This window comes from Hesperophylax consimilis, chromosome 6 (assembly GCF_061612785.1).
Source record: "Hesperophylax consimilis isolate HC1 chromosome 6, BYU_Hcon_1.0, whole genome shotgun sequence".
In the NCBI taxonomy this organism is placed as follows: domain Eukaryota; kingdom Metazoa; phylum Arthropoda; class Insecta; order Trichoptera; family Limnephilidae; genus Hesperophylax; species Hesperophylax consimilis.
In genome coordinates, this window is record NC_142841.1 from 4,446,019 (window position 1) to 4,518,107 (window position 72,089).

Consider the following 72,089-nt stretch of genomic DNA (forward strand, 5'->3'; position numbering starts at 1 on the left):
AGACAGTGCTTCATTAACTTTGTTGTAATCTGCATTTTTTAAATTATAAAAAAATTTGAGATTTTAAGATTATCATATTCAGTGTAGGGTATAGAAATTATAAGTGTAGGATGGTGTTTATCTGTAGCGACAATGAACTCGGGAGATTCGTAAACATTTACATCATCTTCATTTGAGAATATCAAATCGAGAATGCGACTGTTAACATTGGGTACGTTATTAAATTGCAAAAGATTTAAATAAGAACACATATCCAGAACATCCCTTTCACAATCAGAAATTGGCGAGTAATTAGGATCATTTAACTTCCAATTCGGTAGGTTGTAATCGCCACAGACAATTATTTTGTGTGTTGGATATTTTATTTTTACATACTTGATGTCTTTCACAGTGATTGTTGTATATCGACAAGTCCGAGTTGGGAGGAATATTTACACTGCCAATAATAGTATTACATGATTTTCCGCTTAATAGTACCAAATATTTGCTCAACATCATAATTTTTATGTTTAATTAATTTAGAGTTAGTGGTTTTATTTACTGCTATTAAGACGCCCTCCCCCCTCTTGATTTGGCACTAGTATTATGACTCCGGTCCATTCGGTATATGTTGTGATTCGGTAATCCGAGCTCCGTTGCATGAATGGAAGGTTCCAACCAGGTGAGAAACAAAATCAATAAAAACCCGGATATTGGAATGCACGCTAATGAAATAAAGAAAAAAAAAACTTTGCATTATCATTAAGGGTGTTGATGCTGTCTACAAGGAAGAAAAACTCCTAACAGATTTGATAAATCAAAATGAAGACCTAAAAAATGCCATGACCTCGGAAACTGACAATGAACCAAACGTTGTTAAAAAAAGCTGAAGAATAAAAAATCGGATAAATTAGCAAATTTCGTTATACAAACAACAGCAAAACTAAGAAAAACAATAATATCGAAAGAAAGGATCAATATTGGATTCACAAGAACACACAGAGTGTGACCCACTGATGCAATGCTATCATTTTCTTGGTTACGGACACACCTCACGGAGATGCCTCGAAAATTTGAATAATCCCAGATGCCTTCACTGTGCAGAAGAGTACAAAATACAACACTGCACCAAAAAACAAGAGCCTGCCAAATGCCACAACTGCACTAACGGAAAGGGTTATCAAAATGATCACGCAGCTAACAGTCACCTATGTGAATTCCGCAAGAAAATGTTACAAAATGCGCAAATGCGAATTGAATATGAGTGAGTTTGTGTTTCGCAAACTTATTTAAAATGAATAATTTTTTTTTTTACATTTAAACCTGCTAAACTACTTATATAGTTTGTCTTCAGTGTCTTCACTGAGGAATTAGATAAAACACTTAATACTTCACAATATATCTGTCATACTTTAAATGATTGTCATAAAATCGTGGATGAAATACCGAATTCATCCTCAGTACTACATTTAAATATCACATGAATGAAACAAAATTTCAAAGAACTTTTACTCTCAATTAATTTACTAAATCATAAACCGAACGTTTTAGTGTTAATTGAAGCATTCACCAGCGAATACAAAAAATTTTGCATCCCAGAATATAGCTACTTCGTAACATCTTGTGCTATTCATAGAAATAGTGCTATTGTTGTATTTGTTAAATCCTGCAATTCAAACATCGCAGTGGAAGAAGTATCTATGCAGCGAGTTAATTGCTTAGATATTAATCTAAACTAGCAGTTAAAAACCCGCTCCGCGGGTTTTTTTTCTGCTAGGCCCTGCGGGCGGCTCTGAATTGGGCTTCGCCCATTTTAAGTGATATTAACAACAGTTACATTTAATAGATAGATATTAGAACATTCACAGAGAGAGGGTGAGTATATATATTGTTAAAACACGGAAGAGGAAGGAGTTAATTAATAATAACATGCTAAATTTACGCATAATAAGAATGACAGTTGTTTGAATAAATGAAATTTTACGTATTTGTGATGGATTATTTCAAATGAAACACTATTATTGACTACATGTCTACAACTGATATTAACTGTTATCGTACCTAATATAATTAGCTCATAGGAGACTTGCAGTGCTTGAATATGTGTTACAACCGTCAATGTCTATATGTTGAATCAATATCGTTTAGTTTGTCACAATTAAAGATAGTTTTAACAAAGTTGACTTAAATAATAGATTATTACATATTGATTAATTGTACCCGTGTTTATGAATAAAAGGAGGGTAATTGTGCGATGATATTAGCAGTCGGTTTAATTAAAAGGTGTTAATTTTACTCCAACTGGTGGTAATTCTTTACCTACAACTGTTACTGTATCTAATAAAGTTTAAAGCTAGATTATATATACACCTTTATCAGGAGAGTAAAAATCTATATATAAAGGTAGATTATTATAATATAGCGCCCCTGTGGTGATATCTCACAAAAGTGGCGCTATGCAAATTGTCCAATAAATAAATAAATATAATGTTTACATTTTATTGTGTTTACACCGAAGTCAAAAATTAAATATAGATTGCAATTGGGAAAGAAGAAGTGGAAGGAGGGGGGAGGGGTAAGAGTAGGCTGGGTTTATAATAATTAGGAATTACAATATCGTTAGACGGGAAAGACCAGTTTAGTGGGAAAATATTTAAAAGAGAGTTTATAAAAAAAATCTTGTTAATTATATCTGCTTTTATATTAATATGTTTACTCATTTCTAAAATTTCAAAATTATTTATAGTGAAGTATTTTAAGACCTGTTAAAAACAAATATTATATAACCATAAAACAATATATTCATAAGACAAATAGCATTTAATAACGGTTATTCTAATAAATTGATAGTTGAAATACTAAATAAAAAAATTATACACATTCTCTTCAAACGGTCTTTCTAAAGATAGAAATAAACAATGGCGTAGAATTCTGTTTGTGGATAACGATACTTCTAAAATTATATATATATAAACAATCATGGTACCATTCAACTGGCGTTTTACACTAATAACAATTGTAAAAGGGCGCAATTTCCCTGTGAGAGGTCCATTGCAAAAAGGGTGCCTTAGTACATATCGGCGTTAGCTCAGGTGGTAGAAGGTGAGGTCATGATCATCAGGGGTCAGGTCAGCTTCTGCTTTTACACGGGGAACTGATTAACAAACAAACCACTTCGAATTCGTCAAAGGAAACGCATTAATGGGGTATGATGGTATATTCACAAAGCACAATTACAAACAGGTACACAAATGAGATGGGTCATTTACATCCTAAATATCCCTAGCGTTTTGTTAGGAACAATCTCTTTTGTTAATTTAGGTTCTGGCTGGCAAGCGTGGGTGTAGGCATAGATCAAGTCACAAAAGGCACATAAAAGGTAAAGATAGTTAGTCCGCTTACATGAATCTGTAGTAGGTTTCGCGTACATGATGAACCACAAAAGGAGGGTTATCTTCCGTACTGTACGCGCTATTACGCGTACATTTCTCCATGGTGAGTAGGCACAGCGATTAGGTACAGGCTTTGAAAATACTTGTACAATGCGGCCGTTAATTTAGGCGCGCAAACACGGCGTCCTCGTTGATAGCGGAACGGACATGTAGGCAGGGCCAAAGCTAGATTGTGAGTGTGGCCGTTGGTGGTTTGAATGCCGGCGAGTGTGGCGTGGAGCAGTTTTACCAACTTGGCCGTGCGCGAGGCAGGTGCGCGCGCACAGTGACAATGGTAACAACTCACCGCTTACTGATTTGAATTCGCGGGAGTTTTGAACGTGTCCGATTCGTTACGTGACACAATGAAGAAATATATTCTTAATAATAAAGATAGCAAAACTCAAACAAAAAAATCAGGAGTTTAAAAACTCAATTGAGATGATTGTAATTTCTTTTACAAAGGTAGAACCAATAGAAACTTTGAAGTCAGAACTAAAGAATATCGCAGGGCTATAAATGGAAATAGTGAATCTGAGTTTGCAAATAATCTTTTGAATAATGATCACACTTTCGATAAAAATTCAGGTCTTAAAATACTTCACTCAGGATATAAAGCATCGTAAATAAATAATTTTGAAATTTTAGAAATTAGAAAACATGCCTTTATAAAATCAGATATAATTAATAAGAAAAAAAATATAAATAATAATGATAAATGCCATTACAAAGTGATAAGCTTCCAGAAGAAATCTTCTTATAAAACGCTTGTTAGTGGTAAGTAGTCAAGTATTGTGAGCTGCATATTTAAATATTCGCGCCAGGCATTTGGTTCGTTTTTAAACCGCCAGAGGTGCGCTCTGTCGGCCATCTTGAAGAAACGCGTGAATTTTTATAAACGTCAAACATAATCACGTAACTGTGGAGAATTTTCATTGTAATGTAATTAATCCAATGGATTATGAACTTTCTAAAACATATTTTCTTCGATATTATCCAAAAATTATATGAGCAGAAACGATGCTTTTGAAGAAATCTCGTATTATTATGAGGCGATCCTATTTTAGTGTGGAATCGTGTCTTAATATTCAAGTTACCCGAAACAGACAATTTTAATTTGACCAATCAGAGGGCCTACATCGTCCAGACGCTGGGATAATAATACTATCAGATGTAAATAAAATACGTTTTAATATTATCGCAATTTACGGAACACATGGATCAAATGAGTATACATTTATGGATGAATTAATAAGCATTATCTTATAAAAAAAACAGAACATAACAACTATCGGCGACTTCAACATAGATGTTTCTAACGAAAATAGTAACAAAATAAAAACTGAATTTATCAATCTTATGTCGGAAATGAATTTTATATTATGTATTAAAAATTCATCGTAAGGAATTGAACAAGTCTATGAACCCTGACGAAGCGGTAGCCTACGGAGCCAAAGTGCAGGCTGCTACCCTCACTGGGGGCGATTCAGCAAACGCCATACTCTATGATGTAACCCCGCTTTCCTTGGGAATCGAAATCAATGGAGGTATTATGAGTACAATCGTAAAACGTAACACTCCAATACCGACCAAAGCTAAAAAAAGGTTTTCAGTCCACTGACGATAACCGAATCTATCTCCGCATTGTAATGTATGAAGGTGAGCGGACTTTAGTAAAGGAGAACTACTATTTGGGTTGCTTCACTTTGACTAATTTACCCCTTAAGCCCCGTGACGAAGTTAAATATATTGTGATAAAGTCTTCACTCAATGGAATACTCACTGTCTCTGCAACGGTAAATATGGACCAACAAAATAAATGTCTGACCATCAACAACGTGAGAGGCCGACTTTCCAAGGAAGCTATCAAACGCATGGTGTAAAGTGTCGGAAGGAGGATGAGATCATCAGAAACGCCATCACTGCAAAGAACAATCTGCAAGATTACTGTTGCAAAATTAAATTCATCCTCAATGACAAAGTGCACGGTGTATTTGGGAGTGACCACGCAATCTTTTTAGTGTTGTATTTATATATTGAGATTTGAGATATTCAATCCCCATAGTATTATACTGGTTTGTTTTTGAGGTATTATGCCGTGTTGCGCTACCTCCTTCTTTACTGCTAAATAGGGTCGTAGCGCAACATTCTATAAAAAGCTCTGACTGTTCACCCTGATAAATCTTATATGGAAAATTTAAACTTCCATACCACATCTGCTTCAAATATACGTAAAATTTTAAACTGGTAGTTCTGTAAACAGTAAACTCCGGGTCCAAAATATGGTGTTTTCAATTTTCTCACATTTAGTAAATCAAAACCGTGAAAACATGTGAATACTGCACAAAAGTCCTCAACTGCTCCCGACAGTCTGGAGCCAGTGAGACTATGGCATCCCCAGTTGGGGTATACTGTGAGGCTGAATTTATTGTGGGTGTGAAGGAGATGGGGAAGAAGAAGGTGGGGGAGTACGTGGCTATTCTGATCTGGTCACCAAAAACAGTTAAAGTCATTTCAAGGAACGTTTCAATTCGGAATGGTGGTCTTATTATTATTTTGAATGATTAAATTGAGAAATAACACAAATTCATCAAATAAAATTAACCTAAAATGAAATTTTATTAAATGTTTTTTTTCCAAAAAAGGAATTACTTATTTTATTTGTTCAAACAAAAGTGAATGACATTTCTTTTTTCAAATTAATCAGCTAATATGTAATAATGATAATATTGAAAAAATTGCTGAGAGAAAGTCCAAATAAACATGACGATTTCAAATTCAAAAAAATAATCTTTACTGAACCGTTAAAACGGCCATCATCTTCAACCAGAAGAATGTACAAAACTAATTTACAGACAGACGAAAAGAAAAACGGTCGGGTTAAAACAGGGCTTCGCCACGCTCTGTCAATAGGTAGTTTTTTTTCGTATTTCAGTAAATTACGAATCAAATGTAAATATGGTTACGTATTAAAATATTTTATTGATTGTCTTCCTATGATATTATTTCTGAATGCGTACACTATTTCTGTGCATTACAATTTAGCAAATCAATTTGATAAGTAATTAAAAACATTATTCCATATCATTGATGTATTGTAAGTCTATGTTCCATATCAATAAAATAGTGCTTACGATAGTTTTGTACCTAGCCTACCCATTTGTAAGTTATTGATTTAATAGGGAATTCCATTCCATTTTTTATTATCAATGTTCACCTTCTTACTAAAATATTTTAATTATTCCTAGAGTATAATCGTAAACATTACGGTTTTATTAATTATTTCTTGGATTCATATTTACCTACACATGCATAGATAAATTTGTTTTGTTAAAAAATACCACACTTTCAAAGAATTCTTGTTAAATTCAGGGGATAACAATCAGAAATAACCTAACTTTTTCAAGACGAGAACCTCGTGTGTCACTCACCCGAAATGCAGTTTCCTTTGCCAGTTTCGCAGGCAGTTAAAAGCATTATCTTTTATCAGCAAGAGTTTGAAACAGACATGTTCAACTAAAACTCCGTTTAACGGATGGGAAGTGTTTTTTTTGTTAGTAAGGCTGTGGGTGTTTTCTATTGATTCTGAAACACTCAGTGCTGCTATGCAAAAAAACTCATTAAAGGTGCACTTTTCCAACGCATCATATCTAATGACCCTGATCATCGTTACCTCTGATTATTTCTAAAAAACATTTTTTATATTCGCCATGCATTCAAGCAACCTGTTTATATGCGGAGAAAGCTTCCTGATGGAAAATATTGCTAATTTATTAAAGATTTGGTCAAATTATTCGTATTCGTGTTGAAAATGGGACTGCAGGCATTTAACGAATGAATTGAGAGATTTATTGAAAATGGGACTGCAGGCATTTAACGAATGAATTGAGAGATTTATTGAAAATGGGACTGCAGGCATTTAACGAATGAATTGAGAGATTTATTGAAAATGGGAGTGCAGGCATTTAACGAATGAATTGAGAGAGTTAGTGAAAATGGGACTGCAGGCATTTAACGAATGAATTGAGAGATTTATTGAAAATGGGAGTGCAGGCATTTAACGAATGAATTGAGAGATTTATTGAAAATGGGACTGCAGGCATTTAACGAATGAATTGAGAGATTTGTTGAAAATGGGACTGCAGGCATTTAACGAATGAATTGAGAGATTTATTGAAAATGGGAGTGCAGGCATTTAACGAATGAATTGAGAGAGTTACTGAAAATGGGACTGCAGGCATTTAACGAATGAATTGAGAGATTTATTGAAAATGGGAGTGCAGGCATTTAACGAATGAATTGAGAGATTTATTGAAAATGGGAGTGCAGGCATTTAACGAATGAATTGAGAGATTTACTGAAAATGGGACTGCAGACATTTAACGAATGAATTAAGAAATTTACTGAAAATAGGAGTGCAGGCATTTAACGAATGAATTGAAAGATTTACTGAAAAGCACGAATGTAATATGAGGATGTCGGAAAACGAGTTTATAAAATTTTTAATATTTTAGCATTTCGTCGTTATAATTATTAGCGCAGCTGCAAGAACATTTGTTCATATATATTCTGAATTTACTGATATTTGGTTGGGAAATGTTTTAAACACTTTTCAATAAATCAGCAGTACTCATTTTTCTCCATGTAGGAAAATAAAAATTTGGTCTTCGTAGTAGTATCCCAAGTAAATAAAGATATACTTGTTCAAGACACTAACTAGGTTAAAAATTAATAACCTAGTTAGTGTCTTGAAAAGACGCTGTCTAGGATTACATTTAGTTCGGGTTGAATCTTGCGATCATACATAAAGATAGTTGCCAATAAAATGTGCGGTGAAAAAATGAAGACAATGTTGGTAGTTCTTATTCGAAGTATGATACAGTTAAAAGTGACCGAGGGGTATAGGGTCCCATTAGCTCAGTTGGTAGAGCATTGTCCCGGAAAGACAAGGGTCCTGGGTTCGAGTCCCAGATGTGACCGTTTCCTTTTCTGATTTTTCTGTTTCAAATTTTCGTTTAAAAAACACTAATATTGTCTTCAATATTTAAATATTACAATTTGAGGTTTTACTCAATAAAGTTTTCCGAAAAATAAAAAATAAATCATTTCTAGTCTTGCAGAAAAGTCAATAGATGTCGCACATTAAAAATAAAAACAATAATATAGGTTTATCTAAAAAGACGCTGTCTAGGATTGCATTTAGTTCGGGTTGAATCTTGCGATCATGCATAAAGATGGTTGCCAATACAAATGTGCGGTGAAAAAATGAAGACAATGTTGGTAGTTCTTATTCGAAGTATGATACAGTTAAAAGTGACCGAGGGGTATAGGGTCTCATTAGCTCAGTTGGTAGAGCATTGTCCCGGAAAGACAAAGGTCCTGGGTTCGAGTCTCAGATGTGACCGTTTCCTTTTCCGATTTTTCTGTTTCAGATTTTCGTTTAGAAATCACTAATATTGTCTTCAATATTTAAAAATTAATAGTCTTCGCGCCAAGCCCAGCGATTCCAACATGGCCGAACGAATTAGACGACTTTATTTATTGTTGTTATAGAATTAAAAATATTTCACTTTCTAACTAACTACAAAAATAATAATAATTTAAAAAAATGATATTTTTTAATTTTTTGGTGAATTATTTTCTCATTTGATCTCTGGTGAGTTGACGTGTTGTTCTTGTATTGTTTTGTGTTTATTATGCTTATGTAATGCACTTGCATAATGTGGATTGACTAGATGATCATTTGTGGAAAAGTGAGTGGAAGGGTTTTTTTTGCCTGTGGGGAAGATTTAACCTGGACATAAAGTCGGAAAAAAGTAAAAAAACATAAAATCTTATCTTAACAATTATTCTACATTTTAATGTCTTTTAAGACATTATATTTTTTTTCAATTATCTTAGAAAAATTTTAAAAATATATATTTATGGGATTCGTCATTTTCAGGCTATCGAAGAGATTGTAAATGTGTATACCAGTATGCCCCATGCTTCTCTTATCACTTTATGGTCATGCCGGTGGGGAGAGCAGTCTTGCTGTTGAACAGAATTAATTCGGATATCGACATATTTAGCATCGGTGAAGCTGCCTTTAAAAGGCAAGCTCTATTGATGCTGGTATAGTTTATACACCGTTTACTTATTATGTAATACCATTTTACAAATGTACTTAAAAACGAAATAAAATGTAATTTTGTAATGTTTTTAAAGGAATAAACTAATTGAATTGAATTGAAAAATTGAATTGAAAAAAATTTATTCTCACTTCTTCGCATTTTCAGTTCAGTTTTCAAATGACAACCGAGAAACCAAGATCTACTAACCGCAAACTTTAATATTATGCATTAAAATTATATTCACACCCTTTGAAAACACGTTTTGGTAAGACTGTCCCAGAATTTAACCAAGACCTTCTAGATCACAATAAAATATTTTAATGTTTTAGTTAATTTAAAAAAAAATGAAAAGAAAATTTTCAAGGTTCCCATACAACTTAGGAGGCTGCTTTGATTCAGTGTCTCGGCCTTGTGATCTAGGAGGATTTGATTTAATAGGCCTGTAAAATTAAAATTTTACACACATAAACGATTTACAAATTGAAATTATTAAAACTTACTTTTCCATTACAACCCAAATACCCCCACGAAAAAAAATTAACCAAGATATGAACATATTGAAAATTAGAAAATTTTACGGTAAAATATATGCATTTTAATCTACAAAATTAAAAAAAAATGGATTTATACATTCGAATACAACATTTATAAAAATGACACAAGTATCCGAGCACTATACAAGACGATAATAAATTGTACACTAATACTGTAAAGACTGAAAGCGGTAAGACAAATATATGCTATGAGGGTATCCAAATTTACATCTCTTTTCCGATAGCTTGAAAACGGAGAGGAGAATAAATAAATACAAAAAAACTGTTTAATCTCAAGGTAAGTGAACAAAATTATAATGTTCTCTAATCTAGAATAACTGTTAAGATGATATGTTATGTACTAGCAGATAAAAACCCGCTCCGCGGGTTATTGCTGCTAGGCCCTGCGGGTGGCACTTGGGTGTGCTTCGCCCAGTTTAAGTGACAATAACAAAACAGTTACATTTGATAGGTAGATATAAGGTCATTCACAGAGAGAGGGTGAGTATATATTGTTAAAACACGGAACAGGTAGGAGTTAATGAATAATAAAATGTTCAATTTAGGCATAATAAGAATAACAACAGTTGTTCAGGTAAAACGTTACCTTTCCGATGGGAAAGTTAAATTAATATTGGTAAATATTCGGAATCGCTGGACACGGATAATACGAAATATTTTTTGAATAAAACCTTCTAATTTACCTTAATTACTCTAAAAGGAATCTGACAGCATTTGGGAAATTTTTAATTTGTAATGTTATTAATCCAATGGGTTCAACATTCAAAAACAAATTTTCTTCGATATTACCAAAAATTATATGAGCAGAAACAATACTTTTGAAGAAATCTCGTATTACATAATGCGATCTTATTTCAGTATGAAATCGAGTCTTAATTTTCAAGATGGCGGAATTTACCCGAAACATACGATTTGAATTCGACCAATCACAGGGCCTAGACCGTCCAGACGCTGGCGTAATAATACTATCAGATTATTGTTCTACTATGTAAAATTATTATTTTTTTGTGTATTCATATTACATAGCTTGTAATTAGAAAGTGAAAATTTTATACTTTATTTGTTTATTCATTTATACGCCTAAAAAGGATTTTTAAATAAAAATTATACACAATGTAGAGTACATCGAAGAATATCTTTATTATGCAGAGTGTACGGGGATTAAGTTCACTAACTTCGTGGTGATTCTGAATGATGGTAGAGGTAAAAAGATAAATAATTTTTCCGAAAATCCAACTTTTTGTTTCATACAAAAAGACTTACCTACTAAAAATCCTTAGAGTGAGGTACAAACTTATCTGAAAAAATCGCTGTGAGCTTGCCGAGCGAGAACCAGGTGGCAAGGTAGTGATCGGGCCGTAACCATTGAAACCGTTTGTAAAAAATAATATTAGGCCGAGAGGACACTTGTATAGGAAATAATAACAGTATGTAGATGTAATAAATTATCAAGTAGGTACAACATACATAAATGAAAACACAAAATGTAAAACTGTGGTTACTGTTTAATTTTGTAAAAGATAAGTTTTTAATAATTCTGAATACAGTCGCCATCTATGGATTGTTTGAGTAGTTGATTATTAGAAATAGTGTGAATCTGTGCTAACATTTTAGAGCTCTAATATGTCAATAAGCAGTTGCCTTTTTTTTTCATTGTGTATATCAAAAAGTGTCAATGGATTAGTATTTTTAACCTATAAAGGGATTATTCCCAGTGAAAAGGTGTTCTTCCCTTCAGAAATTTATTACAGTAAACAGTGTTAAGCTGTACAAGGGTCAATCAATAGATAAATTGTTATTGTCAACGTAGATATTATAAAAATAATGTTTTGTGATTCAAATAAAAAAAGTTAAAATAAGCTCCAAGTGTTTCCAGTAAAGTCCAAAAAACAGAAAAATATACATGGTCCTTACGAACCGCATTATAACCAAAGGATTATAAAAAAAAAGAACCAGCTGCCAGGATACAAATCAGATTGGAAGCCAGACTGGAAGCAAGATCATTGAAATCGAGACTACGCTTCAGGTCACGTAAGATAAGTGCCTCCTATATCATATTACAGCTCCTTTAAAAATTTAGTCAAGCCTCATGTACTGAAAACATGTTATTTTATTGTTTTTGAATATAAGAATCAGTGTTCAAAGAATAATTCACTACCCACAGGATAAAAAGTGCATAGTGATAGTTAAATAGCAATTTCAGTGTCATTGTTGTATCTTTAAAACGGCTTAGTCAAATTAATTAAATACGCACTTACGGAAATAAATTTTTGCATCGCAAATAAAAAATATTATTGTCGTGCGGAAACAAGAGACATGAAGCTGTGGAGTCGAGTCAAGCGGAAATTGCTGAGTCAAGCAATCCTGGAAAAATCATTACTGACAATCCAAAAAATGATAAAATATTAGGCTTAACCTGGAATAATGAGGGTGACTATTTTTCTTATGTAATAACAAGCCCATCAAGTCATACCGAGAGCAAACGTCAGATATTGTCATGCATCTCCTCAACCTTCGATCCGCTAGACCTTCTAGGACCCATTATAGTCGTAGCGAAATTGATAATGCAAAAACTATGGCAGTCTAAAGCAACGTGGGATGACCCATTGCCTAATGAAATACTATCACCCTGGAGGACCTACTTGCAAGAATTAATTCAATTAAATGTTTTTTTTTTATTATTTTTTACTGTACGACAGACAGGTAAGTCCAATTATGGTACAATTTTATTATAACTAGCAATACATGTACATATATTTTTTTAAAACATGGTATAGTGATATTAAACACATCTATATCCGCTGGTAGGGCATTTAGCAAGGTCATACCTCTTGTCATGCTATGTTGGGCAATGACATCTGTCCGACCCTGCGGTATACAGAATAGGTCGTGGCTACGATTTCGACAGTATTTATCAGGAACGAATAAGCCACAGCATGACAGGAGATATGGACAATCGATAAGGTTTTTTAGTAACTTTAATTCAAATACCATGAGTCCGGCATTACGCCTAGTCTCCAGGCTTTGGTAATTTGTCTCCTTTAGCAGTTCTACGTGATGCACGAATTTCGGATATATTCCGTATGATCGCATGTAAACAGACCTTAGGAACTTTTTTTTGTTCAATCATATTTATGTATTTAAGTTGATAAGGTATCCAGACAGTACTGGCGTACTCCAGCTTGCTTCTGACCACTCCGTTGAACATGGCGGTCATTGCTTCTATGTTATTGAATTGTTTGCAAGTTCTAATTACAAAACCAAGAGTTTTGGAGCAAGCCGAGGTAAGCTGGACTATGTGGTTTGAAAATGTCAGCTTGGGATCAAAGATCACCCCAAGGTCCTTGATGATGTTTACGCGTGTAAGTACTTCACCATTCATTCTATACTGGCAGAATAGCGGATTCTGTGAACGACTATAAGTCATAACAACGCATTTTTTAATATTGAAGTTAAGTTTATTTTCTACCGACCATATCATGATTGAATCGAGGTCAGCCTGCAGTTTCGAATAATCATAATCTAATTCGATTTCCTTCATCAGTTTCATTTCATCCGCGAATAGTAGACATGAGCTGTGACGTATGCAATCCTGAATGTCATCTATCAGAATAAGGAATAACATGGGACCGAGATTCGATCCTTGGGGAATTCCTGTGAGAGCTGCGAACTTATGGGAGTCGTATCCATTTATATTTACATACTGACTTCTATCTTTTAAATATGACGCAAAAAATGTTAGTAAGGGTTGATTAAAACCTATTTTATGCATCTTTTTTTATTAGAATATCGTGATCTACTCGGTCAAATGCCTTTGCAAAGTCCGAAAATTATTGAAATTATTGAAAATTATTTGCAGGCAGTCTTGGGATCTGCAACTGCACGTTTTCTGCGATGCATCTGAAAAGGCTTTTGGGGCCTGCGCTTACATTGTGTCAATGGACCATAATGGTAAGCGGCATTCGCATTTAATAACATCCAAATCACGAGTGGCTCCATTGAAGTGCATATCATTGCCTAAGCTAGAGCTGTGTAGTGCTGTACTACTAGCAAAATTAATAAAAAATGTAAAACAGGCGCTAAATTTAGAAGAGATTGATACATATTACTGGTGTGACTCTACTATAGCGCTGTGTTGGTTGAAAGGTCAACCTACTCGTTGGAAAACCTTCGTAGCAAACCGTGTAGCTGAAATTCAAGAACTCAGTGATTCGGACCGATGGAGACACGTATCATCATCCGACAACACAGTGGATATACTGTCAAGAGGAACTACCGCTGATAAATTAATAGATTCTTCAATTTGGTGGGATGGACCAAGTTGGTTGACCAAGGAAGTCAACGCTTCGCCTAAATCAATTTTTTCTTGCCTAAACCCTCCTGAACTCACGAGCAAAAATGTTCTTATATCCACTGAAATTCAGGAATGGGATGTATTCAAAAAATTTTCTTCATTTACGAAATTGAAGAGAGTTACCGCATATGTATTACGGTTTGTAAATAATTGCCGAAAGCTCAAAGGAATAAGTTCGGGCAATTTGAGTGTGGCTGAGCTGGAATCAGCTTTAAAATGCCTATTGCGTGCAGCTAGCTACGCACCTATCGTACCAGCAAAAACATCCCATTATCTTACCTGCAAAACATGAGCTGACGGAATTAATTATACGCCAATTCCATTATGTAAATTTACACGCAGGACCTCAAGCCCTATTGGCAGAAATACGGTTAAAATTTTGGCCCATATTTGGGAAAAATACTGTCAAAAGGACACTACATAAATGTATTGTGTGTTTTAGATGCCGTCCTCGAACCGGTCATCAAATTATGGGTGATCTGCCAATCGAGAGGATCACTCCGAGCCGACCATTTGCAACCACAGGAATCGACTATGCAGGGCCGATAGCTATTAAAAGTGGGACACTAAGAAAGGCTTCTATCGTGAAATCGTATTTATGTATCTTTGTTTGCCTTTCCACAAAGGCGGTTCACTTAGAGTTAGTTTCAGGTTTGACTAGCGATGCTTTTTTAAATTGTTTAAAAAGATTTATTTCCCGTAGAGGGCAGCCTAAAAGGATATTGTCCGACAATGCATCAACATTTAAAGGTGCTTGCAGCAAGCTCAAGGAGCTTTACGCCAGTTTAAGGGAAAACAATGACAAGATTCATAATGACTTAGCAAATAGAAGTATCGAGTGGAAATTTATACCCCCCCGAGCCCCAAATCACAGCGGGTTGTGGGAAGCTGCGGTAAAGTCCGCAAAATTTCATTTGTATAGAGTCACCTAACAATTCTACATTAACTTTTGAACTTTTATACACTCTAATTTGTCAAATTGAGGCTTGTCTGAACTCCCGTCCCCTAACGTCATTGTCCGACGACGTCCATGACTACCAACCACTCACACCTAACCATTTCCTTATAGGCACTGCATCTTCCGTCATACCTGAGAGCGACGTCCAGACGATACCGGCCAACAGGCTAACCCAATATCAAAAGATCAATTCTCTAATTCAATCCTTGTGGTCCAGATGGAAACGGGACTACCTGATGGAGTTACAAAACAGGACTAAATGGCAGACCAGCAGTCAACGGGCGCCGAAAAAAGACGACCTGGTTATACTGAAGGAAGACGATTTGGCTCCTACTATGTGGAAAATGGCTCGGATCCTGGCTACTCATCCTGGCGCTGATGGTGTAGTTAGAGTGGTCACTCTGAAAACCTCTCAAGGCACTTTCGTGAGGCCCATCACCAAAATATGCTTGATGCCTATGGACTCGGATCCAGAACCTGAAACTGTCCGGCCCAACCTCCCGGACCGCTTGGAAATTCCGGGTTCTCCCGAAGTGTAAAAAGAAAATCTCTCACTCATTAGATGACTTCAGGAACAACTGATACGCTGATGAGTAATACAATGATGACTCATTCAACTCTATAATCAACCTCCAGATGTCCAGGAATTTTTATGAGTTTTACTATGTAACTTCCTGAGAAGCCCTTAAAAACATCAACTTGGACGGATCAAGCAGAGGCCAGAGAAAATGAAGAAAATGAACAATTGTGTTGTTTAGTGTAAATAACAATAAGTGTCTTGTGATATGAACTACAGAAATATTTTAAAAGATTATGCTGTATCTATCTAAAATTTATATTTAGTTAATTTGTGAATAATTCTTAAATGTTTTTTTTTCATAAGTGCGAGTAGATTAATGGAATTAGATTATATTGCCTTTTGAGTAAAGACTCAGATTCAGAGGTAGAAATTCATTAATTTGATAATTTTTTGTGATTTATTATTTTCTTGTGCTTGGTCTTTTTTTTTATAATGAATACCTCACAAGAGTCCCAACTGCTCCCGTCTAGAGCCAGTGAGACTATGGCATCCCCAATTGGGGGATGTTGTGAGGCTGAAGGTAAGTGGGGAAGGGAAAGAGGAAGGTGGGGAAGTACCTGGCTATTCAGATCTAGTCACTAAACACGGCTAAAGCCATTTGGAGCAAGGTTTCAATTCTGAATGGTGATCTAACACCAGGGCGATACTGGTAGTATATTCCACTCTGGAACGTGCCGCAAATATACTATATATTATTTAAATTAATTAATTGTGAAATAACACAAATTAATCAAAAAAAAATTATTTGCGCACGCCGGGTTCGAACCCGCGACCTTCGGAATGGCAGTCCAATGCGTTACCACTGGACTATGCCGGCCGTCTGTGGATTATGTATTATTATTAGTTACTGTCTTTAGGAATTTCATAAATAATTTTTTTAATTGATTTCCTCATCCCCGGCCCGCATGTTTAATTTTGTAAAAGATAAGTTTTTAATAATTCTGGATACAGTCGCCATCTATGGATTGTTTGAATAGTTGATTATTAGAAATGGTGTGAATCTGTGCTAAAATTTTAGAGCTCTAATATGTCGATAAGCAGTTGCCTTTTTTTCAATGTGTATATCAACAAGTGTCAATGGATTAGTATTTTTAACCTATAAAGGGATTGTTCCCAGTGAAAAGGTGTTCTTTCCTTCAGAAATTTATTACAGTAAACAGTGTTTAGTTGTACAAGGGTCGGGCCCGTTATCAATAAATTGTTTTTGTCAACGTAGATATTATAAAAAAATGTTTTGTGATTCAAATAAAAAAGTTAAAATAAGCTCCAAGTGTTTCCAGTAAAGTCCAAAAACGAGAAAAATATACAGTTACAAGTATAGTGAAAATGGAAAATAATTCGAAAATTTAATTAACAATAAAATTAAATACCAAATAATATTAGTAAAACGTAATAGTAACATGAAGTATAATAGAAACTAGAACAGAACCACATACAAGATAAACACTAAAACTACATTATCAACGCTACTATAATTTGTAGGATTTAACATAGTGCTAGTAGGTATAGATTGCGCTAAATTCTATAAATGGTGTCATTAAATATATCAATATTAACACCAAACTTGTTGCTTGTAATAAAAAAAAATATATATAATATATTCAGATCAATTGTGATGTTTTATTTTGTAACTATCATTACTTACAAATATGAAATCAACAAAATAAAATATTTTAAAGAACCGCCAAAAATAGAATATTTGGGTGAAATTCAGGAAGGTGGCAACCCTAACTTTTTCAAACGAGACGGTACATTTTTTTTTAATCTTATCTTATTCTTTTATCATAAAGAAATTCGAAAGATAATTTTTTATGAGCAACGAACTTTGTCATAGTTGTTGAACCACCGTTACACACTGTGAGTTATTAATTAATATTATATAATTATGTTTTGTTAATGTCCGACCGCAATGTGATTGCTTCCTGTGATTTTTTTACAAAACATAATTTCGTTTCCCGTCTCACTGGACAATAGGCTGTTCCACACGTTCACCTCGGAGGGGCGGTACCACGCGCCACTCCAGCCGCCGCACTTTGGACGGAATGGAAAAAAAACGCGAATTAAGTGGTTTTTGCAAATGTTAATTTTTTTAATATTTATATTTTTTTTAGTGTAGTACAATAGTTTCTGCATTTTATGTGTTAATTTAAATATGTCAATTGGGCTTGATGGAAGTTTGGCAACGCTGCAAAGTGTGTCGTAAGTTGGATGTTCGACATCGCGTTTTTCAGTTCACTCCTACGCGTGAGCAGAGACGGTTGTCTAATAAGTGACGTTTGGATATATTTACAAAAGTTTGTTATGGCTGACATTCCTCAAGGTATTCTTAATTTAATTTACTAAACTATATATCCATATATCACGTGTGTGAGATTTGAACTAACATCTAATTTTACACTATTTTTGAATTTTTTTGCTGTTAAAATGCATATTTCAATTAGCATTTAGAAACAAAACATCGTTTGTTCCCATTTATGAATATATAAGTTTTGTAGACTAAAGTCTCACCTTTAATGTCATATATAAATTGTGATCATTTTTTGTCCTTCCTTGAACAATTTTGTTATTTTCAGGAAGGCCTATATGCATTCCCCGGAGAGAATTATTCGAGGCATTAAAAGAACGGGGTATATTAAATGCCACTTCTGTGAAATCAAAAGAGTTTTTAATTAATTACGTAACACAAAAATACCACATAGCGGCAGGTTCTAACATTTTGAGCCCTACATTTTACAAAAACATTAAGAATTTTTCACTACAATTAATGAAGAAATTTCTACATAAGAGTATATTAATATTTTTACTTAAAAATAGTTATAATTCATTAATAAGATAAAAAAAAAAATTGCACTAATATTTAGCCAGCAAACAATTAATTCGTGTTTTTTCTTCATTCCGTCCACTGTGCGCCGCACAGAACAGTCCGAAAGTAAGGTAACGGCTTACAGCGCAGTCCATTGGGAGACTTTTCTGCGCGGCAGCCTGCATCTGTGCGTGGTACCGCGATTTTTTAATGTGTTTTTAATGTGAATACCGCACAAGAATCCCAAATGCCCCCTGCTATGACATCTCATCTATGACATACCCAATTGGGATATGTGTTGAGGTATGTGTAAAGGTATTGGGAGGAAAAGAAGATGAAGTTGGGGAAGTACCTAGCTATTCATATCTGATCACCAAACGTTTCAAAGGGCGAAAAAAACGTTTTTAAACTCTGGAACTTCACTGATATAGTAATTGTATTGTATTTGTATGCATATCTTGAGAGAATTATACGGAAAAAACTATTTATTCAAATTAATATTGCTTACTTACAAGCGTAAAGAGAGCATTAATTGCTGAAATTGTTTTTTCCCAAGCTAATTCAATTAGCGCCATCTATGAACTCGTAGGTGTCTGTTCCGTTTACCCTTATGGATGAGTAAATTTTATTAATTTTATTTTATGAAAATATATTTCTTTGAAAGTTATGCTTTAAAATATAAAGACGAATTATTTGTATGATCTAAAGAAAGGCATAGAAAAGCAATATTGGATTGAATCGCCGATACAAATTTTGTATAACGAACCACGAACCATGGAAAAAGAACAAACGGCCCGATCGCGTCATACGAGGGAGATGCAAACAAGGGAGAGAAAAATCGTCGCTCTTCCCCCTTTCTTCCATTCACTAACATTTATCCCTGAAGAATTTTACATTCCCGCCAGAATTGATCGCTGGTGGATGGTCCTGTATTAATTTTATTATTATTTATAAACTCTCCTTTGAAATTGATAAATTATGTTTTTAGATGGCAACCAAGGCACCAGCCATCGGTATTGACCTGGGAACCACCAACTCGTGCGTGGCGGTCTACCAGAACGGCAAGGTGGAGATCATCGCCAATGACCTGGGCAGTCTCACCACACCCTCGTGCGTTGCATTCACGAACACTGAGCGCCTTGTAGGTGAAGCCGCCAGACACCAGATGGTGATGAACCACCAAAACACTATTTATGGTGAGATTTTATTTATATACATATCCAATACGCGAGGTACACTAAATACTATACAATACATTTTATAATTGTATGTGATCACATGTCAATTGCGGTATCATCTGAGATAAAGCATAAAATAGCGTAGGTACACAAATTAAATTTTCTGGAAATACCTTTGTTGAAACAGTATTATTCTTTATTAGAATATAAGAGAATAATAAGTGCGCCGTGAATTCATGATTCATTTAATTATGAAATCTTGTAAAATCTGTAGTGAAAGTCACTTTGTTCATTCACGGGAGCCTTTTGAATTTCCTTACAAGTTCCTTTAAATACAGAATAAAACTTTTTTTACAAAAAAGCGGGTACAAAACAATTACACAGTGTTAATACACCAATATGTACATTCACCAATTTTACCAACTAAAATTTACAATCGGGCCATAGGAAACAAAATGTCACATAATAACTTTTTTCAAAACACATATGAAATGATTTTTTGTAAGTTCTTTCTTGTACTTCTGCATATTGGTTACTTAAACTGTGTACGCGTGGTGTAAGGGAGTTTATACACGAACTATAGACCCGCCCCGGCTTCCCGCGGGTGCAGTGTACTAATGTGGCGTCCCAGCGATTTATACCCACGTATTGTCCGATACTTTTTTTGACGCCGTGATATTGACAATTTTTTAAATCTTGAATCGGACTATATTGCCAGTAACTGCAGAATGTTTTTATATACAATGTTGGCTGCTGTTTTTTTTCATTAGACCTCACAAACAGATTTGGCTTAGAAATTACACGTTGAAGGTATACATAAGTTTGTCCATGTGATAAATACTCAACGCTCAAATAAATCAAACGTGTAACATTGAATGTTTGACTCGGTGACTAGTTGATGGTATTTGAAAAATAAAGCCTTACTTAAAATTGCAGTCGTTTAAAATTGGGAATTAAAAGTTCCCAAGTTCTTACATCCGTCAGTGTTGTTCACTCTATTATGAATGTTTTTATGTTTTACCCGCAAACGTGTACTATTGCACAATTTGGATTTTGGATTAAGGTTCTGCAAAGGAATTATAGGACACCTTACTAACAACACAATTTTATATAGGGGGAGTCTAGAGTCCAGAGGGCTGCACAGAATGAGAATTTCTGTAGGAAAATGAACAGCCTCTTGATCGAGCACAGTGTCTACAGAGAAGTATGCTTGCATTGGTGTATCAATCTTCGAGAGAATCAAGTTGTTCGTCAGTAGGACTGGTCTCTCCTTGAACTAAGGAATGTCATGCAACTTATGTTAATAATAATTTTGGCATGAAATTGTCGACCAATTCTTGAAGGTTTTTATTGTCGAGATTTATTCTTCCATTGTGTTGTGGTAGCTGTCCATTACCAATTTTCAGCTTTTATGTGTAGACAACGAAACTCTGATGTTGGTTTTAAGTTCCAATTTTTCGACGTATGGTCAAAGTAAAGATCTTTTTAATGAAGCATTAATTTTGCCAGCATGTTTACCTCTCGTCACAACCGGTAAAATTTGACGAAAGTCACCTGCGAACAAAATTTTCCATCCAACAATAGGTGAATTTTATAAGCTTCTACGAAATTCTTGTTCGGCACGGTAGCTTCGTCCCAAACTATTAATCAGCATCACGCATCAAGTTTCCAATATTGCTATATTTGAAAATACTACAAACACTGTATCTAGTATTTCCAAACATCAATAGCAATTTTTTTAATATTTTTTTATTTATTTTATAAAATACAGTATAATTATTTAAATTTACATAGTAAGAACATATTTCAATAAAAAATAACATGTTTACCTTTACAAGAGTCTAAAACTCGTGTGTAAAGGGAGATTAAATTAATTAAATTAAATTATTAGCGGGAATTTAAATGTCGTGTGCGGTTTGACCTTTTTCCAAACATGCAGCTGCAATGCCGGATGATGCGACGGCTAATACAATTTTACCAGTAGATCTGACTTTGTCTAAGACCAAATTGATTAAAAATGTTTTTTTCCAAACCTTCTGGTGCCTCGAAAAAAATATTTTTTTTCTTCGTTCCTATCAATCGATGTTTATCGCATCGTACGCTGTTATTCATTCGATGTATGTCACAACCCTCTGCCTAATAACTTTTCTAATCATACTCTAATCTAATGAAAGAATAATAAATCTGTCTGATCATAAATTAACCATGAAATAAACTTGTTTATTATCTAAAGGACTTAATTTTAACATTCAACAGATGACCAAGTTCAAAATTTAGAAATACTTGCTGTTGACACGGATCAGTCCCTTTTCAAATGCCCAGAATCCATTAAACACAAATCTCCTGGAATCGTCAAAAAACACCTTAAAAATAATTATTTTCAAAAAAATACTCATTTAAATTCTGAAAAACAAACCATGAACATAAAAAAAAACTATGAAAGAAAATAAAGTCACTACAACCAAAGCTGACAAAGGAAAGACCATAGTGATTTCAAATAAAATGGATTATTTAATTATTCAAGACGATATTACTATTTAAGGTTTTACTCATTAAGTTATTAAAAAATGACTTTGTTGAGAAAGTAGAAGATTTTTTAAAAAGTTATTATTTTACAAAACTTTCAAAGACCTCACAAAGAAGTTCAAGAAGACAATCAAAAGCTGCCCTTTAATATGCGTTGAACCTAAATATAATCCTCTAGTATTAACCAATCCACAGTCTCCTAAACTTAGAGAAAATTCACAAGCAAAATATCCCTTTTAGACCTGTTGTTCCTGCATATTGTAGCCCCAACTATAAAATATGTTCAACTTTGTATCCTTGTTCAAATCCAATAATTTATTCAGATCACATCACTCAATTAAAAACATCTAGACGTGCCTAGCAACAGTTAATTGGTGTCTTTTGACGTTGTTAGTCTACTCGTATTTCCTAGCATACCCACCGTTGAATGTAAAAATTTAATTTTGAATATTTTAAATAATTCAAATTTAGATCGAACCATTGTGAAGGATGTCCACATTTTTCGTAATTAATTGAAATTTGTTAATCAAAATTACTTCACCTTTAATGGTTAGTACACACGCAAAGCTCACATCAACAGATAATATAAAGCACAATAGCGCTCGCCATACAATCCCATACAGACCCGACACACGTAAAAAGATAACGCGCTATAAGTGTGGTTCTGAACTTCGCTAACCGAATTTATTTTACGTAACCGCTCCCGACGCGATATTTGAAAAGTTATGCGTCCCCCTCTCCGCCGCAAAAAGGAGAGGGGGTCATTTTAATTACGGAGCTACCAACTAAGTTCCGTGTTCCCTTAGTAAAGTTGTCACTTTGACAGATGAAATTATGTTCCTCGGCCGCTCTCGAATTCAACTGACCCCCTCTCCTACCATAGGTACAAATATTTGATAGCGTCGTGTGTCGGTAGAAAAGATGATGCGCTGTACATTAACTTTTGATGTGAGCTTTGCGTGTGTACTAACCATAATGATAAATTATACAAACAACTTAATGGACTCGCAATGGGAAATCCCGCTTCTCTCCTCTGTTTGCTGAAAAAATATATTAATTCATTTGAAAACAAATTATTCGATTCGATGTGGAATTTCTCTATTATCTAATGTCTTTGTTTGATATAGATACGTTGATGATATTTTTGTAATTTGGTAGCAACACACAATTAGATGAATTTCTCACTTTTATTAATAACCTTCATTAAAACATAAACATAACACTAGAACATAATGACAACAACAATTTAAACTTTTTAGACATAAATATTAGTTTAGATAATAATAAGTGTGTTTTAACATTCATATCAAACCTACATACACTGACTGTGTTGTACCATCCACTTCACTTCACCCATTGTCCCATAAACTCGTATTTTACAACTCAATGATACATCGGGCTATTAATGTCCCTTTAAAAATTGATAATTATAATAATGAAATCAACATAATAAAACAAATGGCCCCAAACAACGGATATAAACCCGAAAAAGAGGATTAAGCCAAATTGTTTACTAAAAAGTACATTTATAGTGGAAATAATAACATCCAATCTAGTCTCCACAAAAAGACCCTCCACACAGCATCCTCAAAGATGACATAGGCCCTGAGGGAAATCATTTTCTTCAGGGCCTCCTGTGTGGAGTTAATATAAAAAAAAAAAAAAATAGTAACAACCTAATATATAAAAACCTATTTATACAGGCGACATATCCTTAAAAATATCTCGCATGTTACGAAATCATACTTGCTTTCTACACTAATTCAAAAATTTAAAAAAAAAGAAATACAAGGATTTTTAAAATAAATTCGAAGAAAAATGGGTTATACACCTTAGAATGTAATGAATGTGACGCACAGTATGTAGTTATGACTACTAGAAATATTAAAACTAGAATCAGATAGCACTAACTCAGTTTACGAAATAATAATATTCCGAGTTTACTAACCATTTAATAGAGACAGGCCCATAGCTTCAACAAAGAAAAAACCAAATTTAAACATTTGAACGTTAGTATATATTTTGATTTGTGCGCTTTAGAAACCTTAGAAATTAACAAAAAAATAATTCAAAAATTAATTTAGTTAACAAAATAATATCAACCTGTAAGTAACCTTTATTGGCAATGTTTCCATTTTGTTAACTCCTCCCACCTTTCTCGCCGCTTTCACCCCCAAATCACCCCTCTCACCTAATAAAATCTAATCTTTCTATACTTGTATAATCTTTAGGTTAGTTAATGACACGGTTGTGTCAAAACCGGTAGAAAAGTAAACAAAATTTAAGTAACAAATGTACATTGGAAAATAAAACAAAAATGTCTACAAATTGTTAAATAGTTAATGCCCAAGCAATACAAGAAAAGAGTAGTATTTAAAAAAATACTGTGCATAATTGCTTAAAATACCAACAAAATTTTTAATGATATTTTTAGAAAGTAGGTACTTTTTTATTGAAGAAATTATTTTTTTTAATACAAAAATATTTCCGAGTTACGAATGACCGAAATTATTTTAAAATATCGTACCACCATCTCACTAAGCGGAAAATGTTTATTTAGCGATGGAGGAGTTCCAGAGGGTTCGTAATTAATTTTTCAACTTCTATTAACTTCTGAAATAAGATAATAGAAGTTGATAAGATAAAAACTTCAAGATTTAAAGAAAAGTACGCAGAATGCCAGCGGAAACTTATTTTCGGCGCCCCGGCGGATGGTATGTGGAAGTGACGAAGGCCTTTACAGAGGAAGGAGTGAACCTCAGTATGAATGGAGATTGTGTCGTCAATTATGTGACACCTACATAGTTTCTGTTATGTTAGAGACAAAATTTTGCTATTTTTTCTCCATTCTAATTTCACTTCACCTGCAATCCATTATACTTACATAAATGCTAATTTGATGAAGAGCTGCTATGGAACCTTTTAAATTTCATAATAAAAAGACCTACACCAAAAAGCTATACAAAATTTAAGAAAACTCCTACTATCATCAACATAAGCAATAGTTTGTGTAATTATGAAGGCCTTAACCATGGCCTAACTAACGCTAACTCTATAACTCTAAATTCGATTGTTGTGAACACCTGCATTTAATTCGTGTACATGAACTTATACGAATGACCTACACAAGCATTTACATTTTATGAAATTTTTCAACATTTCATTTCAACTACAGTTTGCATGGCCTAATATTTTATGTTACCTTTATTGAGTGAAAACTTTTATGTTATGTTACCTATATTTTTTATTGTAATTTTTCAAAAATTATACACTGCATTGTAAGTTAAAGCATTTTAAGCGTTTAAAAAAAATTAGAGGAACATTGAACTCCTGACGCCTGGGTAGAACTAGATCTATTTTATATTTTTTGGATAGGAGAAAAAAACATATTTTTTTTAATATTTAATATATCAGTCGAAGGTTAGATTAATTTTATAGTGTACTTTATGGGTTTTAACATGTTTGTCACATTTTTCAATACAAATTATATTTTATTTAGTAAACGATATTTTTTTGCAGGTGTTAAGCGGCTGATTGGACGCAAATTCGAAGACGATAATGTCCAGGCAGATATACAACATTTGTCTTTTGAGGTCATGCATGATAACTCTATACCAAAAATTAAAGCTACACATAAAGGAAAAGATAAGTTTTTCTACCCCGAAGAGTTAAGCGCCATGATTCTAACGAAGATGAAAGAGACCGCAGAGGCGTACCTCGGAATGGCCGTCAAGGATGCTGTCATCACAGTGCCAGCCTTCTTCAACGATTCACAGAGATTGGCCACCAAGGATGCGGGAATTATTGCTGGTCTTAATGTCCTTGGCATTATTAACGAGCCCACCGCTGCCGCTATTGCTTATGGACTGGAGAAAGATAAAGAAGAAAAGCGTAATATCCTTGTATATGATCTCGGAGGTGGATCCCTTGACGTGACCATTCTCACAATTGACGCCGGTATTTTCAAAGTCCTTTCTACCAGTGGAGATACTCACTTGGGAGGTGAAGACTTCAATAGTCAATTGGTTAATTATTGTGTGGAGGATTTTAAAAAGGAACACAACAAAGGCTTCACGATTAATAAAAAAGCCTAAAGACGATTGAGAACCGCATGTGAGCGAGCAAAAATAATTCTTTCTTCAATCACTCAGACGAACATTGAGATTGACTCCTTGTATGAGGGAATTGACTACCGAACAACAATCACCCGAGCCAAATTTGAAGAGTTAAATGCTGAACTATTTAGGTCCACCCTTGAGCACATAGCCCGATGTCTCCGTGACGCCAATATGGTCAAAGCTAAAGTCGACAAAGTTGTGATGGTTGGGGGTTCTAGCCGCATTCCTAAGATTCAGAAGCTTTTACAAGAATTTTTTATTGGCAAGGAACTGAACAAGTCCATTAACCCCGACGAAGCAGTAGCCTACGGAGCCGCAGTGCAGGCCGCCATCCTCACCGGGAACAATTCAGCAAACGTCATACTTTATGATGTAACCCCGCATTCCCTGAGCATTGAAACCCTCGGAGGTATTATGAGTACAATCATTAAACGTAACTCTCCAATACCTTCTAAAGAGATGAAAATTTTTCACACCTCTGTGGATAACCAAACCGCCATCTTCTTAACAGTGTATGAGGGTGAGTGGAATCTAGTAAAGAAAAACTCCAATCTGGCTTATTTTGCTTTGATTAATATACCCCCTTGTCCCATTGGTGAAGTTAAAGTAAGCGTGACCTTCACATTAGATTACAATGGAATTCTCACTATATCTGCAATGACAAAAACCCATAAAAATATATGTCCAACTCTCAGATACCAGAGTGGCCGACTTTCCAAGGAAGCTATTGGACGCATGATTAAACATACAGAAAAGTATCGTAAGGAGGATGAGATCATAAGAAACGCTATCATTGCAAAGAACAAACTGCAGGATTACTGCTACAAAATCAAAGTAATCCTGAATGATAAAGAACACGGTTTATTTGAGAGTGACCACGCAATTATTTTAGATAAATACAACAATACCATTGATTGGGTGGACTCAGACCAGATGTTTACAAAGGAAGATTACGAAAAAACACACGAGACTCTGGAAGCCCTGTACAAACGGTGTATTACAAATAACTCTGGTATCAAATTTGGTACTCTTTATATCTCTGATGAGTTCTTTTGTTAATTTGAGTAGTTCTAAAAATACTTTCTCTGATTTATTTGTCTCATCATAGTCTATAAATGTTTTTTGACCTTTCAGTGATTTGAGATAAGTGATACGTAGGCATAATTATATACATTATGATATACAAAATTCCGAATGCGCAACTTTTAAAATCTCCAACGTATCATATTTTCACGTATTCAATAAACAAATGAGAAAAAAATTAATCAAAAAATAATAAAAAAATATATAAATAAAAATAAAATCAAATTAAAAATAAAAATATTATCCAATTTAAAATAAAAATAAAATCAAATTAAAAATAAGAATTAAAGAATCCGTATTGGGTAAACTAATCCACCGAATCATAAAACATTTTAAAATCAGGTGTGCTTTAGATACAAGTAAATTTTGCAAAGTAATGTTTTAAATACATTAATGTCTGATACACTACTTGTTAATAAACATGTATTGAAGAAATAAACGTTTTAAAATGTGCACATTGTGATCAATATTTTTTTCTAGGAATCAATAGGTAAATCAAAATTTTGACCATGATATTTTATTTTAAAAAATTAGAATTGGAATGTGGGAATCATAGGGCTATTAGCCTGCTAAGTTCAGTTGGCAAGCTGTATGGTAGAATTTTGATTGAAAGAGTAAGAAAGGAAACAAAAGATAAATTATGGGATGTGCAAGGTGCTTTTATGAGTGGTAGGGGGTGCATGGACCAGATCTTCTCATTGCGTATGCTCACTGAAAAGTTTCTGGCAAAAAACCAGAAACTTTTCTGTGCCTTTGTAGATCTACAAAAAGCATACGACCGGGTCGACAGGAAAAAGCTATGGAAGGTGTTGTCCAAGTATGGAGTGAATACAAATCTGACTCAGGCAATTGCGTCTCTGTATGAGGGAAGCGTTGCATGTGTTAGGGTGAACGGTGATTTTACGGGGTGGTTTGATATCACAAAAGGTGTTAAACAAGGCTGCGTAATGTCACCGTGGTTATTCAATCTATACATGGATAATTGTATGCAAGAATTGAAAGAGGTGGGATTGGGTGCGAATTTGAATAATTTGAAAGTATGTTGCCTGTTGTATGCTGATGATGCGGTGCTGATTGCTAATAGTATAGAAGATCTACAGTCTCTCGTGTCTAGGATGAACGAAGTATGCATGAAGAATGAGTTAATGATGAATGTAAGTAAGTCTAAAGTAATGGTGTTTGAAAGAAAGAGTACGAAAACAGTGTGCAATATAATTGTGAATGAGGAATACTTGGAGCAGGTGGATGAGTTTGTGTATTTAGGAAGTATGTTTACGAGAGATGGGAAGGCTGACAGAGATATTGAAAGAAGGGTAAATGCAGGTAATTCCGTTAATGGAGGGCTGAACGCCGTTGGCACTAACAAAAAATTGTCCAAAGAAGCGAAGTTAGCAGTCCACAACGGAGTGCTGGTACCTACTTTGATGTATGGAAGTGAGGCATGGAACTGGCAAAGAAAGGATGAAAGTAGATTGAATGCTGTTGAAATGAGATCCCTGAGGCGTATGTGTGGTAAAACCACGTTTGATCGTGTGAGGAATGTGGAGATCCGCAAAGAGTGCAAGGCTGATGTAAGCGTAATGAGTAAGATTAAGAAAGGGACGCTTAGATGGTTTGGGCATGTAGAGCGAATGAGCGAAGATAGGAGTGTAAGGAGGATATATGATGCAAATGTGAATGGTAGCAGAAGTCGGGGACGCCCGAGGAAGACATGGCACGATCAAGTGAATCAGATACTAGAGTCGGGCCATGTCAAGAGTCAGAATAATAGAAGAGTATTTATGAGACGATGTATGAATGTGAATGAGGCAAGGAGTGTGTGCCAAGACCGAGTTGTTTGGCGGTCCGTCCTCTCTGCCTACCCCTGCGGGGAAACGGCGTGATGGTTAGTTAGTTAGTTAGTTAGTACTTACACAATCGTCGTCAGAATGTCAGTTACAGACACTATATTTCTAAGGAAAACAAAACCAACTTCAATATTCCCCATGGATTGAACCTAGGAACCCTCCTCTTTTTTCTAATGATTAACGACATTGGCAAGTCCATTAACCCCTCAAAATATCTCCTTTTCGCTGATGATACAAACTTTTTAAAGCTATTTAAAGTAACATCGATTCCATTCTTCTCTGAAATGACCTTGATTTACTTAAGAAATGTTCGGAACTGAACAAATTACCTTTCAGTATTTAGAAATGCAGTGTCGTCACATGTACTAGATTCAAAAATACATTTCTGTTCCCTTATCACAATAATAAAAATATATTAAAATGCAGAAATGAGACTCGAGGTCCAAATCCAGATTCGAAACCCAAACCTCTCAATTGAATCCTACATATATGACATTTTCTCTCGCGCCAAAAAAATGCTTGGATTTTTTCTTCGTAATGTGAAATCATTTACTAACGGAATCGCAATACGGAGAACATATGAAGTCCTTGCCTAAAATGAATCTTGAAACCTTCAAGGCCGATGTTGAAAATTTTAAGTGACTAAAGACGGGTTGTTTCAGAGAATTTGTTCTGTGAAAGTTCTTTCAAGTTCTGTTTTTATTTTAGTTTTTTCAAGTAACTGGCCTATAGTGATACAAGAATAGAACTTGAATAGGACATTCACAGTACTCACAAATGAATGTTGAAATTATATTAACCCCATCCTAAGATAATTCAATTAGCAGCACCATACCTCTTGTCCATGCTATGTTGGGCCAGATCGTCCGTTCTGCCATGTAGAATTCAGAGCATGTCGTGATGTAGAATCTGGTGTATGGTATGGTGGCAAGAATAATTATAACTAGACATCGGATTATATGCACTAACAAAGTGCCAAAATATGCATGCAAATATGCACTAAAAAAGGCCGAAATATGCACTAAAAACTCTTGATTTGCCCAAAATATGCACAATGCAAAATCAAAAAACCATTTATATTTTTATATATTTTAATTAAAGACCGTACAAAAACAGCGAAATATTCTTAAAATTATGCATAGTTTTTGTGACAATATACAACTAAGTATTTTTCCAAATTTTCGAGGTCAAATTTGTGACGTTTGTCACCCAGTATTAATTTGTACGCCGAAAACGACCTCTCTACGTCAACTGACGTCATTGGACAAAATTTAAAATTTGGCGCCATTTCTGGAGATATCTGTTTAGGCAGGGTATGTGCCGTTGATGTAGGCATTAATGTTCTTCATATCTTCAAGACTCGGGTTTTTAAGCATAATAGAGTCTATCTTTTTACGAATCTTTTCTGATATTGAATTAGGAAGGGCGTTGGCGAGTTCGATCATTGTTTCCAGTATTTCTATTGCTTTAATTAGAGGAAAGTTTTTTGTTTCCAATTTTTTTATGGTATCTGGTAACTTGTGGAAATGTGTTGAGATGAGGGCGATATTCTGTTTAATGGATGCGTCTTCAAATGCTAGCTTGCTTGAATGAATTGCAATGGCCTCAGAACTGTCAAATTGCCCAACTACTTGTTTTACGGCCTCAAAATTTTCAGCAAAGAATAATACTGCCTTTAGCCAAGTATCCCATCGAGTAATTATGGGTTCTGGCGGCAATGCTAGATTTGGCAATTGCTCTTTAAAAGACTACACATGCGACGGAGAGGAAATCAATTTATTAACATTCCCATACACTTGCAGTATCTCTTCTGCAAGGCGATGAAACCCGTGAGCTAAGCAGGTAATGTGTAGTAAATTTGGATAAAAAGGCTTGGCCAGCTTTCACCATGTATGGCGCAGCATCAGAAACAAACATGTAGATTTTTTCATCAGATGATACCTCCCGCTATTAAATGAAATATGCACGATTTGGGAAAAAAGGCTGAAATATGCATTAACGTCGTAATTAGAGAGTTATATGCATTTGCATATGCAAATATGCAAATGCATATAATCCGATGTCTAATTATAACATTCCAGGAGGCATAGGCTGTCATTTAAAAAGTTTATTATTTTAAATGTTTTTACTGTAAGGGCACCATTCCTCCTCAATTAAATACTTTTTTGCAGCATATTCCAGAGAGCAAATCCACGTAATGCATCTTTAAAAAACCCATAGATTGTACATACTCTATTAATAACAAAAACTAACTAATTTTTCTGTCGCTCTCGAAGCATGTCGGCTGCTTTTTCCATTGCTCCTAGATATATATTGAAAATATTAGGAAGAACATTATTAAATTGCGAAAATATCTCAAAGAAACCATTATTAGGTAAAGTGTACATGATCAAAATAATTTGAATGTTGAAGCTTCTAGCGTATTGAATTTTTAATATAAAAACTCATATGTTATTTTAAAACGCTCGCAATGTTTCGTCAAACACTGACCGCTTGCATCGGATGGTCAGCAGGACAAATAAACTCAACGCATGTGCATACTGCACGTGGCTGGACCCAGCAGCTAGTCCCAAGTGTTCATTTCTAGTGAAGTGATTTACGATGATTATTTTATGATGCAATTGTAATCGGGCAACACTGTTTTAAAAACAAAAGTGCATTGTAAGACCCTTTGGTTGCAGCAAAAGTAACCTTGTGTAACCTTGTGCATGACCTAAATGTGAAAGCTAGGTATCGGGGTTGTCATGGTGGACAAAACCAGAAAACATATTTTTTTTGGAAGGAACAGGACTCTAAAACTAAACTAACTGTTAAAATAGTAACTCTCTATTAGAACAGGGCATTCAAGTGGTCATACCAACTGACGAATTGAGCACCATAGCTTCTGAAGCCCTACGCGATTCTGATAAATGCGACAATTTAAACATGAATGAAATTTAATTTTAGAAGCCGATGGCTTGCGGTGGATTCTTGGAATGCATGATCTCTGAAAAACAATTTGGAGGACGTGGATAATATTTTCATAGTTCAAAAACTCCCCATTCTCATCGTCACAGAAAGCTCGCAAGAAAACAATGAGTCTTATTCAATCAAGAGACTTCAAGCTAGATCAGGTTCGACCTAAGGAACACTCTCATATATCTCATATTCAGTCGACTCTCGTTAATTCTAACCTGCGATAATTCGAACCTCTCTATAATTCAAAGTTATCACGAGTTCCCTACGAAATCTCTTTATATTTCGAGCTAAATCCATACATTTTTGTACACTTGGTAATTCAAACGAAAAAATCATTGCTATATAACAAAACGACGCGTTAATTCGATCTCATCGGCGTTCAACATTCGACAATTCAAAGTTGCAGAGAGAAAGAGGCGGAAAGATTGTTACACACACGTTAGTACAAATACAATTTTGCGACAAGTTCAAACGTGTATTGTTTTTGTTATGATTAGTTTGTGACACACACTCTCATTCGATACCTTACAAACCTTCTGTCTACAAAACGAAAGTGATGAAAAAGCATTTCAGGCACTTTTTCTCTTAAAAAAAATTATTGAGAAGTCTGAGCAGCAACAATGTGCTTTGAAGCAAACCAGTATAACAGAGTTCTTTCTTTCGAAAGATTAATTAATTCACATTATGATTACATGTATGTACACGAATGTATCTATAAACTTTTGTCATTGTTATAGAATAGGAGTTAATAAATAATAATTGATCAACACTTAAGAATTCGAAGTTTTATTTATTTACTCTCACAAATTTCGAACCATTTGATATTTCAAACACTCGATAATTCGTAATATTTTAAGAGTCCCTCGAGTTTCGAATTATCGAGAGTCGACTGTACCTATATTGCACGTGAATCTTGGGGGTGTCGTGATAATAGCCCTACAACGACTGCTACTTTCCAGGGTGGAAAATGGCACACTCAGCACGTTTGAGTACATTGAATGCCGTGTTTCTTGTACGGGATGGTCATTTAAATAATTAACACTGTACCGTGTAGAATTTTCAAGGAGTTATGAAGTGTTTTGGAATAGGCAGTAAGTCTTTACGAAATTTTCATCATCACAGGTGATATAAATATTCACCTCGAGTGCGAGACGTCACCCAATGCTGTCAAATTCATTGACCTACTGGATAGTTTTGGACTCAGGTGATGGGTCAATGCAGCAACTAATGATGCTAGTGGGATGGTTGGTAGCTCTCATCGAGGGAAATAACACAACTCTCCCAAATTTGTAAACATTAGCAAAATATGCTCCAACCACCTCAAAAACGCGAAAAGTAGGTACGGAAATCGGCTGGTCCGACAAAGAGTGTTGAAGCCGAAAAGGATAATTCGGAAACTAGTGAGGTCATACAGAAGAAACCCCGACGTTACTCGACGAGATGAGTGGATTAATGCTTAAAATGAATACAGAAGCAAAATAAGTGAGAAAAGATCCGTATATTGGAGCAACAAAATTGACTCTGAGCGAAAAAAACCACGACGTTTCTGTAACTCAGTCAAAACTATCATTGCTGATAATACTGTGCAAACTACTTACAATTCGCAAAGTGTATAGAAGCAACCACTCTCTGGATGTCCTCAAATAAACTGAAGCTTAATCTTTTAAAAACCGTGTTTCTCTGGGCAGCTACAAATAAACGCCAAAATTTAATAGACAACTCACCAATTGCTATTTCAAGGAGGTAATTGCTAAAACAACCGTCAAACTTCTGGGAGTTTGTCTGATTCAGACCTTTCGTCAAAATGCCAGGTAGATATAACTCCTTGATCTGGTCCCCCCATTATAAAATACATTCAGATTCAACAGAAAAAAATCAACACAAATTCCTAAGAGACATTAACTTTAAACTCGGTATTCCCATTGAAAGTATAAACTATAATTACTTAGTGAAAAAATTTAATTTATTAGAACTCTCAGATCGAAGAATTATATCCGACTTAATATTTATGTTCAAAATTGTAAATAGTAGTGTAGACAGTCTTGATTTAATTATCCTCATTGAATTTCATGTACCCATAAGAGATACTCGCTCTAAAACCCTGTTTAATTGTAACAATTCTAAGACTGAATATTTCAAACACTCGCTTGTACCTAGATTACATGAAATTAGTAATAGGTACGCAGATGTAGCGGATCTGTACAAATCTCATATCTTTTGAATCATGACTTATATGATATATATGACTTTTATATACTAGTACTTACGTAATTTGGTTCGGTACCTCCACTCCACATCAGTAATGGAAGGATTAACATTTCTCGGTAAATAAATTAGTCCTATAGAATACATGTGGCACGTCTTTACGTAAGTACTAGTATTTAACTTCTTGTTTAACCAAAAGGACAAATAAAGACAAATTTATTTGATATTGACTTTAATGTTTTTTTGTTTTGTTAATTATATTAAATCCCCTCAATAGAAAAAAAATCGCAAAGTATATTTCAGAGATTATTAAAAAAACTTTTTATTCTGTTATTTCACATGTTAAAGGTATGGAAAAAATCACAGTGTTTCGTTAAAAGCTATTTTAGTCATTTTTGCAGTTTAATTAAGGCTTTATTAAATATTTTAGCTTACGCCCGTTAGTAATAATGTTTTTTTTTTCATATTAGCGCGCTCCCTCCAACATTCGTATTTACATATCCCCCTTTCAAAATATCTTCTTCTTCTTTTTGAATGCTTACTACGGAGCCTTGCTAATAGTCCTAAACTATTAAGCATCATCCAAGAATTTAGTTCGAACGTCGATGGTATTAAGTAATTTAAAACTTACAAAATATTTTAAATGATTTGAGATTTTCATAAAAGTATCAAAGGTATTATCGTGATTTTTTATTGTCGTTATTGTTTTGTAGATGTGTAATACACATCTGACCTAATGATGGACACTGTAAAGCTGTCCGAAACGTTGGCTATAGAACTGAGGTAGCGCAAGACGACATAATACCCAAAAATAAATAACGATTTTACAAAATATTGTTTTTCTAGTAAAATATACGATATCTTTAAACATACATTGGTGGTTCTTGTAATCTCTGATGGCTGTTGAATGTTTTACAGATATGTTCCTTTAAAGAATATTACGCCTAATTAGACTTATGTTGTGGTATACTGAATAAATCATTTGATCTGGTGTTGCGTTTGGGTCAAAGAAATGAATGAATCGATGAATCGATTATACATTTTTTGTACGTGTTTGTCTTTTTTCTCTGAAGGTTATAAAATTAAATTTGTCAAAATTATAAAATGATTGTTTGTGTTTTCAGTATTTATTAATCCTCTTTATATATTCTTGTAATTTATTACAATCAATAGGAAATTGAAATGATTGATAACATGTTTGATATAATTTATATACAAAGAAAATAATAGAGACCCCAGTATGGAACCTCGAGGTACGCCTGGGGAAATAGTAATAATTTGTGACTCATAACCTTTTAAATGTAGAAGTAATAATTGAATAATGCAAGACGATAAAAAAATATGTTTTTGTTACCGGACTAATTTTATTATATTTATTTTAAGATTCGCGAGATATTTTTAATAATTTTATTGGGTTTGGTGATTTTACTAAAAAAATACGACACGATAGAACGATAACAGATACCAAAAATATCCCTTTTCGTACTGCCGACTTTTCGGTAAAAAAATTCGACGGTTTTTACTCTTTACTCAACTTTACTCTCTCTTGAAAGTTAGAATCACCCGCTCAAAATAATTAGCTTTTTTTATATATTCTTAAAATGACAGAATCCCGTGGTTTGATTTTAATTGTTAAAATTTTTTCAAAATTTAAATATTAATGCATTTTAAAGGTTCGCTTTTATAAAATACCAAAAGTTTTCTTGACTAAATTTTGTTTAACTTTTGAAACCATAAACATCGAGAGCATTTATTGATTTGATCTTGAAACTTGTAAAAACTTGCAGCGCTTAATATACTAAAATATCTACTGAGAAAATGTTAAATAGGTTTGCGACACCACCGACTGAAAAGTTAACCATATCGAGATGTATATAGCCTACCTCCTGCGGCAGAAGAATATATGTAATTTTTTAAAAATGTTTAATAACGTTATAAATAAAATCAATCGACATTAAATTGAAAAAAAAAGAATGGAGTTCTACGAATTTAAAACAATTAATATTATTGTCAAGCTTTGAAAATAGGATGAATGTTTTTACCTCCAACTCGTACCTTGCGGTTTACTGGAAGGGCAAGGTGGAGATCATCGCCAACGACCTGGACAGTCGCACCACGCCTTCGTGCGTGGCATTAACAAACAAGCAGCGCCTCGCGGGAGAAGCCGCCAGACACCATTAAATTAAATTATTAAATGAACCACCGAGACACTATTTACTAATTCAATTTAAATGATGTGGTATAGGTACCTAATATTTTGGAAATAAATATGATCTTCTTATGTTATCATTACATGTTTACATACAGAAATGTTCTAATTATACGTTTTTATCATTTGTACATGTGTAGTACATACACACCAAAATAATGTTTTAAATTTAATTATTTAAGACAATATTAGAAATTCTTAAACGAAAAATTCAAACCGAACAATCAGTAGGAGATACGGTCGCATCTAGGACTTGAACCAAGGATCCTCGCCTTGCCGGGCGCCTCTTTACCAACTGAGTTAATGGCCCCTATCTCCTTCGTTTATATTTAACTGTATCATGTTTCGAATATGAACAACCAACATTATCGTTATTTTCTCACATAACATTTTTATTTGCTGCTATTTTCCATGTTTTACACATTATTCAATACCAGTTATATTTTTAACAGCTGTTAAACGGCTGATTGGACGCAAATTCGAAGACGATAATGTCCAGGCAGATATACAACATTAGTCTTTTGAGGTCATGCATGATAACTCAAAACCAAAAATTAAAGCTACACATAAAGGAAAAGATAAGTTCTTCTGCCCGAAGAGTTAAGCTCTATGATTCTTACGAAGATGAAAGAGACAGATTGCCGTCAAGGATGCTGTCATCACCGTGCCAGCCTTCTTCAACGATTCACAGAGATTGGCCACCAAGGATGCGGGAATGATTGCTGGGCTTAATGTCCCTGGTATTATTAACGAGCCGACCGCTGCCGCTATTGGTTATGGACTGGGGAAAGAGAAATAAGGAAAGCGTAATATCCTTGTTTATGATCTCGGAGGTAGAACCTTGGACGTGACCATACACACTCTTATACTCGGTATTTTCAAAGTCATTTCTACTGGAGGAGATACTCACTTGGGAGAGGGAGATTTTTATACCAAATTGTCAATCATTGCGTGAAAAATTTAACAAAAAAATACCTGAATAAAAAGTCCTAGGACGATAGAGAACCGCCTGCGATCGAGCAAAAATAATTCTTTCTTCAATCACTCAGACGAGCATTGAGATTGACTGCTTGTATGAGGGAATTGACTACCAAATATCAATCACCCGAGCCAAATTAGAGGAGTTCAATACTAAACTCTTCCATTCCACCCTTCAGCATATAACTCAATGTCTCGATGATGCCAAAATGAAAAAAGCTGACGTCAATGAAGTTGTGTTCGTTGGGGTTCTACCCGCAAGCCACAGATTCAAAAGCATTTATAAGAGTTTTTTAATGGCAAGGAACTGAACAAGTCATTAAACTCCAACGAAGCGGCAGCCTTCGGAGCCGCAGTGCAGGCAGCCATCCCCAGCGAGGACGATTCAGCCAACGTCATACTCTCTGATGTAACCTGGCTTTCATTGAAAATTAAAATCGAGAGAGTTGATACAACAATCATAAAATGTAACACTCCAATACTATATAAGAATATTGAAAATCGTGTCAGTGGCCACGGTAAATAATAGAACTAAACATAAGGTAGGTAAGTTTATCGGAAACATAATAAACTAACTTTTTCAGAATGCCACAAAACCTAGTAAAACGCAAAAGACAGAAATTTTGGCGAGAGTTTGACGAGAAAGGACGACTTTCGTATGACGAAATCAAACTCGTGACTTAAAAAGCAGAAAAGCATCGCAAGGATGACGAGACCATCAGGATGGCTATAACTGCAAAGAACATCCTGTAGGATTAGTGCTACAAAATAAAATCCATCATTTTTGAAAAAGAGCACGGTTTATTAGAGATTGGCCGTGATGAGATTTTAGAGAAGTAAAACGTGATGAGTAAAATGTAGACTCAGATCAGTTGTTTGAAAAGGAAGAGTATGAAAAAAATCTGGATCTAGAAGCCATGTACAAACGGTGCACTATCAATAAACCTGGCATCAAAATCGGTGCCTCTACTTTTCTTTCCGAATTGGGTATTTTGTAAACGTCTCTGGAGCGTGGCTATAGAATTACCCACGCTCAGTTTTGAAAATTCTGTTGGTCCTCAGATTTATTGATAAATTTTAGTGTATTTTCATAATTTTAGTATTATTCATTTATATTTTATGCAAGCAGATAATACACAGGACCATACTTACCCGGGCGGTTACTTGGGATTTAAATTTATTCCGTGTATTAGCTAGTATATGTCATCCTATTTCAGGATACGTTTATCGTGGGATAACTGCCAAAATATGGTAACTTTAAAAACTTGGTGTATACTCAATTGTAAAGTTTAATCTTCAGTATAAAGTCAGGGTTATGGGAAATAAAGTAAATGTTGATTTAAAATACATTGATTGTTGTTTTTTAAACAAACGTGCTTATTTTTGTAATTGACTTTACAATTTTATTCTTGCAAAAAAAGCAGTAGCTAAAAACTTAAGACATAAAAGGGGACCTAAATTTATTCCAGACACAGATTTTAATACATAAACATAATAAATATCAAATAACCATTAAATATTGAAATATCCCTCGTACCATATAAAATAGTAATGTTCTTATAAATTCTCCTACCTACTACTTACACAGTATAAAAATGTAAAATAAAATGAGATTAAAAAATGTACAAAGCAACTGTCTATTTATTTTTTGATAATATGTGTATGTATATGTGTACTTCTGTATTCAATAGAATATTTTTTATAACAATCCTGATGATGGTACGGACGTACCGAAACCGGTAGACAATAAAATTTATTAAGTTACTTTAAACCAAGTATTTTCATTTCATTTATTTAAAATGTCAAGTCACAATGTGTTTGCTTCTTTTAAAAAAAAAAATAATAAAAAAAAACATTTTTTTTTCCAAAACTTAAAAACGCCTTTAATAGCATTTGAAAAAGATACGTCTAGAGTTCGATTTATGGGGTGAGATATGTCTAGGTTTTGACGGCGGATGCGTTTATATATATGATAAAAACGCGCCAGCCAAGCCACATATTGGGGGAAAGAAACGAAGCAGCGGCAGGTGGCGTTTCGCCATTTGCGATTGCTTCTTTCTTTTCTATAAATTGTGGTTCAACTCGGCATGGCAGTTCGGCTCACATGTTTATACGCACAATTCACCCTTATACACCCTTGTATACCGATTTTTATACTCGCAGCTGTTGCAATGCAATTGTGGCTGAAACTTAAGTCTTCTATGAAAAAATGTATCTTTTTACTTGTAATATCTTATAGAAATACCTCCCGAAGCTTATACACATTACCCTCGGACACTCTGAATGTAAAAGTAGGTATACGTAATATAATATACGGTGTACGGAAAATTGTAGTATTTACGGGAAACTGGTGAATCAATATCACATTCCGAATTGGTTTTGTAGGATAACTTTTTAAATTTCATCTTTCGTTTTCATGTTGATCAATTTCGAATTAGGAACTTTATAGGTCAATTTTGAAAAAAATCGGTGGCTACGTTGTTTCTATACTGATATGTTTTTTAAGTGATTTTAAGCATAGAACTAGCTAAAATCTTTTGGTTGCCGAAAAAAGAGAAAATTCAAAATAAATCTTAATGTATAATATTTATTTTCACTCTACCGGTTTCGGAAGATCCCTTCCTCCCTCGTCTCCCTTCCGAAACCGGTAGAGTGAAAATAAAACTATAGTGGTCAAAAACAAATTCATGTGTTTTTACTATAAATTATGATGAGCCACAAAGTGAATGCTTTTTTCAATTACGTAAATCTTAATGCTCTGATCTTATCAAAAGTTTTTTCGGGTCATACAGAAAACAAAATGGCAAATCGAAAAATTTATGACATAAAATCTACTCGAAATGTGAAGTAGATTTACCAGTTTCCCGCTTGTACTACTAGTTTTCCGACACCGTGTTTATTATGAGATTATATGATTCCTATTTGAGGTAAGTTGTGAGGCGGAAGGGAGTGCGACCTTAAAGGTATTTGCAACTTGCAGAATGTAAGTTCAAATACATTTGGTCTAAAGCCGGTTAAATATTCATTAAGGATGACAATTCACGACCGTTCCTAATAGATTCCGAATTGGCTCTATCAAAAATATGACTATCTGTCATTTTTATTACTCTCTCGTACGATATTACCACTTTCAACCGAACTAAACAGCTGTCACATCCTGAACATCAACTAAACGAAATACGAACAGATAAAATATCTCATAAACAATTTATTTATTTATTAGGTTCTTCTTATATAATAATTATTTATATTGTTATACTTTTACTATGTGTAATAACTATAATTCAACAACAGATTAACATCGGATATTTGAGAATATGTATTGAATATTGGAAATGTAAATCCCTGGACTGTACGTTCCCCCCTGAATGTACAAACCACTCGAATTCTAACCAAAAAAAACTAAAAAATCTTCAAACCATTTATCTACCAAATACTACATCGAACAAATTTAACGATTTATTCATACTACACCAAAATATTCGAAGTATTTTCCGGAACTCTGATGAATTTATTATTATTATTATTAAAATCAATAACTTAATATTTCAACCAGACTGCATAATATCAACAGAGACATTCACAAATGATGAGTCACCAGCTTATCAGCTTCCTAACTATACATACATTCCGACAAAAATAAATATAAATAAAAATAGTGGAATTTCAGTATTCGTCCACAGGAAATTCAGTATTGTTATTGTTACGATTTTAGAACACTCAATATTACACACTAACTGTATTCAAACCGAAATAAAACTAGATAAATATATTTATCACATTATTGCCATTTACAGAACACACGAATCAATTATTGCACTATTCTTGTTATTAACATTGGGCAATATGAACCAAACACAAGCATTATCTCCATCTACTTCCATCAAACAACATAAATTACCATATTATTATTGTTTAATCTTCCTCTTTGCAATTGTAACTATATGCCTAGTACTCAATGATCTTAAGTTACATAATAAATATCAAATAAAATGGTTTAAAACGCATATACTAAAACGTATATACTAAACGCATATACTAAATGGTTGATTGGCTTAGGTAGGAAGGAGTCTGAAAAACTATTATATAATGTCACTTAAAACTATACATGTTTACCTGTGTCATATTTAATAAAAACTTAATATATGACTGAAAAACTATTATATAATGTCACTTAAAACTACACATGTTTAACTATTAATGTCGCTTTTAGTAAAAACTTAATATAAGTATACTTAATTTTAAAAAAAGAGTAAAAATTAAATTACATTTGGCATTTCACAAACATTTGTGTTTTTTCATTTTTCATTTCACAAACAGTGTTTCCCTGATAAATTCAACATAAATTAAATAAAATATCAATTAAAAACTTTATCTAACTACGTAAAACTGATCAAGAACATTATCTAGTGTCAAATAGTGTTTCATATATTAAATAGACGCAAAAAGTGATTCTCAAAGCAAATTCATGTGATTTTAAATTATATTCTGATACATTCAACAACAATATAAAAAAGCGAAACTTAAAAAATTCATAAATCATTCGTAATAAATTTAAATAATTATTTAAATATTGTCGTACTACACCATCTATCGACAAATGGACCAAGCGTAATCAGTCATCTACCGAGCAATATCTTTCAAAAACTAGAAGTAAGCCAATAGATGTCACTACAGTGTTAATTTAATAAAAATATAAATATGGAGGAATTAATAGAAAACATAAGAATCGATATTAATAAAATAACAACTGTAAAAGACTCGAAAATAAAACAAAGTTTGGAAAACAATATTAAAAAGCTGGAAGAAGCAATAAAGTGTGAACAATTAAAACTACAAAATAAAATAATTCAATTGCAAGACCAAATAATTATTAATAATGAAAATTACAGTCAAAAATTAGAAAAAATAATCACAACAAATCAAAATGTAAAAACATACGCTGAAGTTAGCGCGCAACACAAATCTCCGGTTTTATATCCCATTATTATAAACTCAATAAACGAAAAAGAAGACATCAAGGAAATAATAACTAAGAACGTAAAGATATCAAACACTGGCGTTGGTATTGCTAGCATCAGAAAAACATCGAAAAACCAACTTATAATTAACCTTAATAAAGAAGAAGATAGGATCAAGACAAAAAACGAAATAGAAAAAATGAACCTAGAAGGAATAAACGTGGGCGATTTAAAAAAGAAAAGTCCTTGTATGATTTTCAAAGGAATCGACGAGAATTATAATAATGGAGAATTTATGAATGACTTAATCCTACAAAACGAAGACATAAAAACAATATATATGGAAGAAAAAATTAAAATAAAAGGAACAATCAACATAAAAAAATATAAACAAAAAAACATTATTATCGAATGCACTGGAGACATTAGAAATTTACTAATAAAAAAACAAAAAGTAAACCTGGGTTTCTCCCAAATAAAGGTGGAAGACTGCAACCCACTAATGCAGTGTTTCCACTGCCAAAAATACGGCCACACAGCCACGCGCTGTCTAAGAATAAATGAAAAACCTATTTGCCCTCATTGCGCTGGAGATCACGGCATTAGAGACTGTAAAAACAAAAATGAAGTCTCAAAGTGCATAAACTGCACAAATAACAATCTTTTGAAAAAAAGTTCTTTTCCAACAAATCATAAAGCAAACAATGAAGAATGCAAACAACGCATAAAAATGTTACAATTTGCAAAGGAACGAATCAACTACAACTAACATGGATGATTACATTGCAAAAAAAAATGACCAAAACTACAACATTACAGAAGAAATATGCGAAAACGTTACCGAAATTAACAAATGGTGTCAAAATAGGGATTCTACTTTTTTAGTGCTGAATATGAAAATAAGAAGTATCTCAAGAAATCTAGATGAATTATTAATAAATATTAATAATTTAAATACATCACCGGTGTGCATAGGGTTAACTGAAACACACTCCAACAGCGATCAATACATAAGTGCGCTACCCAACTACCGAGGAATAGCAACTAAAAAATCTATAAACAAAAATAGTGGAATAATTATGTTTGTACGTGACGATTGTGAAGTGATAAACACAGAAGAAGTAAATATTGAATTTGTCAACTGTTTAAAAATAGATATTAAATTTAAAAATTCTATTTATAGAATCATTACAATATACCGCACACACAAATCAAACATAACGAATTTTACAAACGAACTTTATCTATACCTGAATAATTTAACAAAGATTTTTACGATTATATGTGGTGACTTTAACATAAATATTTCTAATAACCATAATTCTATAGAAAAAAATAACTTCTTGAACATGATGACTCATCTTAACTTCAAATCGTGCATCAAAAACTATACCCGTGAAGTACCAAATCAAACGCCATCTTGTCTAGACCATATTTGGTGTAATGTAAACCTGAATTATATAAAAAATATCAAATCCTCAACCTGGAAGATAAATATAACTGATCATCACGCAACCCTTTTTAACTATGAAACAAAAAATAAAACAAAAAACCTACCTAAATCAAGTACCACAAAAACCACATTAAACTACCAACTATTAGAAAAATCACTCATAACCGAAAAATGGACTGAAATAACAAACAGTAAGTGCGCCAATCAATGTGCATCATTATTTGAAAAAAAATTATCAGCCTTTAAATGCCTCTGAAAGTAAAAATCTGCATCAAAACTCTAAAACAAAGAAAATAAAACCCTGGATCACTATCGGATTAGTGAAAGCAGTTAGAAAAAAAAACAAACTTTACAAATTAGCTAATCAACCGACTGCCAAAAAATCAATTATTTCTTATTATAAAAAATATAAAAACATATTAACAACTTTAATTCGAAAAACGAAAAACAGATACTACTCCCAATTAATTCTAGATGCTAAAAACAATAATAAAAAAATATGGACTACAATAAACGAAATAATAAATAAGAATAGAAAGAACAGTTGTGTATCCGAAATTTCAGATGGGAAAAAAACGTATAATGTCCAACTTGACACCAAAAAATGCTGTAATATTCTAAACAACTATTTTGCAAATGTTGGAAAAAATCTGGCTAACGCCATCAAAACATGTCCTAACAGTAATAAAAAGAATCCCCACGCTTCCCAACACCAATATAATAATTTCAACAAAATAACAGAAACTGATGTCGGAAAAATTATCGATGATTTAAGGGGGGGTTCCACACCCGGTTATGACAACATAGATATAAACGTATTAAAAACAATGAAACAATATCTAATTTACCCCCTAACGCATATAATAAATACAAGCCTTATAAAAGGTGTATTTCCTGATAACTACAAAAGAACAATAATAACACCGATTTATAAAGCTGACTGCCCAAACGACCCACAAAATTACCGCCCTATATCCCTTTTATCAAATATATCAAAAATATTCGAAAAAATTATAAAAAATCAAATCTGGTCCTTCCTAGAACAACATAAAATTATTAATTCTAAACAGTATGGGTTCAAAAAAAATACCAGCACCCACGATGCTATTGCAAAAATAACTAATTTTATATATACCGCCCTAGACTCAAATGAAAAATGCATTGGAATATTTATTGACCTTAAAAAAGCATTTGATAGTATTTCACACACTAACTTAATAAAAAAAATAAAATTAATTGGAATAAATGGAACGGTACTATCCTGGATTATAAGCTTTTTGGAAAATAGACCACAGCAAGTAAAATTGTTAAATGAATTAAGTGATTCCGAAAGTAATAACTTCTCGATACCACAAGGCACAGTTTTAGGACCACTTTTGTTCATATTATATGTAAATGATATATTTGAAGTTGCTAAATACGGGGAAATTGTCTCATATGCAGATGACACAGTGCTTCTTCTAAAAGCAAACAGATGGTTAGAACTGAACAAAAAGGCTAATTCAGACATCAATGAATTGAAAACATGGTTTGACAATAACCTACTAACGTTAAACTCTAAAAAAACACACTACGTACCATTTTTCATAAACAAACCAAAAACGCCGCATGAAATAAACATTCAAATTCACTCTGCACCAAGCACTCAACAACACCACTGTAACTTACTATGTACTAATATTGAAATTAAAACTTCAACCAAATATCTAGGGATCACTATTGACCAATGCCTAAAATGGATACCACATATAACCATTCTCAAAAACAGAGTACGAAAATTAACCTTAATTTTTAGCTGCTTGAGACATATTCTAAATAAAGAACTACTGAGAATGACGTACTTCGCATTCTGTCAATCCATAATCCAATATGGTATAATAGGATGGGGGGCGCCTATAAAACTCACACACAACCTCTTTACATTGCGCAAAAACTAATAATTAAAATAATATTAAAGAAGTCATTTTTATATTCATCTGAACTCATTTTCAAAGAATTTAAAGTCAGAAAATTAAATACTCTTTTCCTGTATCACGCAACCTTACAAGTTTACAAAGATGATATCCTAAACAAAACCGTACCATTCAAAAACATAGCAAATCTCAGGCAAAAATACATGTTACCAATTCCGATTTGTAAAAAAACTTTGGGTCAGCAAAACTACAAATACTTAGGAACAAATTTCTTCAATAAATTGCCAGAAAATATAAGATCACTAAATGATAGTTTCAAAGAATTCAAAACACAATTAAAAAAATATACTGAAAACCTAAACTGGGTCAATCCGCACCAAATCATCCAGGCCATGTCACCCACCATCTCAGATTTTGATGAAACCTTAAATTTTTAATCCTTCCATATAGATAAGAAAATATACCAAATTTTACCTTCCTACCTCAACTCGTTTTTTTTTTATGGGCAGTTGAAGTTTGGGCAAAATAAGCGTTTTTACATATTCCGAGCACTCCGGAAGAGCTTGTACCTTCAATGAAAAAAAATTGTATCTTTGTCATTTATAGTGCAAATGCAATGAAAATTTTCAATATTATCAAGAAAACTATGCTAATTGCAGAAAAAAATAAATAAACCCTTTACATTTATCTACTTGACTTTAAAAAATTACCAAAAGTAATTTTTTAAGTAATTTTTGGGACGGAAAAGGTACTTTACAAAAAAGCAATATCTCGGGAAGGTACAGTGTTAATGAAGTAAATTTTTTTTTATTCATATCTACAAATAGCATTGAATCACATACAAAAATAAAATTCATGGCGTTTTACTTGCTTCAATAAATAAAATCCATTTTAAACTTTTTTCAAACTTTTTGCAATTTTTTTTTATTCTCATCTACAATAAACATAGTACAACCTAAAAAAATAAAACTCCTGATATTTTGTGTGCTTCACAGTGTAGAAACGTTTTTAAAATAAGAAATCTTTATCATACAGAATTGTTCTAGGTTTTTTTAAATCTAGATACAAAAATAAATAAAATCCATTTTAAACTTTTTTCAAACTTTTTGTGATTTTTTTTATATCTATTTTTAGTTTGTAATTGGGCAAGTTATAGTTTAGGTATAAAGCTAGTAATATAGGTTGAATGAATGGACTAATATCAAAGAAACAGTCCTAGAGACAAGTCACTACATGGAAATGATGTATCTGCAACAAGAACAAGACAGAACATGAAAATTACTATCTGCCTCATCACTAAGTTTGCAGGATACTACATGCTTTGTTTCCTCTGACATGCTTAGTTCTGAGTCAGCTTCAAAGCAGTGATCATCTATATAAATACAGTAGTTGTTTCATGTTATGGTGTACGTTGTTAAAATGTCTCTAATCGAAACAAGTTTAGTTAAATGTAGTGTGGGACAACATAATGGTACTGAATGTCACAAAAAAAGTTATACTAAGTCAGAGAAATTAACGAGTGTGGATTTGTTAAGTGAATTTGAAAAAAAGCTTATTCAACAAAGAAGTTTTGTATCTACAGACTTGGTTTTCAACATTTGTGAGCACCACAGAATATTTAACTTAAATAAATATGAAACATTTCAAAAAGCTTTTTTTGACCCGTTCCAAAGCCACAAAAGGAAAATTACAAAAACTTTAAGAACAGTATCCTTGGAATTTTCAGAGAACATTAATACCATTCTAAAAGTAACTAATAAAGCAATCCCTGGACAAAAAAATTGTAATGCATGCAGAGCAAAAATTAGTAAGAGCCAAAACCTAAACAATGAAATTGAAGAGCTTAACACTTTTCAAGAAGACATAAGTGAAGTTGAAAATGTTTTAAACAAAGAAATTTTTTTACAAGAAATCAACACTTCTTTAACTGACATTGGAGAATCTCCATTTAAATTACATGCAATACCATCCCACAGTAAGTCTAGTTACGCTAAACGGAAGTTAGATTCTGCTTGTTCAACCTTAAAGAAAAAAGTAAGTAAAGTTTTAGAAAAAGAATTTTCCCCAGTAAAATGTGATGCAAAAATACCAAGATGTATTCAAGAAAAAGCTAATGACATGGACAGGCTTGTTGAGTTGGTTAAAAAAAAATTGGAAACACAAGTTACACGCCGTGAGAGAATTCAGCTTCTAACTCTCGCTCCAACTTCGTGGAGTAGAAAAAAGGTTGCTGAAGAATTCAGTGTTGGTGAATACTCAGTTCGTAAAGCACGAGAGCTACTAAATGAAAATGGTATCATTGCTTTACCTGATCCAAAAAAAGGAAAACCATTAGACCAAGGAACAGTTACTTTGGTTAAAAATTTCTACCAAAACGATGAATTTTCTCGTGTTATGCCAGGGAAAAAAGATAAAGTTAGCATAACCAAAAATGTTTATGAACAAAAAAGACTATTGCTTTGTAACCTGAATGAACTTTATGCTACCTTCAAGTTTGAATACCCTGCTTCAAAAATTGGGATTTCGAAATTTTGTTGGTTGCGTCCCAAATGGTGTGTGCCAGTAGGTTCTCCAGGCTCTCATTCTGTCTGCGTTTGTGCAATTCATCAAAATGTAGTGTTGCTTCTCAATGCTTGTGACAGTGAAGAAACGTACAATGATTTAATGGACTACTTAGTGTGCTCAAAGAACAATAGAGTCTGTATGCTTCGACATTGCGATAAGTGTTCAACATCTAGTGAAAATCTTAAGAAACATTTGTTAGAAAAATTTGAAGAATGGGACCAAGAAGATGAAATTACATACAGTGCATGGGTAACTACTGATAGAACACAGCAGGTTTCAGTTACAGTTCCCTTTCATGAATATGTAGAACATCTTGTGAAGAGTCTTGTAAAACTTCTTCCTCATTCTTTTTTTTTTTATTTTTTTTTATTATTATTACATTTATTACATACAAGATATACAAATATAAAAGGAAGCTTTGACTGTCCAACTAGGAAGTTTCCCGTTTTAGGACAGTCAAATTGGCAGGTTGCGTGTACATAATTCCAGGTAGGTACATGTAAAATATAAAATAAAATTAAAATATAACATATAAATGTAAGAAAGAAAAATAGAAAGAAAATATTTTTTTAGGAAAATACAATTTAGCAGTAATGAACAATAAAATCCAGATAGGTACATGTAAAATATAAAATAAAAATATAATATATCAATGTAAGAAAGAAAAATAAAAAAAATATTTTTTAGGTAAATACAAAATACAAAATCGAGGAAATCAACTCAGACTACGTTTTTTAATAATTTTTCGGAATCTGTCCTACCTAAGTCTAATAACCATTTAGTAATTTTAGTACCGAAGGCTGATAATTCACATAGTTTAAATTGAGAGGGGATTTTGTTGTATATTTTTGGTCCCAGGTATGAGAAAACTTTTTGATAAGCCGCAGTATTGCTAGTTGGAATAGAAAGGTCGTTTCTGCTCTTACTTCTGGTGTGATGATTATGATCGACTGTTATCGTTTTGTTTTTATTTTTGTGGACGCAGATTGTTATTTTTTTTATGTAACACTGTCGAACATCAAGCACATTAAACTCCTTGAAGAGAGCGTCGCTCGAGTATCTGAAGGGTTTCTTCATAATGACGCGTAGAATGGATTTCTGTGCCTTCAGTAGCGGGTATAATATTGTTAATCCTGTTCCACCCCATCCAATGCAACCGTAGGTTATGACGGAGTTACAGAGCCCGTAGTATATTTTTTTAATATCTTGAGTTTTTATAATTTCCCGCAATGCTATAAATATATAAATAAGCTTGCGCACTTTATTAGCTGTGTTTTCAATTTGTTGTTTCCATTTAAGATGGTTATCCACTATTATACCTAAATATTTAATAGATTTAACACATTCAAGGGTTTCGCATTTACAAGTATGGTTATTATTTCCAAGGCTACACTTAATATTATGTATTGTGAGGTGATGAGGTGTTTTGGGTTGACCTGCAAGGGTAGCGCTAAATGTGAGATATTTTGTTTTTTGTATGTTTAGTGTAAGCAAATTACTGTCTAGCCACTGTTTTACTCTGTTTATACCTGTGTTCGCAAGGTGGTGTGTTTCTATCCAATCATCTCCTTCAAACAAAATAACTGTATCGTCAGCGAACGTGATAATTTTGCCACCAATGTGTTGGTTACAAAGTTCGTTTATGTATATAATAAAGAGAAGGGGCCCAAGTGTACTTCCTTGTGGTACCCCAAAAGTGTATTTTAGTGAAGTGCTAATAGCCTCGTTAATTCTGGTTTGTTGAAATCTATTAGATATATAACTTTCTATCCATCGAAAAGCTTTTCCCTTTATTCCGATATTTCTAAGTCTCTGTAAAAGAATTTTATGAGATATAGTGTCAAATGCCTTGGCCAGGTCCAGGAAAAGGGCAATAGTTTTCTTGCCATGGTTCATATTCCCTGCAATAGTTTCAGTGAGACATGCGATGGCATCATCCGTTCCCTTACCCGACCGAAAGCCGTATTGGTTAGGACTTAGAATGTAATGTTTCTCCACATATTCGTTTAACCTAGTTTTGAAAAGCTTTTCAATGACTTTGGATATCGCGCTTAATAGTGATATTGGCCTATAGTTTTCTACAAGAGATTTAGGTCCACTTTTGTGAATTGGGACAATTATTGATTTTTTGAAGTGATCAGGAAATATTCCTGATGCAAAACTTAAGTTGTAAATATATGATAGCGGAGCAGAAATCTGATTTTTAATTTTTTTTAGTATTTGTGTATTTAGACTATCTGGACCCTTTGCATGTGTAGTATTAAGGCCGTTGATTATTTTTAAGACCTCTTCTACAGTAGTTGGTTTAATATTAAATGAAAAAGATTGTTCCTTTGTTTCAATTGTCGATGCTAAAGAGTCTTCCGTTTTCTGGGTTTCTAATAAATTTTTTTTTGCTAGATTTGATCCAACAGATGCAAAATATTGATTAGTATGACATGCAATTGATTGATTGTCAGTTATAATCAAATTTCCGGTATTTAATTCAGTTACAGATGCATTGGTATTTCTTTTACTTTTAGTTATGTCTCTGACAACATTCCACATGTTTTTGCTGGAATTATCCTTATCAAGTAAGAATTTATAATAACGCTCTTTACATTTGCGAATAACGGTTTTGCAAATATTACGGTAACGGTAATAGTTTTGCTGTTTAGTATCGTTCAATGGGTCTCGTTTAGCTATTTTATGAAGGTGATTTATTTTGTGTATAGATTTAACAATGCCGTTGGTAATCCATGGTGTGAGATGTATTTTACTATATGGAATGCGTTTAGTTATTGTGTGTTTTGTTATGAATGTATTGATTTCATTAATAAAATAGTTTAGAGCATTGTTAACTTCAGTCTCTTTATAAACATATTCCCAATTTTTATTATTAAGATCATTTAATAAAGCCTCATAATCGATAATCTGTTTGTGATTAATTTTATGTTTTTTGGGTGTTGAGTTTGGGATACTGATTGCAGTGGTGTAATGATCAGTGATTGTATTATGTATTACAAATGCATTTGAATTTGTTATATTTCTGGTATATATATGATCCAAACATGAGCTAGAGCTACCTTGTACCCTAGTTGGAGAATTAATATTGGAAATAAAGTTACTTTCAGCCATAGCACATAAGTAGTCGTCGGACTGCTTATGCAATACTTCTCCTATAGTATTTATATTCATGTCCCCGATCAGTACATATTGTGCATAATCCTTAGTTTTTTTTAACTCACCAATAAGATTTTCCAGGAAATCTTGGATGTCATTGAACGATGGTGATCGGTAGATAGCTAGGATACCTAAATTTTCATTAATGTTGATTTTTAAACAATTACACTGATTTATGTTTATTTCTTGTACTAAGGAATTTAATGTGTTGTCGATATATACTACTACTCCGCTATTTTGGTTAATATGCGATGTTGTATGGTATTCGTTATAGCCTGAATAGCTCTTTTATAACAAAGTCTCAATCAAAATATCTCAAAGAGTCCCTAAAAGCACAGCTTCAGATAAATGAAACTGTTGTGTTATTAGACTTCAGTGAAAACTTCTCCTATGTTATCCAGAATGAAGTCCAGGGTTACCACTGGACGCAAGACAGTTGTTCACTCCACCCAGTGGTAATTTACACTTGTGAAGAGCCTGGCAAAGATCTCACAGTGTCAAGCTTGTGTGTAATTTCAGATGACTTGGAACATGATGTAAGTTTCGTTTACGAAACTCAAAAAATTGTTGCTCAATTTTTAAATCAAAAATTTCCCCAAATTCAAAGTGTTCATTATTTTACTGATGGTTGCGCAGCGCAATATAAAAACTGCAAAAACTTTTTAAATCTGTGTCACCATCAAAAAGACTTCAACTTGAAAGCATGTTGGTCGTTTTTTGCTACGAGTCATGGGAAATCTCCCTGTGATGGAATAGGTGGAACAGTAAAACGTCTTCTAACTAGAGAAAGTTTGCAACTTGGCCCTGGCAACACTATCACAACTGTAGACAAAACTTTTAAGTTTTGTCAGTCGAGAGTAGAACATATATATTTTTACTTGCTGAGAAAAGAAAGCTTATTCACTTGCAGGCAACAATTACAGCAGCGTTTTTCACAAGCTAAAACAATACCAGGCACTCGAGGTTTCCACTGCTTTGTTCCTCTGTCTGAAAATGAAGTTGGCACAAAAAGGATAAGTTCAGATTCAGATTATGCTTTGATTTTTAACTTCAGTGGGGAACGAAATCGCTCTGAGCAACTAAGTATGGTACAAATTTGTACAAACTCTTATGTAGCTTGCGTATATGACAACCATTGGTTTTTTGGACTTGTGGTTTCCAAAGATGAAGACGAGTGTGATGTATCAATCAAGTTTATGCATCCTTTTGGCCCAGCTCCATCCTTTTACTGGCCACATCAAAAAGAAGATATTTGTTTTGTTCCACTACAAAATATTTTTAATATCGTTGACCCTCCCACAACAAAAGGTTCAGGAAGAGCTTACTACTTTCTTGAAAAAGACGTTCATCATGCTGATCAAAAGTTCAACCATCTTATGGGTCAGATCAAGAATAAAAGTAAAAAATGAACTTGAACATTTATTTGTAAACAATATTATTGTAATGTACTTTCATTTAACCTAATCCCTACATTGCCTGTTTTATTTTTATTGTATTTGTTTTTTAAAGAGTTAACTTTGTATTGAAAAGAGTTAAAAAGTTGATCTTGTTATAAAATATTGCTATGGTGTATGCATTCAGGGTAAGGAACAAGGTACATTATTTTGTTGGTGCCTTAAGCTTACATTGCAAGCTTACCAGCATGTTGTAAAGCAGTGCTCCGCAACCTTTTCTCACCTACGACACACCAAATTTCTTCCTAGAATTCCGCGGCACACCAAAAGATTAAATATTTTTAATTTTTTTTTTTTAAATTTATTTATTTCATCAAAAAATTACAGAATATATATAATATATCATCAGTAAGTTGTATAATTATATGTCAGTTAGAAAATATTAAATTGATACACAAATTTTACAATAATTTCTTGTTTTTTATTTGAAAAGTATACATACATACATACATACATATAAATATAACATATTTATTTTTACGCAATCTTAATAATTATTATAAAATAATAATAAATCAATGAGCGATTAATTGTTAAATTAACCTGCGCTTGTTTCAATGAACACAAAAGTAAATAATTCGGCACGATTTTTGACAGCGCAACCTTAAGTTCTTGGTCAAGACCTTTTAAGTATGACCGCTTATCATTTTTAATTAATAAAAGCTTTGAAAATTAAAAACTTTGCTCAAATAAATATGTCGTTGAAAATGGAAGTAGTGTTAAGAATGCTTTGACGGAAATGTGAGGATATTCTTTTTTAACGTAAATCCAGAAAACATCTAATTGGTATTCGGAGAAGTGACGTTTTAATGTCATGTCATTATTTAAATCTGTAAATTCCACTAGAATTTGCCATCCATGCAAACAGCAATGCAATCGCTCCATTTAATATTATATATTTTGAAGAAATCATCGGTTACTTGAAAAAATTCTTCACCGGTAGTTCGCTCTGGAACCTCTTTACAAAATAAATGTTCTTTAATAAAGTTCTCGTCAACGAAAAGTACAATAGCTATCAACTGTGCTTTATTTTTAATATCGGTTGTTTCGTTGATCTGAAGTGGAAATTTTTCAGCCAATAACAGTTTTCTAATCAGTGTTTCTATTATATTGTGAATACGTCTTTTAACAGTATCTAATCAAATACATTGAATTTGACCGCGGCACACCTGTGTCCGGCTCACGGCACACCAGTGTGCCACGGCACACCGGTTGCGGAGGACTGTTGTAAAGGACCGAATAAGTTTGACTTTTTTTATTTGCAAATACAGTGTACGGGACCAAGTTAGTGAAGCCCGCACAAATACTGCAAATTCAATAGGGCACCGGCACACATTGACACCTTGATCTGAGAGTTTTTGCAGGGGCAGTAGGAAAACATTAAATTAAACAAGTATTACTTTCCCGAGAACTCTCGGATGAGAAGTGACTGTTTGTACCAGTTACTTCTCTATTTATTGGACAAAATTATACATTAAATTTCACACATGTTCAATGAGAGTAATTAGCGATCACCCTTATCTCTTCACTGTGTTGAACAAAACAAAAACATTAGTTTTTAAATGTATGGTGGCGCCAAAAATCCATTAATATTAACTATAGCAGTCGCACATTAAGGATGTGGAATAATATTATAGTATCATATTTATTTTGACGCAGATATCTAAATGGTTTTATCAAAAATATTAAGGACATCGTAAAAACTTGAGATCTTGTTATCTCATAATGACTTTGGCTCTGCACGTCCGATATACTCCCCACGGTGCAGTCTCTGCTGCGCCCAGCTACTCCGTCGGGCGTGTTCTGTTTCATCCCAGCGTCTTGTGTTTGCAGTTGATGTCATTGCAAGGAGTTTCGGCTAGGCAGGTGTTGTCGTGCTGGTGATTGAATCGGCTGGTGTTGTTGAAGCAGGTAGTATGACGGCGATTTTAATGGCCGGTCTAACATATATTCCGGAACTTGTCTGGATACGGGCTGTCCTGACTTGTCCGTCGGCGGCGGGCACGGCCTCAAGGACGCGGCCACGCGGCCAGCTGTTCCGTGGCAGCGTGGAGTCCATAATGACCACCAGGTCATCCTTCTTAATGGGTGTGACCGGGTTGTGCCATTTTTGCCGAGCTGCCATGGTGGGAAGGTATTCTAGAAGCCACCGCCTCCAGAATATGTCTGCAAGTTGCTGGCCGATACGCCACTGGCGGCGAAGGCATATTTCCTCTTCCTTTTTGCCAAACATGGACAAGAGGGGACGCTTTCCAGCCGACCCTAGAAGAAAGTGGTTGGGGGTCAAAGGCTCTTCGTCGCGTGGGTCAACTGATATGTGAGTGAGTGGTCTGTTGTTCACTGTGAATTCAGCCTCTGCCAGGGCCGTGAGTAAGGTTTCTTCTCTAGGTGCCCGTTCCTTAAGTGTGGTGCTCAGGGCTCTTTTTACTGACCGTACAAGCCTCTCCCAAGCTCCCCCCATGTGGGGCGTCATTGGAGGTATGAAATGCCACTCAATGCCCTGGGTGGCTATGGCATCAAGCATTCTGGCATCGTGGCTCAATGATACCAGAGCGTCTCTCATCTCTGCATCGGCTCCATGAAAATTTGTTCCGTTGTCGGAGTACATGGCAGCGGGTTGTCCCCTTCGCGCAGTCATCCGCTGTATGGCCATGATGGCTGAGTCTGCGGTCAGTGAGGCGGCCAGTTCTAAGTGAATGGCGCGGGTCGAGAGACAAGTGAAGATGGCTCCATATCGTTTTTCCCGATGTCTGCCAACCGTGATCTCCATAGGCCCGAAGTAGTCGAGTCCGCAATGTGTAAATGGGCGGATGTGATGCATCAGTCGAGGTGGTGGTAGCGCCCCCATTAGTGGTGGAGAGGGTTTGCTTCTCCTTATGTGGCAGGTGGGGCAGGCGTGTGCTATCTTCCTGCTTGTAGTGCGCAGACGCAGTACGAAGAAATCGCCCCGCACCTCTGCGACCGTCTTCTCCGTGCTGGGATGGTCCGCCTTCTGGTGGTAGTGGCGAATCAGGAGCTGAGTGTACGGGTGGTCTCCATCCAGGATGACGGGAGTCCGTGCTACACACTTCGTTTTCGCTAGAGCTCGCAGCCGGGTACCCATCCGCAGGGCGCCGTCTTGTCCGAAGAAGGGGTTTAATGGGTTCAGACGACTACCAGTCGGCAGCATTTGGCCTTGCTTGAGGGTGGTCATGTCAGTATTGAAGGCGTCCTCCTGAGACCTTTTTATCCATCTGTCTTCCGCCTCCTTGATCTCCTCCGCTCGCAGTGGGCCCCCTACAGATTTGTTAACTTTCATCCGACATTGTTTCACAAAGCGGAGAACCCATGCTGTTGCACGAATCAGCCGTTGCCATGAGGAGAATCTCTCGATGGATGGTAAGGCTTCCCTTGCAGTTGATAGAAGGCCGACGTAGTGAGGCTTAACCTCTAGTGTCTGGTCGTCGGGCCTTTTGACAGGTGCACGCTCTTTTGGCCACGCACTCTCAGGTAAAATGATAAAGGCCGGGCCGGTAAACCACCTTCCTTTGGGTGATAGGTCGGGCACATCTGAGTCCCTTGTACCGATGTCAGCGGGATTGAGCTTGGTTGGCACCCATCTCCAATCGAGTATGTTGGTTAACTCATCTATTTCGCCCAGTCTGTTTGCCACGAAGGCAGAGTACGTACGTGGGTCAGTTCGTAACCAGCACAATACGGTTGCAGAGTCTGTCTAGAAGTACGTTTGGGATATACGGGCCTGGCTTTCCTTGTGGATGGTCTGGGCTAGTCTTGCCGCGATGAGTCCGGCTTGTAACTCAAGGCGGGGAATGGAGAGGGGCTTCAGTGGCGCCACTTTGCATTTACTGGCCAGAAATGTCGCCTGTAGGGATCCATTTACTTCTTCGGTGTAATAGGCGACAGCGCAGCAGGCTTGTTCTGACGCATCGCAGAAGAGATGTAGGGTCACGTTGTTCTGCTTGAGATGGAGGCAGCGTCTCGGAACTGAAATGCTGTGTGTATTCAACAGGCTCAGCCATTCGGTCCACCTCTGTGTATGTTCAGGGGTAATGGGGTTGTCCCAGCCTATACTCGAGCGCCACACGGCCTGCAGCAGTATCTTCGACCGGATTGTAAGGCAGGAAATGAAGCCTACTGGGTCGAAGATTTTCATTACTATTGAGAGCAGCTGCCTTTTCGTGGGTCACGTGGCCACTTCTGGGGTGATCGCCTCTTGGAATGAGTACAGGAAGTTATCAGTGGATGGGTCCCAAACTAGTCCGAGCACTCGTTCCGTCTCCGTACCTCCACCGCTGATCCGCACTGTGGAACTGGCCCGGTCTTCTGTGGGAACACCGGCTATGGCAGCTGGACTGTTAGATGCCCAGCTAGTTAGGTGGAATCCTCCTTTCGCGAGGAGGGTGCTCACACCGCGGACGAGTGAGGCAGCCTCCTGACAACTGTCTACCGCATCTAGGTAGTCATCCATGTAGAATTTAGAACGAATGGCTGCTGCGGCAATCGGGTTTTCATGTTCGTATTCCCCGGCTACCTTGTTCCGGACGAACTGGGCGCTGCTCGGTGAACAAGTGGCTCCGAACATCATAGATGCCATCTGGTAAGTATCAGGTTCGTGTTGGTTCGGTAATCTCCAGAGGTAGAGTTGGGACAGCTGATCTTCCCGCCTTATCTTGATCTGCAGAAACATTTCCTTGATATCTGCGGCAATGGCGATGTTTCCCTCTCGAAAGCGCAGAATATTCCCTAAGAGGGAAGACAGCAGGTCAGGGCCGGTAAGCAGCTGGTCATTAAGGGAGGTCCCTCGGCATCGACTGGCGGCGTCAAACACTATCCTGATCTTCCCTGGCTTATTGGGGTTTGTCACCGCAAAGTGCGGCAGGTACCATTTTCTGGGTGCGGTTGTTGACGCTTCCAGTTTAGACAGCTTCCTGGCGTATCCTTTGTTGACCAGCTGGCTCATCTTGTCGCTGTAGGCTGCTGCCAGATTCTGATCTGCTGCCAGCTTCTTCTCAAGGGAATGAAGTCGTTTCAGCGCGCACTGCTGGTTGTCAGGCAATGTGGCTTCCGGATTACGCCACAGGAGGCCAGTTTCCCACCTCCCAGTGCAAAGAGGCCGGGTAGTCGTGTTCATTAGTGCGATGGCCCTTTGTTCGCTTGCCTGGGTTCTCACCGCGGCAGTTACGCCAAGAGAGTCGACGGCAAAGTTGCATTTTACCAATTCTCTTAGGCGGATATCTGCGGCTGATTCAATTTGTAGTGCCAGCGTCGTGGATTTATTGTCACTGCCAGTCCCGACACCCCCATGGGCAATCCACCCCAGTGCGGTTCGTGACACTATTCGCGTAGTGTCATGGTCTTCGCGCACTTCCCGTGAAACGATCAGATGAGCATTGTCTTGCCCTATCAAAAGTTTTGGGGTGACAAGGTTTCCCTGGGCCTGTTGTTCTGGCAGGTTGAGGTCGGAGATCGTGTTGGCGATGATGTAGTAGGTGTCACTGCTATCACATCCTCTTATGGTCAGCTTCACTCGGCGGGAGAGTGTGTCAGAGGTGCACATCCCTTTGGCGCCTTGGATCCGTATGCCGCGGACTGGGCCGCTTACCCCGATCCGTGTCGCGATGTCAGCGTCGACAAGTGTCACAGTTGAGCCTTCGTCGAGGAGCGCGAACACCAAAACTTTGCTTCCTTGGGGGACGCCCAACATAACCTGCACAATTTTTAACAGCACGCTCCGGTCCGTCGTCTGGCGTCACAAGTTAACCTCACCGACAGCACCTTCCGGTACGAACTGTGGGTCATGAAGCAAACGGTGATGTGGTGATCTGCACCCTCCTATGCCGCACCATGCCTTGGTTTTACAGTCCCGTGAGTGGTGTCGATCCAGACACTTACGACACAGGTTCTTCTGTCGCACCATTGTCCACCGGAGGGCGAGACTTTTCTCCGCGAACTCGGTGCACTCGCGAGTTTTGTGGTTGCCACCGCACTGGCCGCAACTTTCACTAGACAGTTTGCGTTTACGCGTATTGTTCATTTTATTTTCGCGAGGCTCACTCTTCTTACGCGATGTAACAAATTCAGCGGGTCTAGAGTCTGGTTTAACTTCTTCACCGTTTACTACATGCACCTGCTCGGTCCGTCGCGGTCGAGGTCGCACTGGGTCGATCATCCCGCTGTTGGGTATAGCGTTAGCCATACTTTTCAGAAATGCTGCCAGCTGAGTTATTGTAGCTAGACTCGTAAGACCACGTGTCTCATACAGCCAGGTCATCCGTAGCGTAATCGGCATCTTTGTTGTGATGTCATTCAGTAGGGTGGGGTTGGTCAGGTATCCGTCAGTCCTAAGGATCCTAAGTGATGTCACCAAGTTCTGGACGGTTCCGGAGAAGTCTGCCAGGTCCTCAAGGGTTGCGTCTATTGTGAGATACGGCAGCTTTTTCACCTTTTCCAACATCAGCGTGGCTATTGCGCTGGCGCCACCGTATCGCTGCTCGAGGACAGAGAGGATCTCTGGGACTTGAGCGGGATCCATGAGGAGAGGGCCGACTGCATCCCGAGCCTTCCCTTTTAGTGCACGCTGCAGCCGGATGAGGTTTTCAGATGAAGTCATTCTGCAAGTGGTTGTGGATTGGGTGTACTGGGCTTTCCATGTGGGCCACTCGAGCGGGTCACCCAGGAAGAGGGGAAGATCCTTGGCCGTGGTCTGCCTTGCAATTAAGGCGGCCATCCGTGTATCGTCCTCTATCGTGCGAGGGCTTTCTTGGGCACGGGACGTGCGAAAACCCTCTGCTATTGCTGAGGTGATCTGGGACAGCTGATCAGCGCCTTTTTGCACCCACTCGTGAGTGTGCTGTGCTGTCTCATCGGCCGTAGGCAGTGGCGGAAACAGTGGTGAAAAATCCTGACTCGTAGGGAATTGCTGCGATCTGTTATGCGTAAATTCCACTTCTCCAGGTACTGCTGCTTGGGGCTGTCGCTCGGGGTACTGTGGTAGAGTATAATCGGCTATGGGAATGCTTGCCACGGGTGCCGTGTGTCCCGTAGTTTCCGACAGTATGTGCACTGAGCGTGCATTCGAGGCGGGTCCGGGTTTTATGATAGCGTGGCCAGCATTTGAGGCGGGCCGTGTTCCCGGCAGTGTACGCACCGGGCATGCATTCAAGGCTTGCCCGGGTGCTGTGATAGTGTAACCGGCTTTCGAGGCGGGCCACACTCCAGGCGCTGTTTGCACCGGGCATGCATTCGAGGCTTGCCCGGGTGCTGTGATAGCGTAGCCGGCATTCGAGGCGGGCCACGCTCCAGGCGCTGTTTGCACCGGGCATGCATTCGAGGCTTGCCCGGGTGCTGTGATAGCGTAGCCAGCATTCGAGGCGGGCCACGCTCCAGGCGCTGTTTGCACCGGGCATGCATTCGAGGCTTGCCCGGGTGCTGTGATAGCGTAGCCGGCATTCGAGGCGGGCCACGCTCCAGGCGCTGTTTGCACCGGGCATGCATTCGAGGCTTGCCCGGGTGCTGTGATAGTGTAGCCGGCATTCGAGGCGGGCCACGCTCCAGGCGCTGTTTGCACCGGGCATGCATTCGAGGCTTGCCCGGGTGCTGTGATAGCGTAGCCGGCATTCGAGGCGGGCCACGCTCCAGGCGCTGTTTGCACCGGGCATGCATTCGAGGCTTGCCCGGGTGCTGTGATAGCGTAGCCGGCATTCGAGGCGGGCCACGCTCCAGGCGCTGTTTGCACCGGGCATGCATTCGAGGCTTGCCCGGGTGCTGTGATAGAGTAGCCGGCATTCGAGGCGGGCCACGCTCCAGGCGCCACGGGGGCTTGGGTAGTTGTGAACCTGGAATCGGCAGGTTGGTAGCCTGCTTGCAGTGCGGCGGATGTCTTTGTTGCTGCTGCCAGGGCTGCAAGTAGGTTGGCGGTGTGCTTAACGTGCTGCTTCTCTCGAGTGCGCAACTCACGGCGCAACATTTGTATTGCATCCTCAGTTGACTCTGACCGTTGGTCATCATCCTCTCCGTCGGACTCCTGGGGGGCCGGGGAACTGTGGGTCAGGATGGGACCCCAAGCTGTGGTTGATTGTTCAATCGAGTCCGAGGCAAGCATAGCTTGATCAGCTTGCTGGGGTGCATCTTGGCTAATGGGAACATCAGTCGGAGAGTTGGAAGTAGGGTCCGGGGCTCGGCGAGACATACGTTTGTCTCGGTCTGCGGGAACGCTGGTTGCTGATCGCGACGCCCCGGATGACGTAGAGATTTTATGGCCACTGCGAAGCGAAGGCATCTTTACTGAAGCACGATTAAAGGCGTAATGCGTAGAACCGGCACGAAGGACCAATTTTTACGGGACCAAGTTAGTGAAGCCCGCACAAATACTGCAAATTCAATAGGGCACCGGCACACATTGACACCTTGATCTGAGAGTTTTTGCAGGGGCAGTAGGAAAACATTAAATTAAACAAGTATTACTTTCCCGAGAACTCTCGGATGAGAAGTGACTGTTTGTACCAGTTACTTCTCTATTTATTGGACAAAATTATACATTAAATTTCACACATGTTCAATGAGAGTAATTAGCGATCACCCTTATCTCTTCACTGTGTTGAACAAAACAAAAACATTAGTTTTTAAATGTATGGTGGCGCCAAAAATCCATTAATATTAACTATAGCAGTCGCACATTAAGGATGTGGAATAATATTATAGTATCATATTTATTTTGACGCAGATATCTAAATGGTTTTATCAAAAATATTAAGAACATCGTAAAAACTTGAGATCTTGTTATCTCATAATGACTTTGGCTCTGCACGTCCGATATATACAGTATCTAGATTTTAAAAAACTTGGAACAATTCTGTATGATTAAGATTTCTCATTTTAAAAACGTTTCTACACTGTGAAGCACACAAAATACCAGGAGTTTTATTTTTTTAGGTTGTACTATGTTTATTGTAGATAAGAATAAAAAAAAAATTACAAAAAGTTTGAAAAAAGTTTAAAATGGATTTTATTTATTGAAGCAAGTAAAATGCCATGAATTTTATTTTTGTATGTGATTCTATGCTATTTGTAGATATGAATAAAAAAAAAAATTACTTCATTAACACTGTACCTTCCCGAGATATTGCTTTTTTGTAAAGTACCTTTTCCGTCCCAAAAATTACTTAAAAAATTACTTTTGGTAATTTTTTAAAGTCAAGTAGATAAATGTAAAGGGTTTATTTATTTTTTTCTGCAATCAGCATAGTTTTCTTGATAATATTGAAAATTTTCATTGCATTTGCACTATAAATGACAAAGATACAATTTTTTTTCATTGAAGGTACAAGCTCTTCCGGAGTGCTCAGAATATGTAAAAACGCTTATTTTGCCCAAACTTCAACTGCCCATAAAAAAAAAACGAGTTGAGGTAGGAAGGTAAAATTTGGTATATTTTCTTATCTATATGGAAGGATTAAAAATTTAAAGTTTCATCAAAATCTGAGATGGTGGGTGACAAATCCAAAATTTTCTGGATGATTTGGTGCGGATTGACCCTAAAATTAAAAAAAAAAAAAAAAATAAAAGAAAAACAAAAAATTAAAAAAGTAAATAAAAATCTAAGAAACTAAACAAATAATACCTCATCCCATACACACAAGCAATTGCTTTTTATGGGAGAACATTGAAAAATAATAAATATTAATCATATCATAATATCTTATCTTATTACTAGTGAAATATATATATGTATATCACACATTGTAAATTTATTTATTGAATAAATTGAATTTGTTTTAAAAAAAAAAAAAAAATTTGGTTCCTTAGAACAGGCAATCTGCCTAGCTAGGAACTAAATTCGACCTAACAAAACGTAATAACACTTGTACCTACTGATTTTAAATATATGCTCTCATAATGCTATGTTATTACTGTTATGTCTGCTTCAAATGTAGTCTAATGTAAATAAATAAATAAAAATAAAATAAACTTCAAACGGAGTTAAATTTTGCCACTTCACAAGGCACATTTCCAAAATGTACAACATACGAGTTAGAACCCGTAGTTAGAACCGAACTGAAAATGTGAAAAAATTTGCCTGTTGAAAGTTTTCCAGTAGGTACCCAAAATGGCGTGATTTACAGCAATGGGTAAACAATATTCAAACACTTATTAAATAACTAAAAACGTTATTCAATATACACAACTTTAGAGAATCAGTTTTGGAAAATATATAACAATACACAAAGTTTAAAAAAATCTAGATATTATAGATTAAATAAAATTATATTAAGGATAGATATATCATTATCCAATTTCAGGGATTTAATTTGCTTTTGGAATTGTTCATGTTTAAAATTTTTTGTTACATTAATTTCGTTTTTAGACAATAATATATTATACCATCTCACACCTAAATTCAAGTAGTGGTCGTTCTTAGCATTGGGATGGCTACTAAGCCATTTGTTTTGAATCTATTTTGAATCTTATGCTCTTCTAGGGGTAAACTTTATTGATGAAGATGAATTCTTTATAAATTTGATATAGTGCGTTTCTTTTATACAATTCTGTTATAGTTGGTACATTAAATACCCTAAATGTCTCTAAATTTGTATGCTTTCGTAAGGATAATTTTGATGATTATTCTTTGCATTGCTATTATGGATTGTAAGGTAGCTTTAAAGGCCCCTCCCCATTCCCCACCCAATCTAAATTCTTATTCGTTCCACAGTGAGATTCATATTCATTTATTTCAAAGAAAATTAACGTTGGATAATGGATAACCTTTTGAATGTTATTTAATGGAATAGTCATGTCGAAAAAAATTTTGGCACATTTTTGTAGAGAGAAAGAAATAGGTACAATAATTTATTTTTTTTGTTTTGAGTGATAATAGATTGTTATTGAACCATTTTTAGATAACCTTCATGTATTGATTGGCTACATTTTAAATAAAATTGGTCTATCGCAGTCCCTTGCGGAATTCCAAATTCCAAAATTACATCTTCCTTAAGTGTATTTTTTTATTTAACCTTTTGACGTCTATAAGTTACATAACTTTGTAACCTTGCCAATAATGCTGGTATCATTTAATTTATATTCTTTTTGCATGTGAAATACTGTCGAATGCCTTACTTAAATCTATGAAAATGCCAAGGCATTTTTATTAATCCAATTCATGGTATATAGTTGAAGTTAGATCTGCAATGGCATCATTAGTACCAAATTTTTTCTATAAATCCTAATTGGCTAGGAGTAAGTTTTTTTGAAGTGAAACTTCTTTACGCGCGTCATGCAATTTCGAGGAGTAAAACCAACTCATGACCGAAACGAAAATGCGGGACCGATTAAAGTTCATTTGATGTAGTAAAAGTTTTGAAGTAAAATATAAATGCTTCTTAGCTCATCTCGACAACTGGCGTTGGTGGTGTAATGGTCAGCATAGTTGCTTTCGAAGCAGTTGATCCGAGTTCGATTCTCGGCCATGGAATATTATTTTTTTGTTTTTAAGGAATTTTTTTTTTTTAATGGTTGACCATAATATCAATCCACTAAGTAATATTTTAGGCCTGTAGCATAATTGAAAAGTTAAAGAATGATATAAAATTTTTTATGATGTTAACGATAAAAAAATGAAAAAAAACATAAAATTAAAATAAAAAATGGGCCAACGGCACGCGGTGTTCCCAAGCGGTCACCCATCCAAGTACTGACCGCGCCCAATGTTGCTTAACTTCGGTGATCGGACGAGAACCGGTGTGTTCAAAATGGTATGGTCGTTGGCAAAAGTTAAACAATATTAATTTCTATTCTACCTGCCAATAAATATATGAAAATTAGTATAAAAAAGCCCTAATAATATTGAAAAAATTAGCAAGGTGTGTGCGAGGTTGATAAAAATAATCATTACATACGCGCTTGAAAAAGATCGTAATTACATTAATAAGTTTGTAGGAATTTTTTTTTTCAATGGTTGACCATAATATCAATCCACTAAGTAATATTTTAGGCCTGTAGCATACTTGAAAAGTTAAAGAATTTTATGATATTATTAATTATAGTAATGATAAAAAAATAAAAAAAACATGAAATTAAAATAAAAAATAGGCCAACGGCACGCGGTGTTCCCAAGCGGTCACCCATCCAAGTACTGACCGCGCCCAATGTTGCTTAACTTCGGTGATCGGACGAGAACCGGTGTGTTCAACATGGTATGGTCGTTGGCAAACGCTAAACAATATTAATTTCTACTCTACCTGCCAATAAATATATGAAAATTAGTATAAAAAAGCCCTAATAATACTGAAAACATTAGCAAGGTGTAAATATTATATACCTAGTTTAACTCACTCTCCTAACTCATCTTCGCTGTCTACAGGCAGAGCGCACGACTGTGGTCGTGAAGAACCGAGGTTCGATCCCCGCTTTAACTAATTTTTTTTTTCTTTTTTTATAACTTTTAATTTTTTTTATCACATGCTACTTATAAATATGTCAATAGACAGAAAAAAAGAGAGAATGAAATGAAAAGAGAGAGAGAGAAGAATACTAGAAGTTTCACTTCTGTCTTGCGTAGGCTTGACACACCCATTTTTTTTTATTATTTTCAGTATAGAACATGAGTTATATTTTTACAATCTTATCAAAAAATTTAGCAATGTTTGAGACACGAGATAGAGATCGATAATTTCATATTTCTTCAAAGATTAAAGAAACAGGTGTTACGTTAGATTTTTTTAAAAACTGATTGTATTATTGCACCATTCAAACTGACATTTATATCTAGCTATACCCCACCACGCGTTGCTGTGCATCAGTGGGCAGATACATAAATAATAGCGCGTGTTGCTTTTACATCCAACAGATAGATCAGTTAAAATAAACTGTTTTTACCTGTCAGGTGACGCGTATTAAAATGCAAGATTGTGTCAAAATTTCAAAGCAATCAGTGAAGAATTTTCTGAAATTTAAGATTTTAAGGCGATCCAGGTGACCTTCGAATTCGGAAGGGGCGCGGCCTGTTGGGGTGGGTTATAGAATGCTCCACAAGACTTAAGAACCAATCAGAGAAAGCCGAACGCCAGATGTATATCTCCACAATTACGCCCATAAACGCACACTGGTAAAATTTGTCAAAAATCCAAAAATTGTAAAAAAAAAAAATTAATCATGATGATCAAAATCACAGTAAAATCATACATTGTCGGCTTTATGTCCACTTAATATCGGTATAACGCATAACTTCGATTTATCAAATTTTACAGGAGGCAAAAAAATATATATTTTTTAAAAAAATTTCTGTGACATCGCCCCGCAAACCTGCCCAACCAGTGGCGATATATTATATATTAAGTAAGTGGTTGAAAGAAAAGTTTTTTAATGCGGGTCTTGAAGAGGTCCAGAATATATGATAGAGAAATGTACGAACAATTTGTAGAGTTTGTGTAGCAAAATTATGCAACAATTTTGAATTTTCAAATATTTTTTTATTAAGTAAATTTTTAGGTGGGTCCAAATATATAAGATAGGTTATCTATACCAACATAATAGGAATAACATTCCAATAACATCACAGTAATGTTTTACAATACAGAATTAGAATCATTCGCTTTGGATGGAGGAGAAGTGTTCATTAATGCAAACATTTTGTTAACAGTTAAATAATGGACGGAATGTAGCGAAGCCGTGTTTTAACTTAATAAACTAAAAAATCTCCACGCCTAGAAATTTATTGGATGAAATACTTACTAAAATTCAATTTAAAATAAACCAAATGCCACGAAAAGACAAATTATAAACATAAAAATTAAATAAAAGCCGAGGTGAAGTAAATCGCAATAATAGATGGCAATCGTCTTAAAATTTTATTTGGAAAGGAATCAACTATGGTATCAATCTATCGAGATTTACATGATTATTCGGGATAATGGTCTTCCCTAAAAAAATATCTAAGGACATCTTTTTTAAGCCTTATAAATGAACTCACTCGAAAAATGAACAATTCCAAAACCTGCATTGACCATTTAGAATAAAACATAAAACACAAGCAATCTGTAATGCGTGATCTGACAATAACTGACCACTTTATAACAATCCTAGTAATAAACTATTAAACACAAGCAATTTGGAATGCGTGAACTGACAATAACTGACCAGTTTATAACAATCCTAGTAATAAACATATAAAACACAAGCAATTTGTAATGCGTGAACTGACAAAAAAATCACCACTTTATAACAATACTAATAATAAACATAACCCTTGGAACCTTTTAAGACCAAATACGTCCGTTAATTTTAAATTTCGTTAAATTTTACCACTGTGCGTCGCTTCGGTGCGCAAAAGCGCGCGAAATTTGAAATTGGTTTTTCACTCGTTGTTTTGTTCAGCTGCGTTATTTACAAATTTTCGGCAAAGAAATTATTGCATGGTTGTTTTTCAAATAGTATTATTATATAAATTGACTAAATAAAATAAACTACAACACCTAATTATAATTAGGAATTAGGTGTAAAAAAAACCTTACTTGTACATTTTCATTGTCAGATAGAAATCCCTCGGAAACATTATTTTTTAATTGTTTTTTTACGGAAATATGACGTAGAGGCATGTAAAAAACATTTAGATACATTACATTCCAAAAGACATTACTAACATTGAAAAAATAAAATTTAATTGCTACTCTATTAGTATATCTTACCTAGATATACTAATAGAGTCTAATCGTGTTCGATAATTGATGATGACCGATTTATAATATATTTTTTTGTATATTTAAATAATGATTGTAACTTACTTTATCGTGCGTTCATTTTGCAATGTATATTTGTTATTATTTTTTATGAATATCTGTTTGATTTCTAAACATAATAACATAAAATAAACAAATATTTGGCAACATTCAACGTCAATGTGACAGGTACATATTATTTTTGTAAGTACAAGTGATAAAACACACAAATCGGAAAGTTAACATGAATAATGAATATTTATTTTTCGGAATAACTTTATTGAGTAAAACCTCAAATTGTAATATATGATTATTGAAGACAATATTAGCGATTTCTAAACAAAAATCTGAAACAGAAAAGGATACGGTCACATCTAGGACTCAAAAATTTGAACGTCGACCAATGTTTGTACTTTCGACGGTGATTGCGAGCGGCCTGGATTGGAGAATCGATACCCAGACGTCTGTCCGGGTCGAGTATCGATCGTGATCGATCAGCGACTGAATCGTAAAGACCACAGTGTTTCGTTTCATACAAGCTAGACGGAAAAAACTCTTTTATAATCATAAAGTGTTTGGAACCCTCTTGTGGGGAGTATTTAATCTGAATGTATTAAAAATTTTGGTTGAAAGTGATTAATTTAATTTTTAAAAATTAAATTAATTTATTATATTAATTAAATTAATTAATTAATTAAATTAATTAAATTTTTAAAAAAAAAAACGGAAAAAAAAATTGTTTTAAATAATTAATACAATATTAATACCGTATTTGATGTTTTTAAAGAAAACAAATTTAAACAGTAAAAAATATGTGTATTTTGAGAATAATAATAGGTAAAAGCACAGTCAGAAAATATAGTACAAATCACGAAACAATACCGAAAGTATAAATGAATGATAAAAAATAATCAAAACAATCATTATTACTAATCTAGGAAAACAATTTTAGTCATATTTGGCAACAGAACTTAATGAAAACAAGCATTAGTTGCAGAAAGTACAGTCAGAAAATAAAATTATAATATCAAAATTTATACAAGAACAGTAACGAAACAAAAAATTATTACTTATCTAATAAAGTGCTATCTGAGTCATTTGCAGCGAGAGAAATTAACTGCACATAAACATCTTTAATTTTTTTAAGACAGGGTACAGGACCAATAGATTTGCGAGAATGCTTATTGAAACTAGATGATATCTGAGTTATGTTCAGAGGAGTCATCAGATCGCAAACATTGTGTTCTTGACTCGGAATTGGGTGAAACAAGTAAATTTAACACTTCAGAGTGAAGTGAGCTCAATTTTTTTCTTGAAACCTCTTTAAAACTATTTATTATTGGATCTGATGTAATTAATGGCATGGTTAACATATCTCTGTTTGTTGATGTTCGGTCGACTTTTCGGGTGTGCAATTGCCTAAATCTTCTACAGTCTTTATTTTATTATTTTAGTAGAGGAAGGGCTTTGATTTTGCCAAATTACTAAATTCGCGTCATCATTCAGTCTCCATTGAATGAGAACGAATGACTAACAAATAAAAATTCGAAATTTCTATTTATAAGTACTATGTCCTGAGCTTCCATCCCCAGCCCACTTGCAAATTAGGGTTAGAGTAGAACCCGAAGGAACTCTTTCTTTTATAATTTGCGATTGAACACTAAGCAAACGCTCCACAGTGTGATTCAATATCGCCTGTAATTGAATTTCCGCACGAGTTTCGCTAATTGTGATGAATTCCTCGCTCGGACCACATGCTTATTTTGCTTTCCTCAAGCTAATGGCCGGCTTTTATAGCGTTTCTACGCATGACTTTGTATGAATGTTAAGTTAGTTTGCAATCTACATAAACACTTAGCGCTTCTTCGATGGTTAATGTGCGCTGTTCCTTTAATTGTCGACGATCCCTCCATACTTTTGCTACTTCATCAGAAGAAGCTTCCGAGATTTCCTTCAGGAGATCGGCAACGGTACATTTTCCAGTTGCACGAACCGACATCTGTGCAGCAAACGAAAGTTCGACAGATGTCCTCGTATTCACTAAGTTACACACTTTCATTATTTTACTTCGATCACTGCACGCCTCAAAATCCTTTAAGGGCCTTCCAGTGGATGTAGATGGCTGATTTCTGTCCAATTGAGAATTTTCACGTAAATCTTCAATTACAAAAACGTTTTCACTGCCTTGAAGCCACTCACAAAATTTAACAACAAATCTTTCGAGAATCCGAGAGGCTGCGATCCACTTTTTGGTTATATTCAAAGATATTAACTGCTTTTCACTGCTTGTACTGAGATTTTGACGTTCGAATTTACTTAAAATATGATTATATATTCCCTGAAACCTTTCTTTCTCGGGTAAACTTCTCCACGTCTCGAACAATTCCTGCCTGGAAATCTGGTGTGTGATGCCTGTGAAATGACAAAATATGATTGGTGAGCATTATTGCGCAAAAATATCGAAACTGATTTGAATAGAAAATTAATTGTTCAATCTACAAAAAAAATCACGGAACCTTATTGATACTTTATCCGAAATAAATTCTCGAGAAGTTTGAAATTAAATATTTTTAAACCACAAAAAAATACACAAGTTAAACATTATTTAAAAAAAAAACTGTAATGTTTTATGTTAAAATTTTAAGCGGCCACTACACTACTCGCTTCGACGCTTCGACGAAGTCCTCGACGAAGTTAGCCGAAGTTCGAAGTGCGTGCCCACACACTCGTGCAACTTCGCGAGTAACTCAGTCTCTCGAAGTCCGTGCACTAGGCAACATGGACGTTCAAGTGGCAGCTGCCGTCGCAATGTGCACTCTCGTTTATTATAACTACGTGCAAATTCATCACAAGAAAATAAAAAAAAACAACGAAAAAAAAGAAGATGGTGGATGATTGCAATGCACAGGAACAGAACTAGGTTAGTGGAATAAACAAAGTAAGTACTTACAATGAATTTTTAAATTACTTATTTATTTTAATCATTCAATTATATTTTTGCAGACATTCTATGGCGCAACAATTCCTTGAACTCACTCAAGAACGATCTGGGGAATTCGAAAATTTTCACCGAATGTCATTGCGTGATTTTAATCTTCTACTTTCTAAAGTAGAACCTATTATCTCCAAAAAAGATACGCATTTAAGAGAAGCCATACCTGCTAAAATTCGTTTAGCAATTACTTTAAGATTTTTAGCAACTGGTGACAGTTATAGAAGCCTACACTTTTTATTTAAAATTTCAAGCCAGTTAATTTAAAAAATTGTGGTCGATGTCTGCAAAGCTCTTAACGAGGTTCTCAAGGAGGAAATAAAGGTAACAGTTTAAATTTTAGTATACACATTTATTTAAAATTAAAATAATATTGTAATCCACATGTATTGATTTACAGTAGGCGCCACAGTAAGCTACCCCTCTCTCAACTTTAATCTTTGGTAATAAGAAATATACAACGTACGTGGCGTACATGAAAGTAATGAATGTTTATAACTGTGCTTATTAATAAATAAATTACTTACCGTACTCATTGTTGTTTTACATTTGTACACCTGTCCCAAAAAGCTATCCATATAGTCAAACGCAAACCATACTGGACGATAAACATCGTCCACGCCGGCACCAGATTTGATTGAGGCTTCTCTCTTTCTATGGTAGCCCCGGTAAGTCGCGATGAGCGATTCCTTTTTTTTTTCAATTCTCCCACCGAAATTTGTAAAATATCTTGAATGCGCATCCAAGCATCATTAATTTTGTTTTTATCTTTATTTTTTGTTTTTATATTGTTTTTGTTTTTATCTTTATTGAAAGAAGGGTAAATGCAGGTAATTCCGTTAATGAAGGACTGAACGCCGTCGGCGCTAACAAAAAATTGTCCAAAGAAGCGAAGTTAGCAGTCCACAACGGAGTGCTGGTACCTACCTTGATGTATGGAAGTGAGGCATGGAACTGGCAAAGAAAGGATGAAAGTAGATTAAATGTTGTTGAAATGAGATCCCTGA

The 72,089-nt window shown here is 35.2% G+C and overlaps 3 protein-coding genes, 2 non-coding genes and 1 pseudogene across 5 annotated transcripts; 2 read left to right on the forward strand and 4 right to left on the reverse strand.

Moving 5' to 3' along the window:
• The first annotated feature begins 19,760 nt into the window (after nt 1–19,760).
• On the forward strand, nt 19,761–27,654 carry LOC149422854 (heat shock 70 kDa protein cognate 4-like). The gene is made up of 2 exons (XM_089633009.1): nt 19,761–19,968; nt 25,996–27,654. The coding sequence occupies exons 1-2, from the start codon at nt 19,761–19,763 to the stop codon at nt 26,568–26,570; spliced, it is 783 nt and encodes a 260-aa protein (XP_089489135.1). The 3' UTR covers nt 26,571–27,654.
• LOC149422855 (heat shock 70 kDa protein cognate 4-like) lies at nt 26,766–38,400 on the forward strand (annotated as a pseudogene).
• Nucleotides 38,401–55,240: 16,840 nt separating this feature from the next.
• LOC149422856 (uncharacterized) lies at nt 55,241–57,535 on the reverse strand. Its single transcript, XM_089633010.1, has 2 exons — nt 57,105–57,535; nt 55,241–56,981 (listed from the first exon to the last, which is right to left on the reverse strand). Exons 1-2 carry the CDS (start codon nt 57,533–57,535, stop codon nt 55,241–55,243), a joined length of 2,172 nt encoding a protein of 723 aa, XP_089489136.1.
• Nucleotides 57,536–57,565: 30 nt separating this feature from the next.
• LOC149422857 (uncharacterized) lies at nt 57,566–61,660 on the reverse strand. The gene is made up of 3 exons (XM_089633011.1): nt 61,240–61,660; nt 59,275–60,603; nt 57,566–59,067 (listed from the first exon to the last, which is right to left on the reverse strand). Exons 1-3 carry the CDS (start codon nt 61,658–61,660, stop codon nt 57,566–57,568), a joined length of 3,252 nt encoding a protein of 1,083 aa, XP_089489137.1.
• Nucleotides 61,661–65,024: 3,364 nt separating this feature from the next.
• LOC149422858 (5S ribosomal RNA) lies at nt 65,025–65,143 on the reverse strand. The gene has a single exon (XR_016302329.1). It is a non-coding gene; the product is annotated as a 5S ribosomal RNA (ribosomal RNA).
• Nucleotides 65,144–65,465: 322 nt separating this feature from the next.
• On the reverse strand, nt 65,466–65,584 carry LOC149422859 (5S ribosomal RNA). Its single transcript, XR_016302323.1, has one exon. It is a non-coding gene; the product is annotated as a 5S ribosomal RNA (ribosomal RNA).
• Nucleotides 65,585–72,089: the final 6,505 nt, after the last annotated feature.

What these genes read in the sequence shown, in the direction of transcription:
- LOC149422854 (XM_089633009.1), top strand. Translation starts at nt 19,761, where the DNA reads ATGGCAACCAAGGCACCAGCCATCGGTATTGACCTGGGAACCACCAAC. An exon ending in CCACCAAAACACTATTTATG is followed by an intron (nt 19,969 to 25,995) that starts GTGAGATTTTAT and finishes ATTTTTTTGCAG; the next exon opens with GTGTTAAGCGGCTGATTGGA.
- LOC149422856 (XM_089633010.1), bottom strand. Translation starts at nt 57,535, where the DNA reads ATGAAAATCTTCGACCCAGTAGGCTTCATTTCCTGCCTTACAATCCGG. An exon ending in CAGGCCCGTATATCCCAAAC is followed by an intron (nt 56,982 to 57,104) that starts GTACTTCTAGAC and finishes ACTCGATTGGAG; the next exon opens with ATGGGTGCCAACCAAGCTCA.
- LOC149422857 (XM_089633011.1), bottom strand. Translation starts at nt 61,660, where the DNA reads ATGCCTTCGCTTCGCAGTGGCCATAAAATCTCTACGTCATCCGGGGCG. An exon ending in ATCCGCCGCACTGCAAGCAG is followed by an intron (nt 60,604 to 61,239) that starts GCTACCAACCTG and finishes CGGTGCAAACAG; the next exon opens with CGCCTGGAGTGTGGCCCGCC. An exon ending in GCGACAGAAGAACCTGTGTC is followed by an intron (nt 59,068 to 59,274) that starts GTAAGTGTCTGG and finishes GCGTCCCCCAAG; the next exon opens with GAAGCAAAGTTTTGGTGTTC.